This window comes from Nipponia nippon, unplaced genomic scaffold (genome assembly GCF_047370975.1).
Source record: "Nipponia nippon isolate SJK-2023a ecotype South Korea unplaced genomic scaffold, ASM4737097v1 scaffold_4, whole genome shotgun sequence".
Taxonomy (NCBI): Eukaryota; Metazoa; Chordata; class Aves; order Pelecaniformes; family Threskiornithidae; genus Nipponia; species Nipponia nippon.
The window spans coordinates 50,103,651-50,175,739 of NW_028262358.1; positions in this window are offsets into that span (position 1 = coordinate 50,103,651).

Here is a 72,089-nt window from a genome sequence, read left to right on the forward strand (position 1 = left end):
CAAAGCAACATAGTGGTTAAGGAAGACTGTGCCAGCATAGGAAAATACTTCAAGAGCTCACTAATGCTGGGATAACTCGTAAACTCCCCCAGCAGAGGCTGTGGAGAGGATGTGGTCAGACAGAGGGAAGGGCTACACGTGCCTGTGCCTCAGGGAGTCCCAGGAGCCACCAAATGTCCCTCAGCAAGCCCAGGCTGCCAGCAGCACTCTTGGATTGTGTTTCATCAGTGAAGATGAAAGATATTTTTCAAGATACTTTAGTTTCTGCCAGGGGGGACCAGCATATGCAAACAAGGACTGGGGAAATGAAAGGGTTACTTAAAGTTACCTTTGCACACACGTAACATCTGAATCCTGCTGAGCATTTCTTTGCACTAATTTGGGACCTGTTCTACAGTATTCCTAGAAGAGAGTTGTTCTAGGGAGGGTATTTCCAGGAATTAAATTGTAGCCCATTTAGTTCCAAGGTATCCACCATAAGTAGGAGGAAATATATGTTGTTAACAGAAAACCAAAAAATTTATTGTAGGGCTGTGGGAAGAGAAAAGAGAGAGATGTCAGTACTGACATCAGTATTGTTCTTCTTTTTAATGTTTCTGAAGGAAGTTTCCCTTATGGTGAACCTTTTTAGAAGAAAAGCTGGTTTGCTACTGCAGAGGGAATTAAAATCGCTATTTATTTGTGCTCCCTTTTTATATAGATACAAACAACTATGAATGATGAGTCAAATGTCAGCCATGAAGCTTGGAGCTATGGCTCTGCATTAATCTTCAGCTTGGCAATTTTTTTCCCTTCTTCCTTCAAATTTGTTTCATCTGAAGGGTTATCCCCCTCAGCTGCTCAAGTGGGAGATCAGTTACCCAGCTTTAACTTCTCTGCTGTAATCCCTCTATTTAAAGGTGAGATAATCAGCTTTTGTTTGGTTGACTTGGATCTAAGACAATCTCTGGACTAAAGACAAAGAAGAGCCTACATGGAGAGAATGCAGAGTCTCTGCTTGCCTGCAGAGAAAGGAGGTGGCCTTTTATGCTCTTTCCAGCACTGAAAGTTCTCATGCCCTGCAAACCCCAGTGGTATAACTTAGAGCATTACCCAGAGACAAACGTTCCCGTTAGTAAGTGAATATCGTTTGGACAGCAGGCTCAGGAACGTGCCAGAATATTTGGCACAGCTAATCATCCCAAGAAAGAGAAAGAATAAACACTTTCTTCATCAAGTGATGGCACACAAGGTTGCTGCTTGGGGAGCTACCTCTCAACTCCTGTTGACTGTTACTTTCCTTTTAGGATTGTGTGTGTTTTGGAAGAGAGGCAGAACTAACTAACTAACTAACCTTTCTTTCTTGCTTGCTTTCTTCCTTTCTTCCTTTCTTCCTTCCTTCCTTCCTTTCTTCCTTGCTTTCTTCCTTTCTTTCTTCCTTCCTTTCTTCCTTTCTTTCTTCCTTTCTTCCTTTCTTTCTTTCTTCCTTTCTTTCTTTCCTTTCTTTCTTCCTTTCTTTCTTTCCTTTCTTTCTTTCTTTCCTTTCTTCCTTCCTTCCTTCCTTCCTTCCTTCCTTCCTTCCTCCCTCCCTCCCTCCTTCCCTTCCTCCCTTCCTTCCTTCCTTCCTTCCTTTCTTCCTTTCTTCCTTTCTTCCTTTCTTTCTTCCTTTCGTCCTTCCGTCCTTCCTTCCTTCCTTCCTTTCTTTCTTTGTTCCTTCCTTTCTTTCTTCCTGTCTTTCTTTCTTCCTTTCTTTCTTTGTTCCTTCCTTTCTTTCTTCCTGTCTTTCTTTCTTCCTTTCTTTCTTCCTTTCTTTCTTTCTTCCTTTCTTTCTTCCTTCCTTCCTTCCTTCCTTCCTTCCTTCCTTTCTTCCTTTCTTCCTTTCTTTCTTCCTTTCTTCCTTTCTTCCTTTCTTTCTTCCTTTCTTTCTTTCTTCCTTTCTTTCTTCCTTCCTTTCTTTCTTCCTTTCTTCTTTTCTTTCTTTCTTCCTTTCTTTCTTTCTTCCTTTCTTTCTTCCTTTCTTCCTTTCCTTTCTTTCTTTCTTCTTTTCTTCCTTTCTTCCTTCTTTCCTTCCACTCTCCCTCCCTCCCTCCCTCCCTCCCTCCTTCCCTTCCTCCCTTCCTTCCTTCCTTCCTTCCTTCCTTCCTTTCTCTCTCTCTCTTTCATCTCTTTCTCTCTCCATTTCTTTCTCTCCCTTTCTTTCTTCTGAATTTAATGCTATGAATAAATCACTGGACAGGAAACTGATGAGAACAAAGTGTTTTATACACACAGAAGTTGTGGAGGCACCCAGGCTACCTCACCAGCCTGCATCAAAATGTCTCAACAGTGGCTGGGGATTCCCCTGTGGACTGTATTCCTGTATCACTTCTGCTTGGAGCTTCCTTCAGAAGAGGCACACAGGAGTAGACAATGGACACTGAGTTTGGGCTTCTCCCCACTACAGACTGAGATCCCTCAGGAGCTATACTTCAGCCAGAGATTCTGGGCCACAGGAAAGTGAAAAATACAGGGAACCAGATAAAATTCCCACAAGGTGATGAGCCTCTTCATATGCTGATGAAATGAGCAGTTTTGTTATCTCCAAGCAGATGTTTCGCTGTGCAGTTCTGTTTCATGCTTTTGATATTTCAGGTTTTAAGGTCTATTTGGGAGTAAACAAACACTAATACATCAGAATTTCAGCAAGGCAGCAATTCCCATTTTAGGACTAGGTTAGGAAAAGGGCCTAGAGAAGAAGGCTTCTGTGCAGTGTATTCCTCTAGGAAACTGCAGGTGTTAATGCTCAGGGAACAAATAACTTTGTTCGTGCCCCTGGAGTAGGGTTCCTGGTTCTGGTTGGGTCCAGTAGAAATCACCATACAATAACCGTCCTGGCTCTTCACAACATAAAATATGATGCTTTGTAGCTCTGTAGCTGTGAGTGGCTAAGGGAAAATGCACCTGGAATTGCCAAAGAACTGATAAATGTTGGTAAACACTTGTGTTAATGAACTTGTTGAACAAGGCAACGCAGGCCAGATCTGATCCTGCCTGCAAGTCCCTATAGGCTTACCTGGAAGTGTGCAGGATCAGGAGGGACCTCATTGCCTCTCTGAAAAATCACCCTGGGAGAAGAACAGGCCAGTGTTTCCTCACACTGGCATAGGGACCTGCTGGTGGTCAGATGTGTGAGAGCATGGAGCTGGCAGGGAGGCATGTAGGAAGGGATTCCTCCAAATGGATGGGTCAGAGGGACGTGACACACACCCCCCCCCCCCATTGCAATCTTATGATTGCACTATTATAGAGTCAAACTTGGCAAATGCAAAAGTTAAAGTTCCCATGGCAACAGTTATCTCTACCACAATTCATGCCCTGTATACTTATCATACACATTTAGCGTCAACAAGGAATGCATTACATGACACATTTAACAAAGAAAAAAAAGAAAAGAAAATACTCCAGCTGTGGAATGCAGCCAAGTTAAAGATTGCTAGAGAAACCTTGATTTTTGCACTGCTTGACCTTTTCAATTTTAACTGTAAAACTTTATGGTTACATTAACAAAGATTTGTACTTATTATCTGTTCACCTCATCCCACAGATGGTAAGGGCATTGTCCAAGCAGCAGAAATGTTCTGTTCCCTAGATACAGTCTATCTTCTACTAAGTCAATGTTCATTCTCATTTTCCACTGGTGGGCTGAGCTTCATTTGTAGTCTTGCTGGGACAGGAATTAACAAATATATTAAGAGAAGACAACTGGTGAACATTTCAGTGATGTGATGTCAGTTCAGGTAGTTCCCTAATCTCTCAGAAACACAGGCAGAATTGGATGAAGTTACATGGCGTTTGTATCCTAGTTCTGATGCAGAAATGTGGGGGTTTTGCCCTTTCATCATACATATAAGAATGCCTTAATAGCTCAACCCAAAGTTCAGCTCCTCCAGTATTGTGCTAGCAACAGTGACTGACAACAGGTGCCTGCAGAAGACTATAGGAACAAGGCAAAGATATAGAGAGACTTCCCAGGAGTTTCTCTCAGCCTCAAGCAAGCTATGGCTCAGGAACATCACGAAACAGATTTATATTTTTTTTTCTCTCCCTATTCTGAACCTGTCAACCGATTAATTCATTTTATGCAAAGTGCATCAGAAACAATAATGGGCTGAATTTAGCCCTGAAAGAAGTGGGTATCATTCTACCCATTTAAATGGAAGTACTTCGGGGACAAAATTGTGCTACTTGACCTAATTCTCTCCTGGAATCCTTGCAAATGCAAGCAATTTCACTGAATCTGTGCAAAATGAGGGTAAGTAAAAGAAGAATCCTGGTGGATGTTCCAGGCTTTCTGTCTCCATGCACTTGTGTCCTTGTTGACAGCTACTCACTATAAACCACTGTCAGATCAGATTGGCATTGCCTTGCACATTAACTCCACATTTCAGATGGTGTAACCTGTTGTAGCACTGTTCGTGTCAACTGATGTGAACTGATTTGCTCTAACCAGAGCTTGGAGCAATTTGATGGCAGTGCCTGTTATTACACAAAGCATGAGGCAGTGCCGAAGAGCACAATCAGACGATCATTAGTTTCATCAATTTCATTAACTTCACCATAATGGTAAGAGTGGGAAAGCAGATTTTTATAGCTATTATGACAGTTTTTGTGCTGTGGTTTCTTAGGAGTTTCACTCATTTCACCTCTGTAAATCATTATTTGCCCATACAGGAGTTTTCCCAGTTTACCCAACACAGGTATGCAATACCTGCCATATACTCCACACCAAGATGTGCAGAGTGTATGAAGGTATGAGAGTGTATATATATGCAACCTATACCAAATGATACAAAGGTTTATTTACCTGTTCTTTACTCATAGCTCCACTGAAAGTGAGATACAGGCATTTCTTACACAAGAGACTTGCTGCTAGGCTGTTATGTATCCACTTGGAAGTAAAAATTACATAATCATGCTAACTACCATGCCCCAAAACAGCTGTTATGCAAGCAAAAGACTTAGAAATATAACCCTAAGTATCATCAATACACTCTGTGAACAGATTCTTAGTACAGAGTTATGATCATTGTATGCAACAGTTATAGTGCAGTTTATTTGAAAGATATGTTTTGAAACAACATCTCATTTAATGGGACCATAACATCTCTAAAGGAGAAATGTTACAGTTATTTAATATCAAAGAAAGAACACAGATGCATACCCACCGATACAAAGGTTGTCTTTGCCCTAAGGCTCTCATGGGTTGAGGTTTCGGAGTGTCTGAAAATGCTCACTCTTTAATTAAAGCAGAGAAAACCATTTCTACTTGTGACCAGGTATGATTAGCTTTTGACACTCAATTATCTCCATATACCTACAGTAAAAAGTTACCTAGATTTCTTGGATTGCAAAATTTAATATAAAGACAGCTTCAACTCATACAAGAGGATAATAAAACTGCTCCAATGTGACAATTTGGAAAAATCTGAGGTTTCAATGATAAAAAGTTGCTCCTTGTTGTAGTACCATAATTCAGACATCTTGGCCTACAGATTGGCAGATCGTTTCTTTTCTATCATCCTCAGACAACAAATGTCTTTGCTGGTGGTGGGTCAATATTAGCATTTAATTTGCTTGACATACATACGAGGAATATCTGCCAGCTCTGTCAAGTCTGAGGCATACGTGACATATTCCCTGATGCCTGCCATTATTGCAGCTTCTAACCTAAGAAAGAAAGAGTTTCTTCCTTTCTCTGCAAGCCCGCTTGCCAGCCCACAATATCTCAACAACACAACCCTGGCAATGATCTCCTGGTCATAAAGGCCTATGCACCGAGCTCTTCGATCTGTACTCAAATTAAATTGTCCTCCTGATCAAAGAAAACAGTTGAAAGCTACAGAGTTGGAGCATAGCCTGGCTCCATCCTCATTTCTGTATCAAGTCTAATTCAGAACAGCATGGGTTCCAGCAGGGGCTATGTAAGATTCAACTGGGCCCCACTCCTCCACTGTGTAAGGATGGCAGTTTATCCCTAATCTTTGTTTCTTTTCTTCTAGCCATGTATTAAACCATGTGAGGGGACCTCCCTTTTATCCCATGACCGTTTAATTTCTTTAAGACCCTTTGGTGATGTGAATCGCTTTTTGAAAACCCAAGTCCACTGTATATCAGGCAGCATGCCCTCAGCCTGATTCTCATTAACTCCTTCAAAGGATGCTAATGGATTTGTGAGGCATGTTTTCTCTCTACAAAATGATGTGCTTACCAATTCTATTTTCTATGATCTGTACCAATTTGTCTGGTACAGGAATCAATTTTACTGGTCAGTAGTTTTTCAGCTCTGCTTTTAAACTTTTTTTTTTTTTTTTAATAGCATCACATTTGCCACTTTCTATTTCTCTGCTTTCAAGACTGATTTCAGAAATTAGTAGTTTAGCAGTCTCATATTTTAGCTTCTTTAGAATGGTTGGTTGAATGCTACCTGGTCCTTGAGATTTGCTACTGTTCATTTTACTGAATTGCTCTGAAAATCTCTTCTGTTGACAGTTCGATTTGAGACTGCTCTTCAGGCTTGTCCCCGTAAAGAACGGTTCAGGTGTGGAAACCTCCATGACCTCTTCTGAAGAGAACATTGATGCAAATCATTCGTTTAGCTTTCTTGCCATGGCCCTAGCTTCCTGGAGTATCCCATTTGCACCTTAATCATCTCTCAGCCCATTGACTTTCCAATAGTCTTCCTGTTTCTGAGAAAGTTCTCATTAGTCACTTTTATGCCTGTAGGAAGTTGCTCTTCAAAATCTTTTTTTGGCTTGCCTCATTAGAGTTCTACGTTCAACAGGATGAGTTTAACTTGTCTTCTATTTTCCTCATTTGGACAGGATTTCCACATTCAAATGGATGAGTATTTTACTTCTAATAGCCATCTCTATTCTGTTGTTTAAACATGCTGGCTTTTTTCAAAATCTTTTGGGGGTTTTATTTTTTTAAATATGTGTGATATACTGACTCTCAGGTTCTAATAAAGCATATTCCTCCAAAGCATTTAATTGTTTTACCCAGTCCTTTTAACTATTTCTCTTCACTTTCATGTATTTTTCCATTTTTATAACTTAAACACGATCATCATTAACTTTTTTCATGTTTTCAGCCCTGCTCAGATGATGTAAGTATTTACAGTTTGACCTAGCACCCATGCACTGCTTCAGAGAAAATATGATTTTTTTTCTCCCTTTGGGGGTTTCAGATTAGTTGCTCCAAGAACCAGCTATTTATTGACTCCAGGATTTGTACCTCAGACCCCAGAGACCTTACTGCTACTGGAGGTGAACGAAGATTTGAAATTTGCTGTGTACTGTCCTTGGAAATAAAATTGCTTTCCTGTGTCTTTGACAAGCCAGCTGAAAAAAAAAAAAAGAGTTAAAAACATCATATGTCACTGTAAATCAGAAGTCACTTACCAATCTAAAAAAATTAAGCTAAGATACAAGGACAGTGGTGTTACCTAATATCTGGAAAACTGATAGCCCTCATATCCTTAATCATCTACAATTACCTGTGATGGACAACAAATGAAGTATGCTAACTCTTGAAGGTAGGTAATAATAAACCCTTAAAAAGCCAATGCACTTAACAAATTCCTTTGCTTATCTCCTAGGTCCAGAAAGGGCTGTGAGGTTCATAATGAGCTCTGCAGCAGCAAAGTAGCATATCACCTGAACTGGCCAAATTTCAGCTGGCCCAGCCCATCTCCTGTTGCTTGGGGATAATGTCTGCAAACCTGTGGCCTGCCAGGAGGAAGGAGGTGGCCAGCCACTGTTTCTGTCAGGAGGCCCTTGCTGTCAGTGCAAAGCCTGGGACAGGAGCCACAAAGCCTCTCCTCCCCACCACGTGGCTGGCCGTATCACCCCTGCACCATGCTGACTGCCACCTCCTCCTCCTGTCCTTGGTGCCAGGCCTGGGCTGGGAGGCTGAGCTTTGGATGCATCTCCAGATTTTTCAGTGCAACAAATTCAGATGCGAATAAGAGTAAACACAATGTGCCTAAGGGCGTCTGCTCACCTTGAAGCTTCATAGACGGACCAGTTACACAGCCCATAGGACTCTTGCCAACAGCAGCTAGGGAAAGAAATTTTCACAAAATACCCAGGACTGCTTCTCCTTGTGTTGCTTTCACAGGCCACTTTGAACTCTGCAAGTGTCATGTTAGCAATACTCCCATTGACGGAACTACTGTAGTGTTACCACAGTTCCCTCAAGGCCCTTCAAGGGGCCCCGAAAGGACTTGGTCTGACATGCTTTTCTGTAGCTCTGGCTGCCTCAGAAAAAACAGCTGCACTTTTCCAGAGCTGAGAGACATGATTTCATAGATTTTTAAGGCCAGAAGAGACAGCATGTTCATCTGTTACCCTCAAACACCATCCCTCTAGCACCAAGCACAGATATGACCCTGGCATCGGAGTTTATTAAGTTAAGCTTATTAAGCTTATTATTTAAGCTATTTTCATAGTTGCTTCTCTGCATGCGTTTGACTAAGGAGAGAAATTCTCAAGTCAAACCTGCTTTTCTATTTCATACTGCCTTACCAATATGTTTGTCTTTTGGGGTGACAGGAAAGGTAACTCCGATTCTTGTATTCATGAATATTCATAGAGGTGAGAGGTTTTAAGCAGTTAGGGTATTGTTTGAAAGAAAATTTAGATCCCCTTCGCAAACACCATCATGAAAATTCTTCCTTTTCCCTGTAATAATTTACTTTAAAAACATTCTCCCTGTATTATTTCCAGCTATCAGAACTACTCAGCAAGGTGTAGCCTAAATTCTGATACAGGGCAATTGCAGTAAATGGAGAAACAAGCATAAATTATATCACTAGTGAGCCAAGAAAGGATTGAAGTGATAAGGGAAGATGAGCTGAATCATTTATTTCACCTTATCTTCTACTGGTAATAAAATAAAAAGAATGAATAATAAATAATTGTTTTTCTAAAGAATGAGCAATTTGTATGCCTTGCCCTTCCGTCATCATAGAAAGTTCTTAGCAGCCAAGTGTAGCACTTGAGTTCACACAGTTTCATCCATTGGACATTTGACTGTATCTATGTCACGGGACTTTAGATCCCATTCAATTCCTAAAGTTTAGCTGTCTGTACCATGAAAATCCCACCCTGTATGTGAGCAATCTCATTTAAGGCAATTGAACTGTCTTCACAAACAAGGATATGCACAACCATGCTGTCAGTAAATAAGTCACAGAGCGAGCTAGTATGGACAGCCGGGAAGCTGCTGCGCTCCCCAGAACATAGGTGAGGCTGCAGTTCCCGCACTTGCACTTCTGCCTCTATTTTTTGCTTTTTGTTGACAGAGAACTTCCTTCACCAGCGGTCTCCACCACACAAACTTTGCAAATCTTGCATGAGCATTTTAAAAAGGGAAGGTTGGCGCATCCCTCTTTCTGTGGACATGTTCACAAAGGCAAGAGGCGTGATTTCAGCAGGAACAGACATATTTGCACTAGTACTGAGCAAACCAGCTTGGGCAGCAGCAGCAGCACACTGTGGCGCTGGGAGTTCAGGATAAATTGGACAGATCTGCCTAGAAATGATGAGTACATGCTGAGGCAGCTGTTAAGCACTAAGGACCATACTGCAGAGCATCCTTCTAGTGGTATCCAGGCTAACCACACCAGAGGTGTTTCTGCCCTTGCTGCGGTGACACCTCTTGTTACAGTGTAGGTGTTTTTTGCTGCTAGATACATCAGTGTGTTGAGACTGTTTTGTGCTGCTCTGGGGACGTGAAGCAAAAGTAAATAAACATTTACCAGTCAGCTGAAATGGGTGGTAATGGCCACTAATTATGTAAGTCAAATAAAATAACTGGTGTTTGAATGACTGACCTTTAATTTCTATAACTCAGAGAGCATCCATTTGCTACAGCATTCAGACATCAGTTGCTGTCACGTGGCTAAACTTGCTTTATTATATAGAAATTCCTCTTTCTGTCTGCCAAAGCTTGGAGTCAAGATTTTTTCAACAAAGTTTATTATCATCTTCTCTGAATTTTAACCCTATGATGCAGGGTTGATGAGTGGGTGTTTTTGAGGAGTTTCTGTTTTCAGATTTTCCCAGATGTCTGGTGTCTGAGAGAAGATGTTTTACGAAAGACCAAAAGTTACCATCAGAGTAATATAAAATAATGAAATGAAATAAAAGCATCTATAAGCTGCTTCACAGAACTTGTGGAAATAACTTATTTAAGGCACTGTGTTGGCAACTAAAACTGTGCAGCTACTTTGCAGACCTGAATTTCCTGCTGAGTAACAATTTACATCAACAAACTAATTATATTTCAGAGTTGTTAACAAGCTTATCCATTAATTTATGTGTTCATTTAAAAAACTGCCAAATAGAAAGGTGTTCCTGAATAAATACTAATCTCACTTTTGGGGGTAAATTGTCACTCGATCATATTTATTATAAAAATACCATGAAAACTCCCACATTGTTTATGCAGTTTGAACCCAGACACTAGATTGCTTGTAGCTAGGACACTGACAGCAAGAACTAGGAGTCTTTTCACATCTGTGTCACCTGCATCAGTATAAATGCTTTAGACACTATTGATATCTATTTATGATTATATTAACTGCTCTCAGATTAACAGAATTCAGCATGACCTGTTGCATGTCATTAATTTTGAGTCATATTGACCAGAGAGTGAAAGGCATATAGGAATTACCAAAACTAGTCCACATCTGAGTTGCACATAACTTTGTTTTGGTGGAGGGTTTCTTTTCGAGCTGACTGCTGTTGGCTAAATCCCTCCGCCGATCCTGAACAAAGTATCCAGAAGTTTCTACCTAGATACACATTTCTTACAAACTGAGAGGAAAATTGTTTTTAAGATGAAAGCATAGGCTGAGACTTGAAAGATACGGCTTCAGCTCTGAGCTGTCTCCTAGACTCTCTGGAGGCTTTATCAAACCAGGTCATGTGTCCACACTTTACTGTCTTGCACTCTCTCTGCTTTGCTTTTAGCTTGGGTATTCAGACCATGTTTTGCAAGCTCATGGACAACCAGAGGTGGCTACTTGTTAAAGGGTGGCAAATGATGGGTAAGGGAAAGCAAGCTTACTCTTGGCAGGCTGCTATTAGTGAAAGTGAGGATATTTTAAAAGGGACACAAATAATGAAAGCTTAAAAGTCTACACTTTTAACTTTCAGTTCTACCAGGTGAGCTGTCTTTGATTAGGTGGAGGTACAGCTCTTTGCACAGCGGGGCCTTTGAATAGGAGTGCAATGCCATTGGTATTGGTGTAATACTAAGGTCAATCCCACAGGACCTCTAATAGAGCTCCCCCACACTGACCTTCCTTGTAATGCTCTATTTCTGTCCATACATTATAAACAGTTACTCAAGGAGTAGCACATCTTATTTGCCATATTTTCTAGCTTTCCTACATTCAGGTATTCACAATAAACATGGCCAAGCTTCTGTCAAGGTCAGGAGCCCAATGAAGACTGTAAAATACAAAGGATAGAGGGATACCAAAACTCTGCAGTTTTGGCTGCTTTGGTGACTTCTGTGGCTCACACATACTTCCACACCTCAAGAGCATAAGCATCTTAAAGGTGGGAGAACACATCTTCAGGAGAAAAAGGATATAACTCTTGTTTTAGCTCTCTGCGTGAATACAAATTTCATCCTCATGTACATAAACAGTAGAAAAGACTTTATGTTGAGAGCCAGTTTAACAACTGGAAGAATGCTCCTTCAAAGACTGAGCCATTAAAAGGAGATACATGACCTTAAAACTTAGACAATTTAGAGAAAGTATTTTTCCATTTAATGAACAGCTGGTTGAATGCAGAGAAATATAGTCATTTTTCTTGGACATGGATTTATAACTACTAATATTTTCATGCTAGTAGTATCTTCGAGCAAATGTGATATGTTTTATGATGTACCATGGTTTTATATACACATTTCATTCTTGTTATTCCCTGAAAATAAAAAAAAAAAACAGCAAATATGAACAAAAAATGTGGAGTGCTATAATACTGGATTTACCGAAATCCTAGCAATAATGTGTCAGAAGCTTTACCAAAAAAAAAACCAAACCAAAACAAAACAAAAAAACCCACACCCTTGAAATGTAAACCTCTACTCAGCAAAGACGCTGACTGAATGTCATAAACTGTCTGAAAGCAGAACACTGAATTTGCATCCAGTCATTCACTGGCATACTCAAATCTTCTGGACAAATGCAAAGCTCTCAAATACCATAAAAAATGAAAATATAATGGCCTCAGCATGTAAAATAAAACCCCAGTGTAAGATAAAATATATTCCAATGACTGCAATTAATTGCAAAGTAGAATAAATAACTATACAAATAATTTATGTGCTTTAAATATCATAAAAAAAGCCATTAACAAGCCAACAGGAAACTGGCAGCTTGACAATTTTATGACACTAAACAGGACTGCAATGGTGTGATTCTGACTTCATTTAAGACAATGACAAACCTTCTGTTAACTTTAGTTGGGGAGAACTGAAGTGTCAATAATTTTTCATTAAAAAGAAATAAATCTATTTTTTTCTGCAATGCAAAGGAAATCAAAAACTCTCAGAAGTCTGGATATACCAACATTTGTGCTTGTTTAAGTATGCTTTACATACTTACAGAAATTAGCAGAATAATTTGTTATAGTCAGACTTGCATTGTCAAATAACTCTTGCAGAATCCCCTTATGTTCATTTGAAGTTTCATACTTATTTTTTCCTCTGATCAAGAAAGAGTGTTAAAAACCTTCATTGTCTTACTGGATGGTTTGAGCCTCCAAAGTGAACAGAAAAGAGATATGACTTAGGAGAAGCCATTTTGTATTATTTTATCAAGTCTGGTCTTTACAAAGAACGAAAGGTAATCTCAAAATGACAGCAGTTGATATTTCTCATGTTTATGTAATTTTTGCAGTAGTGTAACAGTTTTGAAAATATTGTGCACAACAGAAGTATGATTTATGCTGAGAACAACATCCAAATGAAGGAAGAGAAGAAGAGGGTACCCAGTGTCTGAACTATTGGTGCTTGCCAGGTGGTCAGTGGGGCAACCTTCTGCTCTGCACTTCAGCGGCAGGGTCAGAAAGCCCAGGCCCATCGTGGCCCCATGTGGGGGGAGACCCATCAGCTCCATTCCCACTGGAGGACAGAGCCACAGAGAACTTGGAAAAAGCAGACAGGAGAGTGTTCCTGTTCAGAGCAAGAGGCAGGGAGAGGTTGTAGCTCTGCAAGACAGCAGTTCCACCTCTTGCCCAAGACCCTCTGCCCATTCACCGTGAGCTGGCACCCTGGATGAAGGCAGAGACATCCCACTTTACTATGCTGTCTCCAGAAACAGGCGCTGGCACACCACGGGCTTCCTGGGGTTCATCCTGCCACTCGTCGCAGGGAGCTGCTCACTGGGATGAAGAAGCCACAGCCTGCTTTTCCCTTCCCTGTCCTGCTCATCACCAACTCCAAAATACACCATCGCTGGCTCCCTGCCAGGTCCCGCACTGTCTCCTCTGCTCCGATTCGACCTCTCTGTAGGGAGAAGGGCTAACAAGGGTCTGGCTGGGGGATAGCCAGCAAGCAGGAGGGGAGGAGGAGATGGTATTTTGGGGCTAGGAGGAGGGGAAGGGAAGGGGTGCTTCCCTTCCGCAATATGAATTACTGCCATCTGCTGAACTGAGTTTAATTTAGCCCCTAGGACCATAAGCTGCTTTTGAGTAACTGCTAGGGAGTGCTCTCGGCTTGCACATGTCAAACACATGGCCCCTTCCCAACAAGGGCCCTGGGCAGAAGTTTATGAGACAGTTGGAGCGAGCTAGTGTTGAGGCGCTGTGGTATGCCAACAGATGGGCCGGGATGAACATCTTATGTCTGAGATTGCTCCCCAGAGGCTATTTCTGGCCTCTTTAGGTCTTTTGTGTTGCTGGAGGGCAATGGAGCTACAACATAATACAGAATTAGGCCTGCTAGGCCTGAATGAGGAAGGTGTTTCTAGCATTTGTGAAGCAAGTGCAAGTCAGCTATTTTAGTATTGGAATGATAATTGTCTTGCAATTTGAGTAATTACCATGTACGGCAATATATGTGCGCTGTGACAGTGTTTTCTGATGCATCCATTAGTGTGCAGCTATGCCGTGCAGTAGCAAGGCTTCGCCTGTTTCACAAACTTTTTAAAGCTTGTGAATCAAGTTAAGCGCATCCTTCAGTTCCTTGCTGAGTCGGGGAGAGATTTGTTACAGCCTTAACTCAGCTCCACCAAGGTGCATCTTTATTCCTTGGAGAAAAATAGCAGGGCTGCCTGCTGCTTTTATGCATTGCAATCCCTATATGTAGAAAGACTTCAATGCACAACCTTCCCTCTTCACTAAAATGATAATAAAATAAAGAGTAACTACGTTAAGTGACAATAACAGAAAAAATATATCTCCAGATGCTTGGAGATATTTAGGCACCAAATTCCCATTGAAACTCTAACTAAAATGACTCCTTCACTTGCATAGTTTGTGCTTGGCCTTTGGTTGTGTCAATATATCACAGTTTCAAGAAATCTCTACCCATTCTCAGCAGTTAATTATGACTATCTAAGCCAGTCAGACGTGACTGACTTGACTGAAAAATTTGTAAATGTTTAAGTGCTCGCAGTTCTGGATTCTTAAACCTTTTCCCTGTGTGAGACAACTGCTTGTCAGCAGAGCCAAGCCCTGCCCTTTCTCTGCCTCCCCCCAGCTAGGAAATGGTGCTTCTTATACAAGAAGAATAAACCTTTTAGCTGATGTTTTTACTCCAGGCTTGAGAGCAGAGCCCAGAGCTGAACCAGGAGGGTGGGATAAGGTGGAGCTGGGGGCAGCGGCCCCGCTCCGGCCGGGGAGCCGCAAGAAGGCACGTATGGACGCGGGTCTGGGGGGGCTCTGCTCCGCGCAGTTCATTCATGGGCCTCGCAGGCAGGCTGAGCACCGCGGCGCTCTGCGGCGGTTATGCAGCTACTTACAGGCTGGAAGACAGTTTTTGGCATTTAGTGGTGCCCTGTGACACCTAAATTATCACAAGGTCAGAGAATTCATTGAACCCGAGCAGCACTTAAGCACTGTTAGACTCATTTGTGGCTATTCAGACCAAACAAGTCTTTCAGAGGGAGACTATTGGCTCCAGGTAAAACATTAATGCAAAGAGCACAAAAAGAAAGCTAGGCTGGTTTAATAAACTGTCTTGCTGCTGTAGCAGGGACAGGCAGGAGATTATTCCAAACAAGCGGCTTGCCGTGCCAGCTAAAGGAGTCCCTGGGACGCCAATGGGAGATAATCAACAAGGAGACACCCGTGCTACATTTTTTTCTGCTGGTTTTCCTCTCTTTTCACCTACTGTGGGTGTCTTAGTGATCTCAGAGCACTAGGATTCAACAGCCGCCTTTTTAATGTTCAGTACCTTGAGGGAAACATGACACTGAGTTGTTAATAACCTCACCTGCCCACTCTAACACATCCATTGCTGCTTTCACTATCCCGGCAGCAGTGGGAAGTCAGCAGGGAAAAAAACAACAGCCTAATGTAGACCAAAGGAACATAAATCAGCTACTTCTGGAAGGCGATGCTGAAGGCCAAGCTGTTACATGATCTTCCCTAGGTGGCAGGAGGAGTGACCGGGTCCCTGGGACACGGCCAGGATTCCCTCTCCTGCCTTGCTATGGGGGCAGAGGGGACAAGGAGGAGGAGGAGGAGGAGGAGGAAGGGACTCCAAGGGAACAGGCGGTGGAGGTTGAGATCTCTTTCCTCTGAGTCAAGGGGCAGCAGCTGTCAGTGCGAAGGTGGAGATATGTAAATGACAGGCTGGGTTCACTCTCTTCCCAGAGCAACAGCAGCTGAGTCAAAACAAGCACAGCCAGAAACATGAAGCCCTTAACCCCCCCACACACACTCACTCACATATATACACACATCATAATTCATGCTACATCAAAGCAGTGATTACCACAGCTTCCTGGCTGTCTATTTCTGTTTATTTATGGTGCATTACACATTTTAGTGCTATTCTCATACAGTTGCTCAGCTGCCACTGTTCTGTATTTGGGTGGGAAAAAAAAACTCCGAACAACAAATGGCTGTAACATACAGTATGTTGTCCCCTGGGAACAAAGAACAAATGAACGCTCAGCACCTTTCAGGGAGCCGCAATTCGGAGTTATTAACAGCATGATTCCCCCTTCCCATTTCAATCCAGTTCATGGCTACGCACTTGAGCGGGAGGTGGGAGGGGCGATGTGGGGTAGGAGAAGAAGGGCCAGAGCTGCTCCCAAAGTGACCTTTTAAGCCCAGCTAGCTTCAGAGGAGTTCTTACATCATCCTCTGTCTCTGTGATCATGTCTAGCTCTGGGCTGCTTCAAGGCAGGGGATGGAAAAAGGAGGACAAAGGTTTGACATCGGCCTGAGGAGAACCACCAAACCTGTGTCTTGTTTGAAGCTGGATTTGAACTAATGGTAAGAGATCAGCTACTAAAAATGCTGCCCGCTGTGAGGCTGCAGCCCATTGCCTCTTCCCCTCCTCTTCATAAGGTGAGAACACAGGGACTTGACTTTATTAATTTATTTAAGGAAATGGCAGTCAGCTCAGACCAAGTTGAGCATACGAGATTTGTTTCTCCTTGCCGTCAACCTTACCATCATTCCCCCTTGAAGCCTGACTTCTCATTACCATTACTCTCCTTGCAAAATGCAAGTCATTTTGTTTATGCCACGGGAAAAATACATAATCTCTTTAAGTGCATCGACAGTATCAACATAAAACAAATAATACTGAACAGGCAGCAAAAACAGAAGCCATTGTGCCGGCAGTCCCCGCTGTGAGTGACACACAGCCCGCCGCTGCGCACCCCCTGCTGTACCCTGGTGTGTAGGAGTGACACTTCCAAAAGGCTCTTTTTACATCCCTTAATAATCCAGCCCTCCTTGTGAGCACCCTGCGAGCACCGTGCTATCAGCAGAGCTTCTGCTGTAATAAACTGCTCTTTTATATGCCCAGCGATAGCGCCCATGAAACATCCTGCAAGTTTATCCAGGGTCCCGAAGCCCTCGTTGCATAGGGCAGGGGAAGTGCAGCTACGCCCTCAGTGCCATGCCAGCCTACCTCAGCCCTGAACAAGGAGAAAGAAAGAAATACAGTCTTTCACCTGTTCTATTCACAGCCACTTTTTTCAATGGGAATCTCAGCTCAGACCAGAGGGTCTGGCAGTTTCTGAGAGGTCTCTACCCACTGGCACGGAGGCAGAAACAACACTAATAACAAACTGCTCTTGATGGCTGCAAGCTTCAACCACTGTTGCATGGAGTCACATCTGAACCAGAGGACCAAGGGTGAAGGGCTCCATGCCTCACGACAAGCTTCTTAGGTCTCCCAGTCCCTTCTAATACCTTATTTGCAGAAGCTGTTGCAACACGAAAGGGTGGCACAAAAGGGCTAAGCCTTGCGTCCCTTATTTTTTCAAGCTAATACTATTTGTGTTCTTAATTTCACAGAGTTGCTGAACTTCATTAATTTATATGTATCTACATAGCTATTTTTATACATATATATATATATATATATATATATATATGCACCCATAACGGCAAGGACAGACTCTAAGCCAAATGTTGACCTCATGGCACAGATAAAAAAGGAAGCTCTACTCATGCTGGTAAGATTGCACTGGATTTACAGCATAAGGAGTGACAGCCAAAGTGTCTGGATGGTATAGTCTACATAGAATTAAGTTTCCTACACACTCGTCCCCTGCTCTATCCATGTACTGCTAGCAGAGGCCTCACCAAGACCCTTCCCATCCCCTCAAAGATTTGAAAGGCTTCCCAAAGGAAAGAAGGAGGAAAACTCTCATGTGAAAGGTGGGTTTGGGCGACAGCACTAAGCAGGAGAACTAAAACAGAGAGTTCAAATGGGGCTCTGCTCAAAACAGAGCACGAAGGGGAAGTCGCTGTGGGGACTGGGAAGGGGTGGTCCTCTTGCCAAGTCTGGACTGTCCCTGAAGAGGTGAAGTAGAACAGATGCCAGCCCCTCTGAGGGAGCTAATCCCAGAGGAGGCACCTGAGAAAAGCACAGCTGAGTCGCCCACCTGCCCTCAAGGGGGGCTCCGGTGCGGGGGCAGAACTGGGCTCGCACTGGCCTGTGGCAGGTCTCAGTTTCACAGGCTGTTTAATCCCAGACGGCATGTGCTAGCCGAGGCGGGACGGTAACACAATCCAGATGGAGGGATTTCGTAGGGAGAAAGAAATGCTCCTGCTATGCGGTAGCATTCATATCTGGGGGTAATTTTTAGCCTCCAAGCTCAGTGCACACAGGCAGCAGCCACAGCGCTGAGGGGGATGTGGTAATGGCTCCAAGGAAGCTGTTTGGGGCAGTCGGGTCAGTGCTGCAGGGCTTCAGTGACAAAATTAAATGCCTCAGGGCTGTGTTTAGGTGAGGGACTATAACAGTTTAAAGGAACTAATAGTGCCTCTCAGCTCTGAGTTTTAGTTGCAGGTGGCCTGTTTCACGGCTGACCGTCAGCCTAATTTTTTTCACTATTCATCTGCTTTACAATCTGCGGCTGTGGTTCTCACATCACCAAGAAGTACAGGGCTGGGTATGCTGTAGCTGTATTTTTGCAACTGACCTGCTCCAACTCACCAGAGAAATTAGAAGCATCTTAGGCAGCTCTTTTGTCATTCAAGGTTTTGCTGTCGCTGCAAATCAAATAACAAAAATGTTCACTTTGTCCAACCACGTGTTCAGCTTAAAGCCGAGGCATGTAAGAGATGTTTTTATTATTTTTGTCCTACGTTGACGAATCAGAGAAATATCATTCTGATTACAGCACATGATTTTGGGTTTCTTCGTGGGGTAATTAAAACTAAACTGTTCAATCCAAAATGCACTGTACACTTCATTCTCCAGGTGGTTTAGTTCTCGTGTTGAACTTTGTTTCCTTTTAGTTTAGGTCACTTTTAAAATGAAAACTGCCATTTTGAAACAAAAGGTCAAAAAGTTTCATTTGGAAAGTGTCAAAACAAAACATTTTTATGGGCTTTTTTGAAGCACTGTTCTGTTAGAGACTGCTGAAACAAGAAGTTTCAAACTTTTTAAGGTTTTCCCTTGTCCCTACTTTTTTGACAGAAACTCCATTTCAGGAGAATTACATCTCCTAAGAAAGTTTCTAATCCTAAATAAATTGTAAAACAAATGAAAAGCAGAAGAAAAAAATTAGAACGTCAGCCCACTTTTGCTCAGCTAAGCTGTGGTCTTTCTTGCCACATGAATGAACCCCCTGAGAGCAAGGCACAGGGATTAGGTGTCCTTGACAGACACTGTTCTTTTTTGGAGAAAGGAGATAGTTCTCAAGAAGAAATGGGGAAAACGCAAGAGCCGACTTCGTGAGAATGGTCACATTGCTTTGCAGAACGATCCTGAAATCAGCAGAAAAGTGCTTCATTTAGAAATATGTCTGTCCTTTATCCCCATGACCGATTACACAGGCTTTGCAAACTGCCAATAGCTGCGTAGGCAGTGGCACTCCTGTCACAGGGAAGGTGTTTCCATTTTTGCAGAGATTTGTTTGCTTTGTCGAGACCCTGCAGCATGATACTAGTAACCTCTCAAATCCAGACTTGCAGCACTTTACCGTAAGCAGTGGAGTAATCTTGGAGTCCTTGACTATCCATATTCCCCACTCTGTTCGTAAAATGTTTTGCTGTTTACAGCAGAAAAAAAAAAATAGGTGTCTGAACATTATCCTGTAGCTGAGGCCTATTCATTCAGTGACTCCCAGTAGGGAAAATTTAGGATTAGAACTAATGCTTGGTTTTCTGCTGTTGGGTCCTCCCTCCTCCCCCTGCTTTGTCCCCGCCCGATACACACACCAGCAGTGATTAAATCAATGGGAATTAATCATATCCTGTGAAAGAAAAGTGGGCCTATAGTTTGCCTTTTCCGTGTTATGAAATAACACAATCAACTTCAGAAATCATTTGTGATTGCTCTTGTCACAGGCTTTTGGCCAAATTAACCGCTGTTACATGCGGACAGATCCGGAGCCGTTCCCTTGACTTCATCTTTCAGCTCCGAAGGTGCATGCGATGCATTCCCTGCATGTGGCGTGTCACAAACAAAACCAGGGAAAAGCCACAGCGATTTCATCTTACACTACCACAAATTTTGTGCTGACCTGAAAACCTGAGTAAGGACCTGTGTTTCCCATAACTCAGGAAATTTCACAGCTTCGAGGGAGGGGAACAAAGAAAACCAGAACAGCAAGAAACCGCTCACAAGTTCTTCTGCAATGCAAAAATTGCACCGATCCAAAAAAATCTCCCTCCCACCCTCCACCCCCGGCGTCCCACCAAGAGGTGCTTTCTTTCATTTCAACAAAATCTTTTGGGGAAACAGGAACCCGGACCTGTTTGGGCCAGCCCCCGTCGCCGCCGGGCAGCAGTCCGGGTCGGGGCGGAGGGGGCAGCCCCCCGCCCCGGCCCCGCCGCTCCTCTTCGGGCGGCACCGGCGGGGGGGCGGCCCCTCCTCCTTCGGTCCGGGTGTTCCTGCACCAGAGCAAATAAATGCCGAGAACGGGCCAGGAAGCAAATCCGTTTTGCCGTTAAATTGGGCAAAAGCCATTTTGAAGGCTACGCACACAGTCGCCGGCTAATTGGGGCTGGCCGCGGGCTGGAGGTCGGGGCGCGGCAGCAGCCGTGCCCTGCCCCCTCCCCTCCCCGGCCGCACGCAGGACGGGCAGCCTCACCCCGGTACGAAGCGCTGCCTTGGGGGGGGGGGGGGGGGGGGATGTTCCCTGCACCCTTCCTCTGCCATTCCGTGTGCGGAGCGGTGGGACGCGCGGCCGGGCCCCCAGGGCGCCCCCGGGATGCACAGGGCAGGCTGGCCTCGCTGCAGGGTGGGTGCCCTCTTCATGAGGCTGTGCCGGCACGGCAGCCAGGGCTTGGTTTTGTATTTACTCCCAGAGCCCTAAAGCATTCCTGCAGCAATCACCTCAGCCGTGCCTCTCATCACGGCACGATTAATTAATGAATCAATTGTGGTGTGGTGCTGCTAGCTACCTCTCTGCAGTGAGTGGGGCATGCAATCAGCTCAGGGGGCTCCTGAGGGGCTGAACCCCTCAGTGGCCCGCTATGGACTGCAAGAGAAACAGGTCTGTGTCTACTTGCAACTCAGCCAGCATACAGCTCTCACTTTTACAGCTATCCCAACTGTAGCAATGTCTTTCTCCTGCAGTCTGGCTAACTTCTCTAGGATTCATTGTCAAGAAGAGGAGCAAGAAACAGATTTTTTTTTTTAAAAAAGATCCCAAGATCAAATGCAAAAGCTGATAACAAAGAAGATGAGTTCCACTGGGATCCACGAAGCAGGTGTTAAGTTGGACATTAAGCGCTTTATTTAATAAAATTAATAAGTTTTTTATTAAATATTAATGAACAAGGCTGGAGTCCGTTCTCTCCCTGGTGAGTACTACGCAAAATTAAATATGTCATTCTTCTCCCTTTAAGGTGATTGGTAGGGGTTAATTTTAAGGTTAATTTTTTGCCACTTGACACCTGGATTTCAGTAGGTTTACATAGTGTAATCACAACTGGCATTTCACCATGGCGACAGGTTCCTCACAGAGGCTGCCCACAGAAATGTTCTTTTCCTTTGCTCAAGAGGGACTGGGGAAGAGCGTGTCCTTTGGCTACAAAACATTAGTGCTCAGACTACCAGGGCACAGTCACGCTCTGCTGCCAATCTACTGCGTGATGTTCAACAAGTCATTTCATTTTGAAAAACTTGCATAAAATTGCCGCCAGGGTGTGAACTTCTCCTCAAAATCAGGTGTGTACATAGAGTGATGGGTTACCTTCAAACCTTGTCTTCCTAGCAGAAAAGCAGTCAAGTGCCAATCTAAAAGGTGTATATTGAGAAGGGCAAAGAGGCTCATCTCGTCCTTCCCTGTCATAGAATCGTGGCACAGTTTAGGCTGGACAGGCACTTGGAGGTCTCCAGTCCAACCCCCCTCTCAAAGCATGGCTAATGTTAAACTTAGAGCAGGTTGCTTAGGCCTGTCCAGTTGAGTTTTGGCTGCCTCCAAGGCTGGAGAGTGCAAAACCTTGCTGGGCACCCGCTTCAGTGCTGAAGCACTCTCACAGTGATCTTTTCCCCCTATACTCAGTCAGAATTTCACTTCCTGTGAAATTCCTCTGAAGCTGCAGCAGTCCCACAGAAAGGCAGCACAGCCCCATGCTATGTTACTGTCTTCCCTGAACCACCTCCCTAGATGAGGAGAGTGCTGTGCCGAAGCCTCATGTTTCTGCAGGACTGGGTGGCCATCTGTGAGGGGGAAGCCCGCTCCTTCAGAGAGCGGGTAGGGGAAGGAGAACAGTCCCGTCCTCTCAGATCAGTCCCGAGAGAGCACCCAAAGGCTCCTCTCTGACAAGGAGCCCGGGGCAGACAGACCCTACCCCAGGGTGCCACCGGCTTCCCCAGCCCCTGTGAAAACCCTCTGGGCTCCTTGGCTGGACGTCCCCTGGGGAACACACAGCACTATTTCATTTTCAAGGGGCTTGAATATTCTGCCTGCCTATGGCCTTTATCAGCCTCGGCTCTTTTTGTAGCCCTGCCATCTGAAGTTATTGTTCACATGCTGTAGCTAATTCCTTTTGATGAGTTTCACAGCAAATACAGCCTCTTGAATACTTGTTATGCCAACTCTGCGGATGCTGGCTTTGCACATAAGGAAAAAAAATACATGGATGGATGGTACATCCATCTGTAGGTAAATTAAAAATGAGAGCTACTCAGCGACTGCTCTGGACGTGCGTAGGCATTTCTGTGTTGTATTTGTTTTGGCTGGCAAAGCAGGAAACTGTGAACATCCGTAAGGTTAAGAAAATGCACATGGACAGGCCATGATATTTTGAAGAGTGTCTTGACCCAAACCTGTGATTAAACAAAAAGGAAATAGCATTTGAAAAACAAGTAAACGATCACTAAGATATTCAGGGCCTTGGAGGGAGGAATCTGCTTTCACTTTTCCTGGCATTTTGCCTGTCAAATTATGAGCTTATTTGTGGTGCTAAATGCTTTGCTTGTGTCTCAGAAAAATGCAGGAACTGCTGGCTTTTTTTCCAATGGAAGGGAGAAGTCGTTAATGATCGCAAAGGTTAAGAAATTGGCACCGTCAAAAGCCAGCACTCCTTTATTTATTCATCAGCTGGGCTCAGCGTGGGCTCCCAACGTGCAGGATTCCCCACTTCACTGCCTGCCTTCCCCAGAGACCTCTCTGCATTTGCCTGTGTGTGCACACAGGCTTCAGCCTACGTATAAAGGTGGATTAGGTTTGCAGCCAGGGATATAGTAGAGATATACTTGGACCAAAACCATAATGTGGTACAGTTATCGGCAGGGGTCCCAAACCAAACATCTTTGTTGGGCCTTCTCTTTCTTTGAGCTAAACCAAACTCTGGTTTAGCACTATATACCCAGAGGCTTCAGAGGCATTCAGCTCTGGCAGAGGCTAATATGTTTATATGTCTATATCTCCTAGATGCATATGGAGGTGGTGTGTACAGGGCCACTGAGCCCCATATCCCCCAGTATGTGAGCAACTAATCCCAGGGGGGTTGGCATGGGGTGAGAGATGACTGCCCACGGTCCCACCTAGAGAGGACATTGGGTCTCAAGGTCTTTAATGTTGTATTTTAAAGCACAATGTCATGGAGGCACGTGGCTTCAGAAAGGGCTGTGTGAAACCCGAACACAGGCACATCACTGTTGAGCGTTTTGCTGTCTGTGAAGCCAAGGGAGGCCCCAGGGCACATGGAAAGGCTCATTCCAGCTCATCCAGACCAGTCCTGATGCTCCTAAAAAAGCAAAGAAGAGTCTCCTTCTGCTGTGCCTGTGTCGTCTCTGCTTTGGCATGTACAGGGGGGCAGGTGAGAAAGATCAGAAGAAATGCAGCTACTTTGCCCTTTCTACCCTGCCTTTAACCTGCTGCTTGTGCCCATCCTCAGAGTGGTCTCTCTGAAGCATGGACATGTGGCAGTGACCCTATGGAGGAGCATAACCTCAGCTCTTCCACCCAAAATGGAGGAGACCCTCTGGACCACACCAACCTCTTATCTCCAGTTTTCAGAAACTTTGTCAGAGGACAGGTGAGTGCATCAGCTTAGAAAATCCTATCGATTGAGAGAAGAAAGTGTTGCCTGCTTTGGCAATTGCTTAGGCAATTAAGTGTAGTGAATTTTCCTCTACAGTGGTATTCAGAGAAATCAAGAATCAACCCTGCCTGACTTTCCATTCAAACTTCTCTCCAAGGAAGCACAGGAGGGGAAAAAATTGGAGGAAATTACAGTAAACTTCATCCTAAGCATTGTAAGCCATACGCTTATCCTTCAGCTTGCCCCTTGCTTTTTCTCTGTGTTTAATTTAAAATATTCATCCTTCAAAGGAAAAAAGGAACTTTAAAAGGAGCTATAGAACAAACTGGTTAAAAATACAGGTGAAATTTCACTGCTTGTTTGTGGAACTGAGTACAGAAAATCAAAAAGTGTTCTGGCAGAGGAAGAAATGCATTTATTGAGGTATCACGCTGTAGCAGTACATGGAGGCCTCTAATGAGAGCATGTCACAGTATGCTAAGTAGTCCTTATCTACATGGGAAGTTGCGTTTCCTGACATCTTCTGAAATCTAAAGACACAGCGACAAAGCATAGTGGCTTCTCTTTTACCAGCAGGAAAAGTAACGCGCTGAGAGGTAGGCCTCATACCTCAAAGCTCAGAGCCGAGCAACTTTGCAAAGTGTGTTTAGTCTGGTTTACCCCTGTGCTGCAGAGCTGGGATCCCAGTTCCCACCTCCTCAGGTGCAGGCCAGCACCTAATTAGATGCCAACTCACACATCCTCTTGCATGGATCACCTGTACACCATACACTGGGACACGGAGTTTGCTATCTGAAAAGCCCCTAGCATTCTGTTTGTGCTAGATAAATAATAATGGCATTAATGGACTAAAATATTAACATGAAAGACTAACTGTTGTAATTTCTCCTTTGTATGATTCCAGCTAACAGCATCTTCTTTTCTTGAAGGGAGACTGCTTTGAAAGGATCAAGAACAGCTCTGCAAAAGCGGGAGGAAGGGACATTTATATAACAATAAGACTTTTCCCCCTTAATTTTCTCAGTTGGCTGCACAGTCTTCTCCTGTCTTTTGATGAGATCTCTTAATAAAAGCATTAAAAGGATGAGCATAGGCAGCTCCATTTCCAGTAATAGGATGGGTATGAGGCCAATGAGAAAACTTCATTTCATAAAACCTCCCTGCTGAAATCTACCCTACCTCAGCATTTATCAGCTTCTCTGCTTTATTGTCTAGTTAAAATGGAAATAGCTCAGCTTCAGCTCTTACTCATCAAGCCATGTGGATGACGATGTCAACTGACACCAGTTTTCATAAGCCAAAAAAGCTGCCCTGGGGTAAGCAGCAGTGAGACCAATCAGATTTAGTGATTAATATTTCCGGCTTCAGAAAAGATAAAGACACACATGCAGTTGAAATTAGACTTCACTGGCAAAGATGACTTGAGAGAATAGCTGGACAAACATCAGGTTTCTGAATGAAGGGCCAATGGCTCGATTTATTAAGTGGCATTTCCTAGTGCAGAAATGAAGTTTTCTGGTTGTGTTACACAGACAGGCAAGCATTAAAAAATAGAAAAAGGAGTTGCCTCCTGTTACCCTACGGCCAAATCTATTCTCTGAGCCATTAAAAAAAAAAAGAGGCAGGTGTGCCCTCGGTGCTTGCACAGTAATCATTTGCACCAACTCCGGCCAAAGAATGTTCCTCTCTCCTTTCAGCTTGGATGTGTTCTTTAGGATTCCTGCAGCGTTCTCAGTGTGGGTCTGAGAAATATCACACTCTCTTACCCTGTTTTTTTATTCCTTTTATCCACCAGCAGCTTTCATTTCGCTTTGCTTGCCTGGCCACCTGAAGGAAATGCTTACAATCTTTCAAACTGGGCTCACAGAGTTTGACTGTGAAGGTGTTACATCAGTGCTAAACCAGTGCACCGTCAAAATGGAGCAATCCAGCTAATGAACAGGCAAACTCCAAATGTTGGGTTCAGGCTGGTGGCTTTGGTATGATGATGCTGGGTATGACAGAGACTTGCATTGGGTTTGCTGTCTCTTCTGCAGTTTTATTTTAGAATATTTACTCTCTAAAGATGTAAGAAGAGGAAAGGCCTTTTCTCCTGCCTCAACTTTATCTTGTAATAGAGATCCTAGCTGAGAACTGGCATAGAGGTGAAACATCCCTTTATACACATACACAACTCTCTTACAGCTTTCACAACACTTGCCTTTCCTCAGCCCTTGCATGAGGAAGAGAGTGAGGAGGAATGCTGTGGCCCTCAGTGTCAGATATGATTGCTAAGGGTCCCCTGCTATTTCTGATTCAGCAGAGATCTCCCTTAAACCAGATGCAAAAAAGCCTGTGTAGCCATTGCTGTCCAGTGGAAGAACTGGTCCAGCGAAGTTACAGTCTGTTCTTATAGCTCACCTTCTGTGGTTTCATGCTGTCCCCATGACACAAATGGGTGGAAAGCTGTCAGATCTTCTCACACAGGAGTCAAACCTGCACTATGAATATGGAGCATCTCTTACCTCGCTGCTTCCAGGACAGATGCTGTCAGGAGAAGAGCAGAGCACTGTCTGAGCGAGCTGTGTGCTGTTAGCTATTATTTGTTCTTCACAGATTTTTGGATCCCAAGGTAGCTCTGAGCAGCTCTAGGGCTGTAGGACACACTTACCAGGAGCTAATGTGGTCCTTGACAGGATTCTGAGGCTTTCTGAGCCAGAACTTTCTAATAAAAAGGAAACCTAAGTCCAACAGAAGAGGCTTGGAAGCAAAGAAGCCTTTGAAGGGGAAGTGAACAGGAACAAGCGAGGCACAGCCCAGGTGGCAGAAGAGCGGAAAGAATCCCACTAAATAATGAAAACTTGGGGACTGAGAGACAGGAAAGAGAGACCAGGCTTAGAAACAGAAAAAAAAGGAAGTCACTAAAAGCAGAGGACAAAGCATTAGGTGCCAAAAGGGGCCGAGCAGGGCACTAAGATCAAAGAGACTGTTTTATGGAAGTTGAAAGCACAAGTAAAACGTAAAAGCTGTGGAGAGGCTCCATCCCAGGTAACTCCACAGCTGAGGTTGTGAGGTTTCAGAACACAGGGTGTAAAATGTTTGACCCAGTTATCTAAAAAGGAAAAAAATCTCAATCACTGTCTATTTCCAGAAGAAATCCTGCCTATGAGTTTGAAATACAGGAGTGCTGCTGTATTTTTTTAATTCTTTCTGCTTTGTTTGGTTTTGTTTTTTTTTCTGGCACCCTATCGTGCCCAAATTTGATGGTGATTTCTCAGTACTGCACATTTGAGTGGGCAGATAGCCCAATGGAGTGATAGAATGAAATCATATTCCATCTAGTCGAGGCATATTGTTGCTTGGAGTATTTACAGTGCTCTGAGAGGGAGGATAAGGTTAGAGAGCGGTTACTTCATACAGACACATGCGGCAAAAGAATATATTAAGGGACAAATTTTAAGTCCACATCACAGGTCATGGCTTTCAAAACAGCTTGGTCTGCATTTGGACATGTAAAAAAGCAGTCAGGTTTTTTACATGCATGAAAACTTATCTCCAGAATGAGACGAAATATTCATTTTGAGGTGGTAAGGGTTTACGGTGAATCCTGAAGGTCACTGTAAATTAGAAAGCTGGATTCCTTTTCTCTCCATTGTATGCTTTTAGTCTCTCTAATTTATACTCCCTCCCCCCAAAGGATTAGCAAATAAATTCATTTTATTTAAATGGGTTGTCAAAATACAACACAGTCAGCTTCAGCTCACGTGTTTCAGCTCAAGAGCAGAAGCAGTCCATGCTGAGAGAGCTCTGAAAGTCGCACTACCAGCAGATCAGAGCTTTCAGTCAGGGCCACCGGGGTAGCTTCAATGACTTTACAGTTAGTTCATGATTAATAAATGTCTTTCGTAAAACGGCTCTCCCGCATCCCCGCTCTCCCCTCTGTCTGCGGGCTCTGCCATCTGATGCACAACTCTTCTCTCACAGTTCATCTGGATTAGGGGAAAAGAGAGTATTTGGGGAGGGGGGATGTATGCGCGCCCATGTGAGTGCGCACACAATGCATAGCTTGTGAGCCTCCACCCTCTGAAAGCAGCTTTTCATTCTTGTCAAGACAAATCCACAGCGAAGTTCAGAAGTCACTGCTGTTAGACAGGAAAAGGGCCAGTTCAAATCTGTCACTCCATCAGAGCATGGTATTCCCCCCTGGTAAAGGTCACTTGGAGAGAAGATATGAAAGTGATTCAATACTTGAACTTACCCAAAAAGCCAAGCAACTTATTTACTATGCAGCGACCCTGTAGTGACCTCATCCACAACATATGCGGCTCCCACTGGCATCAGTTGGTGTCATGAGTACAGATCAAGAAAACAGCATTGCTGTGCTAGGGGAATATATCGAGTACATCTCTGTGGTTTAGTTTTACAAAACCTCTATGCATCTTTCAATCACTTTTTATAAACATTAATAAAGTATTGAGTGGGACTTTGAAAGATGTGCTTTTATTGTCATCCAGGCGTTTCTAATGCTATTTCTCAAGGCACAGCGAGCAAGACACGTACACCAAAGACACGGAAGAGTTGTTCAAGCTGTGCCGTCTTTTACCTTGAACAGGAATGTTCAGAGCAATGCTCTGAAATAAATTCCACTCCCAGTGATCATTTGCTTAAAAGTGAGCAATAAACAATATCTTTTTTTCTTTTCCAAAACATTGGAGGCCAAAGAGATAATTTAGAACTTTTTCTGCACTGAACTTGATTTCATTAGTTCTCAGGAAAGCAACTAGTTCAGCAGGCAAAGAAGAAAATTGATGATCCACATCTTTCAAAGGCATGCCATGGTTATCGGTGTTGCAGGACCGCTGTGTGAATCACTGTTTTGTGTCACCGCTTATACACAGCTGTGCTGTCACTGTGCAGAATTTTTCTGAGCATCAACATCCAAATCCGGATTAAAAGGGAAACCCAAACAAATTCACCTACTTCCCTCATGATTCACCCGCTTCCGTGTCACCATTGTGCCTGCAGTGCAGGGACAGAGAAGGAGGAGAGCAAAAAATAAAAACAACCACCCCAAAAATATGAAAAGCTGAGGCTGTTTCACAGATAGAAAGCAATCATAAGGTCTTGCTTGACTCTAGGGTTTCTAATGTGATTTTTTTTTGAAATTACATTCCCCGGTTTCCCCCAAACCAAGTTTATATTTCTAGTATAAAATGGCCAAACTGCCTGCCTGATATAAAAAGCTATTTTCCTTCTTTTCCCCCCTTTCCCCACCCTGCCTTGTCAATCGACAGCACTTGCCTCCGGTGCCTCAACAGTAGCTATGACTGTGTCTTAATGAAAAAAGATGTATAAAATATTACCATAACCTCAGAGGCATGAGTAAAGCCCTTATTAGAATTTGGGACCTACAGCTGGAAGGGGGGCTCGGGCCGGCAGATAAAGTTAACTATTGTTAGCTCACAAGTGGCTCAGACTTCCTGGCAACTGCAGTGAATTACTCAGCCCTTTATGCAGGGTTTCAGAAACAGTTCACTGTTTCACAACAAAAAAGGCATTCAGGCCGGGAAAGATGGTCTCCCAGGGCTCTAGAAAGCTAGCTTTAAGACAGTGAATGGACACTGGAGCCTCCTAAGTGAATGACCACTGTGGGAAAGGGTGGTGATGTCAGCCTGTATGCATTTCCAATGGTTTTGTCCCACTTTTCATCGCTTTTGCGCTCTCCCTCGCTCTCTTTCTCTGCCTCGAGCTGTCCCCTTCCTGTTCTTTTCAGGCCATTATTTTAAAAGTTTAGAGCTCGCATCCACAAGGAGGGGAGGGCCCACTGTGGCATTGCTGCCATGGCAATGCTTCTCTGCACTTTTGTTTGCATATAAAAAATATTGGAGGGTATGGGCGAGCGGGGGGGGAGCTGAAAAAAAGATGAAAAAGTGAGAGGTGGAGGGACAGGAGAAAAGGGAGTGTCGGGGTCCTGCAGCTCGGAGCTGGGGCTATGAGGCTGGCGGAGGGAAAGGAAAACTGGGGACACAAGGAGGGGAACTGGTGAAAGCAGCAGGGATTTGGGGTCCTTTGAAAAACAAATTTGTAATCCTTCACACTGCACATGTTTGAAAGAATCGGCACTTTTGAAGGCCTAGAGAAGAATCGGAATAATGTTCTTTTAGCTAAGCCCTCAGAAAGAACAGAGCCGTGCTTTGGAAAACATACCCAATTACATAAGTTTATCAAAAGCTTTCAAAGGCTCCTCTGTTCTCGACCATTAGGGAAAAAAAATAGCAGAGGGGTGAAAGAGGGAGAAGGCTCCTAAGTGCATTTACCCGCGGTAGCAGGTGAACAGCAGCTAAGCTGACATACTCCAAACTGGTGTGGCCCACCATCCCAGGCCTCCCCATGTGAGCAACATGCAGGCTTCAAGCAAGAAGCCCTGGTAAGCATCTTTGCAAAAACCAGCTGGACGTGTGAGTAACAAGGGAATATGGAGCGAGGCACTCAATACGCACTCACTCCTTGTAAATACAACCATGACTCCCCTGGCCGGCAAGCCCACCTGGTTTGCTTCCTGCTTTCTGTGAAATACTTGCTATTCATACGGATAAATGTATGCAGGCTTGGCTAAGCCTGTCCTGAGGCAAAATTATAGGATAACAGCATTGCGCAGTGAGCGAGCATTACAGCTTAGCACACACTAAGTTCCCAGGGTGCTGGGGTTTTTGACGCTAATGTGTCTAAGAATGCAGATGTACGTGCTGCACGCACAAGCGTGTCTTAGCAGCAATCCCCTCACAGAGGCTTTCCTGCCCTCTGCCTGAGCTGCAACCCTGTTTCACCGAGACTGTTTTACAGGAAAAAAAAGTAGCTTTTGCTGATGGATAATTAACACAAATTCACAATCCTGCTGCAAAAATACTGCAGAGACCGAGACAGCCTTATTGTGCCATAAAATAAGCAAGGAGAGACCACTGGGTTCACCTAAACTGTCTTTATATTGGTGCTTTCTGTTACCCCCAGACCGGCAATATGCTTGTGAAGCCAGAGGTAAAAGCACAGCAGAGGCAATGTACTTTAGTTTTGCCATAAGGTAAATTCACTACGATCAGCCCTGTACCCCATGTGAAGCTGACTTCAGTGAGTTCCTCTGGTAAAACTTAAGAACCTTGTCTTCACTATGTTTTTATTGTGGAATAACTCTTGTATATGATAAGAGACACAGCTTTTTATGCTTAAAAAGGAAAGGCCTGTGGCTACCTCGTACTAAACACAGGCTCCCTGTCTCCAGACAGGATTTAGTAGTGAGGTACCTTCGCTACGTTAGTTGTCATCTGGATAAAACCAAACCAAACCAAACCAAACCTTTATTCCAGAGCAAACACAAACCCTGCCTTCTTCAAAACTATTGACACTCACTGAACCACCTGCAGCCAGCCTCACAGTATGAAACTCACTTTTTGACCTGGTGAGGAGACCTGTGCTACTGAGCTTCTGAGGTGCTTCTGAAAGTTCCTGTCATAAAGATGATCCACTAAGGATATTTTTAACCAGTCTGATGAGATAGAGCAAGGGGACATTTATTTCCCCGAGGCAGTTTCCCCCTGCCCCGTTCTTTTCCTTAAAAAAACTGGCAATACCATATCTTTTTCTGCTTGACTTTAGTAGGAGACCTCAGGTCTCAGATCCTGTCCATACAGTAAAATCCAACGACCAAGGAAAGCATGCAAGGCCCTGGTTTCATGACTGGTTTAGGCCAGTCTGACATTAAGCTGCCACCAAAGGGACACTCAGCCGTGGACATGTGTTGTGCCCTTGCTTGCAGAGGGCAAGCCTATGTTTTCTGATGGCAGGACAATCTCCAATGAATTTACGCTGACTGCAAAACCCTTTCTTAGCCATCTTTTTCTTCCTGGGCTAGTGCAGGCTGGTGTGAATAACGTTAATATGAACGTTCCAGTTCATTATAAATCAATTCACTGGCTTCAGTAAACTTACACAGTGCCAACAGGAAAGTTCCTTTACAGACTTCAGCCAAAATAAAAACAGCAGGACTTATAATTGATATAGTTTTTTCAGTATCATCAATCATGTAGACATGCCCACTGAGAATGTATGTGGTCCCTGTGTCTCAACAACTGCAGGGACTGAGGTGGTAACTCCTTGACGCTGCTGCCATTTACCTAACTTGTTAATCCACTGAAGATAAATAGGTGTTAAGGAAAACACCAGAATTTTAAACTGCCTGCCTGAAGTATTTTCTCTCCTCAGCTTCCCTCCACTTGGGTCTTCTGACTTCACTGTTTTGTTAGTTCTTTTCTTGCCGGCAATAGGCTTGCATGACCAATAGAAAAAGGATTTGTCAATGTAAAGAGTTGAAAAATGAAAATACTTTTTCGGCTTTCTTTATATACAGCAAAAAAATGCCGAAGGGGCACAACTCTATTTTCCTGGTCACCTCTAATCCTCATTCTGGCTTTAAGCAAGACTAATCAGTCGAGTGCTCACAAGCACTGCAGAGCCCCAAGGGCCCCAGCGCAAAGCCCTCCTACACCATCCAGCACTGGGTGAAGTGAGCAGAGCCCCCATGGGAAGGGGTACTCTGTCTTGGGTAGAGATGGCTATGAGTTGAAGCTGCCGAGGAAAGATCTCCTACAAAAAATGTTGTTTCCACAAAACCCTACAGAATAATATTTTGCTGTGTTTAGAAGGCCCATGTCTGCTCAAATACCCTCAGGCTGCTACATAACTACTATGATGTACCAACAATTCCCCACCACAACACGTAGAAAAACCTCTCCTCTGAAGTTGTGTGGTCTCGTCCACAGCAGACTCACTGCTGGGCCTCATGGGCTTCAGTGGACTGGGTGTGCTAGGGGACAGAGGCCTGCAGGAGGGCCTCGCCTGCAGTGGCATCTGAAGTGCAACCCTCATGAGACTCTGTGGGCATTCAAGCAGTTGTGAGGATAAATGTGTGACTAAGTAGAGGTAAACATTTTGAAAATTTGAATTAAAACAAAATTTTTTTAAGAACTTTACTGCTATATGAAGCTTCAATTTTTTTTTTTTTTTGGTCCTGATTCTAGATGAAAATACATGCGGAACTGTTGCAAAAACCTGCAGGACAGAAAGTCCTGTCTTCTGTCAGCTCTGCTTGAAGGTTGTCTAAAGGTTGGACTGTCTTGTCTGGCACCAGGCTCTTAGTAAGCAACCAGCATCACCGTTTTCTTTCACTTATCACAGAAAAGCTCATACCATTAGGAAGTTCCAGCCATTTAAGATATTACTTTATGAAAGAAGGGATGTATCAGCTAAATTTGAACCAGCTCAGTGAAATAGCCCCCGAAGTTTGAGTTGGATAAAAATCATAGGAAATAAACAGCTATGAAGGCAGAAGGCCAAAACGAGATTTAAAAGGCTTTTGAACTCTATCCAGACAAGATCAGGGGAAATTAAAATGATTTTCTAAGAGCTGGCTCCTGGCAGGTATATTTTAAAGTAGTCTCTCCTGAAATCTCTTCTGTGCTTCGATCTCTCACAGCTTTGCTGTGAATATGGTTAATTAGATTCTGGAAAGAAAATCTTTAGGAATATAATCTACCTTCTTTCCTTATATAACATTCCTATCACCTTCTATCAAAGTTCTTCACAGACACTGATAAATTTATCCTGTCTCACTCCCTTCCTTTGCCCTCTGTGAGCTGAGGAAGTAGGCTTTCCCAGTTTTCCAGCAGAGGCCATGAAAATCTCACTCTCACAAAGGTTAGGTATCTGTTGTCTGCAGCCGCCTTCATGTACAGAGGGCTTTCCTCCTCTCCCCTTCCCTTCCTGGCTTTGGCTGTGGAGGAAAAGTTGGGCTTCTCCTCTAAGCCCTTTCTCCTTCCCTTTCCCGTTCTTTATCCTCTGCACAGCACTGTAGATGATATTTCTTTTCACCTCTGTCCATGTTGCTCTCTCTTATCCCTTCAACTCCTCTCTATCAGCCTTCCCCTCTAATTTTAGCTCTGGATTCTTGTGCTTCTTTTCATCACAATTTTTCACCTGAGACTTCGGCTTCAATATAAATAACTTTCTTGATTTGCATCTTCATTTGTTGTTTCCTCATGTTTTGATTACACTCATGGTTCTTTCATAACTTCTCCCGCCCATGAAAAGGACCACTTGCTTTACTTCCTCTTAGCCAAACACAGCACTCAGCCAAACACTCTGATGCTTCCCCTTCTTTTACAGCCCATCTATCTTAATCATTCATCTACTTCTCCTGTTCTTCCCCTTGCCTTCATTTTCTTTCCTTCCACTGACATGGTCCTTTGCATAACAAGAGCAGGAGCAATGCAAGTGTGTTACAAAATGGAGACCAACGTGTCCAAGATCCGCTGGCAGCTGTCATTTCCACTTTGCCTAGCATGGTCTTCCTCAAATACTTAATGCTGCTGCAGCAACTGCCACAGTTGGGAGAGATTTTATGACTAGTAGGAGAAGAGTATTCAGCATGCTAAGCAGCATACTGGGATCAAGGGAAAGGAGGGAAGGAAGAGACTCTGGCCATTTTGCTACCTTTACTTTCCCAGATTTCATTTCTACCTTCGTACCTGATCTTGCCAATTCCTCTCTAAAGAAAATTATCAATGTATAGTTTGATTTTTTTCTTCCTCTTTATTGGCCTTCTCTTCCATCTTCCTCACCTGTAACTCTTTTCTCTCATTTCATCTGCAAATGTTTCTTGTCTGCTCTCCTTCTCTGACCACACCACCTGCCCTAGATGCTTCGTTTCACAACACGAACTCTTATATGATCTCGCTATAGCTTACTCTTCGGCATCTTAGTCTCCTCTGGCTGTTCTCTTACAGTAAGTCTTGTCTTAGGAAAAAAAAGAAAAAAAAAATCTTGACTATGCTTCTCCAACACCCCATCCTCCCATTCTCCTCCTTTTCACCTTCAGTTTGATTGAATATGCTGCTTACAGTCAACACCTGAAGTCCTTTACTCCATTTCTTCCCTAGACTCTTTCCGATACTTCTCCTAGCAGTCCACAGAAAAAAAAATTACAGACCTTAGTGATCTCATCATTGTCAAAGATTTCACCCTTCTCATTCTCTCAGGTGACTTCAACATAGCTAAAATCTTATTTTCCCTTGGCTTTTAGGTCTCTCATCTCCTCAGCCTTCCCCTTTTTCTCTAGCAACTTCTCATTTTTGAGAGACTTCAGATCGCTGAGATTCTGCCTCAGAATACTTTCTTTTGTCCCTCTTCAAAGTATACTTGGGTAATCCCAGCCACATCCATTTTTATGGTATTTTATGGTGTTTCTCAAAACAGCCTGAGATGCAGATTTTTACTGTTATTATCACCATTGATGCTGCTGTGTTGGTGCTTAAATGGGAGTAGAACTCTTTTGCTAATCCACATTCAGATTGCTTCTCTGTGGTCATGCAAGAAGGATATAACAGAACTAAAACAGAACTAGTTTTTTCTGATTTCTCTTGTTCTCTTTTCATTCCTCTTCAAACCATTGTCCACACAGACAATACTCTGGATGCACAGAATTCCTTCATTAACTCAAAAATCTAGTTTATGGCTCTTTGCTTTCAGTATGCCTGTTTTTCTTCCTTGTATATGTCTTGCTCTCTGGAAATACCTCATTCCTTGTACAAATATCTCACTACCAGGTTAAGGTCTTGCCCCTCTTTGATCTTTCCATGGCACTAGGAGTACTCCTGAAATGCTTGGCAGTTAATAGCTGATCATTGATTTAAGTGGGAAGTGAGAAACCTGAATATTTTATCGGATCTGGGCCATGGTCCCCCCCTTAGGGAGCTTTTATCCACATAAACTCAGAGCGTCTGCCTAGCATGCAAAAGGTATCTGGCTCTGCTTGAGAGATCTACAGTACAAGTACTGACAGACGATATCTAGTTTCATATTATATGAATAGACGGAGAAGCCAGGTCAATTCTGCTCTCTCAAGAGTTTTTCTTCATCTTTGGAACAGAGCAAACACCAGACTTCCTCCCTTGCCCCAGTGTGTCACAGAGTGATGCAGTCCCTCTGACTCTGGAAATACCCTAACCAGTCAGCACCATCACTCCGTGGAGCAGTCTCCCATGGCGCCTACTTTGGAGGTCCCACTCATGCCCAGGGCAGGGTGTGCAGACAGGAGCAGCCAGAGGCCTACTTCTCAGGTGCACTGGAGCTGGGTGGTAAGATATTTATACTGTGTCTGTTAGAAACCCTGACAACACTAAATTTATCTGGAAATACAGCATCTCCAGCAGTAAAAACTACCATATGCACCCTGGGTGAGAGACTGGAAGATGAGGTTTCACTCTGCAGTTTGCTGGAGAGTGCCCTGACCACCAGGCTTTAGCCTAGCTTCAACCATGTGGGTAGGAGAGGAGCGCTGCCCATCCTTGCCCAATCTCAAGTTGTGTCACTGTGCAGAAAGTAACTTAAGTTACTTAAAACTTAAAGCCTTGCTCACAAGTAAAGATCCATGAAAAGAACAGACAAGAAGGATCTTGACTTGGTAGCCTGCTGAAAGTGTGAGGATTAAGGGAAAGGAAATTCTTGTTTACCATGTAATGGCCTAAGGAAAAAAGCCCAAGCTGAACCATAGCAGGTCTTTCGGTCCTTCATGAGAGATGAAGGTGTCAAAACATGGGTCTAACAGCTACTTTTCATTGGAAGAGTCAGGTTTCAAGGGCTTTTCTGCCTGGGGAAGCTTGTGCATAAAATGCAATTTACAGCACCCAGGGCACCCAATGCTCACTTCCTTTGTGAACACTCACCCTAAGCTAAAAGAAAATTTGAGAAGGGCAGCTTACTCTAATTTGCTGTTGAAGCAAGCTACCAAGCATTTGGTGCAGTCTCTATGCAGGTCTGTGCTACACAATGGAGTGCAGTGCAGGGATGCCCAAGACAGTAACAGGACTGGACTGGCCAATCTGAAGTCGTTGCAAAAAAAAAAGTTCCATAGACATACTCTAAAGGTGGAAACTGCATGGACAAAACCTCATGAAGAACCAGTTAATGCAAGGCAAGCAACAGTATTTCAGCTGCTTGCTGCTTTTGTTGTTTCTCTGTTTTTGTTTTTACTTTACAGCTGGAGACATCTTTCATAAAATCCCTTCTCACAACGTACACCAGATTTCTGGCCTCCTATAAATATGGTTAATTCTGGCAGGACGTCAACAGGATTCTAAGGGTAATAATTTCACATAAAAACAGGAGTGATCCAGTGTGTTAATATAATATTTGTGATACTATTTATTTTGAGATTACCATAACATTTCACCAAATCCAGTTTTGTATTTGTCATGTTTTCTCTTTTTTTTATCTTTTATATCTGATTGCTATTTTGTCAGTTTTATCACTGCTTTATTGTACAATAGAAGCGTTTTATATTTCAATTTGTACCAACAGTCAACATTATTTATTTGTTATATTCCTTTGTGGGTTTTTTTTATGAAAGTAATAAAAAGTTTAAGCATTAAAGAATATCAGGCAAACCCTTTCTCCTTGTTTCAATGCTGAGAGTGATTTGTTGCACTGGTCAATGCATTAGCAACATCTAGAGACAGCATTCAGTCTCATTTTCTAGTACTGGAGTTGCTGTAATTCTAGGTCATGTGGAGAAGCTTTACTAAGGACTTGGAATCACCAGGAGTGGAGGTTTCAAACGTGTGCTTTCAGTTACACACTTCAGGACTTACTTAGGTGCCTGTCTCAGTTAGTGTGGTGCCTGGAGCATCAGAACTGCAAATGAAGCCAGTAAGAACTTTTGATGGTCAGCACCTCTGAAATTCATGCATCGTTTAGGCTTCAAGTGCCAGCTTGGACTCTAATAGAAAACGAAGCTTAGAAACAAAACCTACTTTCTCCTGTGACAGAACCATATTTATCCCCAAGGAATCTTCCCAGAGAAAGATTCAGAGGTCATAAAAAGTATTTCCACTGGGGATAGATGAGGTCTCAAACTCTCTTGACATATGCAGAGGAGAAACCACTTTATTCCATCATTCCATTTAAAAAATAGAGATTCCTTCTTTGTCTCAGAAAGTACAGTCACCCTTCTGTTTCTCTCCATGTCCTTTGTACTCCTGCACAAATCAGTGAGAAGGAGCAGGAGAAGTAGAGACTGGAAAGAATCAATCCCGAGAGGGGACAGAAGGGTGGGAGGGACGATCAGGCAGGTATGACTTGGTTGGTCTCTGGCATACTAAGCAGCTGCAAATTCAAGAAAACACACAGAAACAAAAATCTCTGGGGAAAGATTACCAATAGATTACCTCAGAAAGTAGATTTGTAACTGTTTTCAATAACCAGAAGCAGGAAATATCAGATGTCTGGGACCTTCTTGGGTGCTGCAAAGGAGGTTAAGCATCTACATTCTACACAGCAATTCACACTACCAACCACCTTTGACTGCCAAACCCTGTCAGTAGAGTGAAAAAATCATGGCACTTAAATGTTCATAGTAACCTTTTCAAACAGTGCAATATAAATAATTGTGGCAAAGAATAGAAGGATGGATAGATAGACAGATGGATGTCTCTTAGAATTAATTCTCTGTATAATTAATTATGAATTTGAATAAAGAAGCATTGCTTGTACAGGTGACTTCATACTCTCCAAGCCAGCCTGCCTGATGGAGAAAACATATTCTCCTTTCTGCTTACTAAAAACAAAACCCAAACCAATCAACCAAACAAACAATAAAAACCCACTTTTATTTGTTCCTTCAGGAACACAGAAAACCAACTTCTGCTTAGAGGCAAGCCAAACGCACTGAAGCAATGTGTATAATATGAAGAAAAAAAATGCATCTATCTTTATGTTAATATAATTAACGTTGCCTATTAACTATGACAGTAATGTAATCAGGCAGAATATGAGGCAGAATCTCTTATAAAACAAACAATAACTTGTGGAAAAGGGCCACAGGTGAGAGAGGAGGAACCAAAGTCCAAACAGTGAATACAAAGTTGTATGCCCAAATTTACATCTTAAAGCATCAGAAAGACTGACACAGTCATTAACGTGAAAAGCCCGAGAATGGCAATGACAGCAAGACAGCACGCAACCCTCAAGAGTCCCATACTGAGGTTTGCATTTGAATGCCTCAGAACACACGCTTGCCTGAGACCCAAGGAATCTATGCACTGGGAAGGGAGGTTTATATGGTGAAAGACAGGTAGACCAGTGATGGTCTATTAAGAAGTGCTAGGAGCAGAAAGGTGTTTAGTGGAGATCTGGAAAAAGCCTCCACTTTAAATCCTCCAGACTCAATGGAGTAGAGGAACAGTCCCTTGGGTGGTGGCAGCAAAGCACTGGCGATGCTGAGAAAGTCAAGTAGTCATTCATCACTGTGGCATGGGAGAAGTTGCATAAAGCACCCTGAACCCAGGCAGTAATTATGTCAAGTGTTTGACCCACTGAAACCACTATTAACCTCTAACAGAGGCACAGTTGTACAGCCAAAGATTCACAATGTTAGTCATGTTTAAACAGCTTCCAGTAAAGATGACACAGGCCTATTAGAGGAATTTGCACATTCTCTCTGGAATTGATGGGATTCTTTCAAGTATTTATCCTCAGCTGTGGCTGCCAACTTCATCTTTACAGTTCTTATCCCTTATTTTCCACAGGAACCTAATAAATGAAATATTGTCCCCACAGATTTATTCTTTCCTATTTGAGGAAATTTGGTTTGGTGAGGGTGGGCTGGCCTATGCTACGAATTTCCTAAATGGTTACTTTAAATATGTATATTTAAAAACTTGGCCATGAGCCTTAGTTTGGGGTAGAAAGGAAACACTTGGTTCTCCTATTTTTCCTTTCAGGCATATCAAGGAAAAGATAGTAAATGTCATACAAAATGCATCACCAATCCCAAAGAGTTTTCCAATACCCTGAAATTCACATATCTCCATGTCTGTGCATTCCCTTATTTAATGCTGACACATCACCTTCTCTTTTCTCCAGCATTTCTTTGTGTGACTCCATGTATACGCTCAAGGGATGCCGGGAGAATAAAGTTGTCGTTCTCCACACAAGAACCAGTCCCAGCAGGTCAGGCTCCTCTCTGGCTCTGAAGCTGCCTAATGCCACTAGAATCAATAGAGTTATCCTCATTTGCAGCAATGGGAGTCAGTGTCAGGTCCTTCCCTTCCTTGGCAGTCTGCAGCTCTGGCGCAAAGCCATGAATGAAATGGCTTATCCTATGTGCAGTGAACTAACACTGCTGCTGGACTAGTGAGTGGTGGCACCAGCTGGAACCCAGACGGGCTGGAAAGAGATAATGCAACAGGTGGGATCCCCTCTCTCTCACACACACACACGCACAGACACAAAAGGGTGACAAAGGCATTGTTGTCCATCTGTTGATTTGACCGTCTTAAGAGCCGTAGCCACTGAAATGCACCATTTATAAATCAAAAAGGGGCTATAAGAACTATTACAAGATATTTTTTTGAAATGACTGCTCTATCATTCCAAAGAAACTTCACTGCATTTAGCTAAAATCAGTGAAATTACCCTAGCATAAAATGGAAGTAATCTGGTGGTGAATCAAGTCTTTCAGGAAGAAAACACAAAAACAGGGGTATAGGAGACACTGCATACAGCTTAACAGGAGTGGACCAGGGACAGAAATAAATACAGTCCTATTAATTTTCTAGGTGAAGGCACAGTGATAACCATTAGGTGGATAGCTGTTTGTCCTGCTCCACTTCATATTCTGGTATTCTATAGCAAAATGAAGCTAACTAAATTGGTCACTAACTATGTTCCTAGAATTTTTTGAAGTAAGTTCTGTTTATAACCTTTACCTGACATCAGAAATCTTTTAAGGTGTTTCCAACAAGGTTTGAAGTAGGTGTACTGGTTTCACTCCTTCCCCTTCTCAGGCCTCAGCACTCTGGTTTTTTGGCAGCATCTTTTTATTTTCTTGTAGAATTCAAGCAATGCTACTCACAAAAGAATATCAGAAATTAGCACCCCTATGTATACTTCAAAGAAACCAAGCTTACTGTATAGCATCTGCCTGATCCTAGATCTCTTGTCTAGTCTTTCTTGGTCACCTGAATTGTGCCCTGTGTACCTACAAGTAGTGAGAGGCACATTTCTCCTGTGATTCTGCATTGCATTCAGAATAATCTTGTCTCCATTTCCCCAAAGACTTTATGATGTTTTAATTCAATCCTGACACTGTAGCCATGAGGTCTTGATGAGGAGTTGTGTAATGCAATAGAAAGAAGAGTTATAACTGTGGCACTGTAGGATCAGCAGCACCAGCACATCAGCTGTGCTTCGGCAGCCAAATGTAGGCTGCAGGGAAAAAAATGTGGAAAGGCTAAGAACACATAAGTTCACATAAGAACTTCACTTCTAAAATGACCAACCCTGTAGTGCAGCCATTGTGGGTGGGCTTCTCCTAAGTCTTCTCCCAAGAGTGCGGTTTTGACCTAACCGTTGCCAACCAAACCCCTGCCTCTGGCAGGGTCAGTTTTTTCACTCTTTGCTAAGAGGTTTCCTTCAGCTTCCTTCATATAAGCTGAGCAGTACCACTGAATATCTCAAGAATCAGGGGAAAATCGAAGCTCTTGGCCTACACCAATTCCTTAGCTCAATGCTTAATCAAAGCCTGAAGACTCTTTTCCCCTTCAGCGATTGCTACGACCCCTGTTCTCACTTTCTTTGCAACCATTGGGTATGTTAATGCAACAGACGAGCAGCACTGAAGGCAGAGATCATGCAGGCAGAGCTAAACTGGCTTTAAACCAGACAGCTCATGTACCCCTAATGGGTGAAGCTGATGTAGCACAGATCTGAGTATGAGCTACTTCAGCACCTCCAGCCTAAGGTGCAATCCATGCCTTGCTGTGTCTTGCTGCAGCTGCACTGAGCAGGACCTGAGCCTGGTAGTGTAAAGCTTGTTTATCTATGCTACCTACAGTAGTAAGGTAAATGACTACTAATGAATACTGTATGTCCTCTTAGGGACATGGTTCAGTGGTGGACTTGGCAGTGTTAGGTTTACAGTTGGACTCAATGATCTTTAGGGTCTTTTCCAACCTAAATGATTGCATTCTATGATTCTATATTGCACAGAAGTCACTGAAGCGTAAACCAGTCTTCACATTTCTCTAGATGCCCGTTATCGCCACCTTCAACAAACCTATTGCTCACTGTGTCTTGTGATACTGAAATATCCTCAGCATCCTAGCTGCCCTGGAAGTTGTGGCATTTGGATGCAATGGCAGACAGACCCCAGCTAGAGACTGACAAAAGATCTGGGTTCAGCAACAAGATCTTCAGAATGAGGAAAGCAGGTCCTGAGATCATGGACTGGGATTTTGGAGGAGGCCCTAAGCAACTTATGAAGGCTAAATTTCATTGTGTCCTGTGAGAAAAGTACCAGGAGGGAAAGAACTTGGCAAAATGTCAAGCATGAGTAGAGACCTGAGAAGACTCCTTCTATAAAATTAATATGAAATAACTTTGGATTTCATTTCAGTGCTGAGAGAAGGTTAGGGTCAGTTTTTTCTCTCCTTCTGAAGTGATGCCCTGATTCCTTTTTACATTTCTATAATGAGATTCTATGAATTCCAATAAAATGATCACCTGCAGGATTCAGTTTTATTGCCCTAGACAAATGCATCATCTTTACTCCAATTTCGAAAAAGCATTACAGCCATGTGTAATAGTCCAGATCCTCTAAAAAAATGGAACAGTCATTTAATTTAACAGCAAGGCTTTTCTCCATCAAAAGGCTAGAGACATCACCGTTATCCACGTTTTTCTTAATTACAGCATATGGCAGGAAAAATTCTATAAATAATCATGCTTGTGCTGTAGTTTGAAAGTTGCCATCTCCCACTGTCTATATGTACCTCAACAAAAGAATCTAATACAAATTCTGGAAAAGGAATTGAAACGTTGTCCCACCGTCAGGCATACTACCTTCCCATCACCTTAGGACCCTTACCCAGGAAACGGGATCCAGGTTGAGATCCTCTTCACCTAAAAGAGTTCAACCTCATAGCTCCCACTTCTGAGGAAAGACACTTAGCCATGTTATCTAATATTAAGCTTATGAGCAGGCCTATGTTATGGAGGCCACCAGATTATCACTCAGGCATAAAGTGCCTTTTGAGCTGAAGCTGTACTCATAGACTCCACCATTAACACTGACATAGCCATCATATGTATCCTCCTCATGAACTGAGTAGAGAAAACACCACGGAGAACAATGAATGAGGTTTAATTTTTATCCCTCCTGAACAGTTTTTCCCTTGATTTTGAATCACACACATCAAGATAGTTTTCTAGGAAAAAACACAAGGTAATGTTTTGCATTGCCATGTAAGATAAAAGCCCATAAGAGATAGTTTGAGGAGTTTGAGTCAGAGTGAAGTTCCCTTGCTTCTGGGTCTCTGGCTCAAATAAAGTCCACAATGGTCAGTATTTGTCCTCTTGTGAGGTGTTCTATGTGAAGGTCCTGACTACCTCTAGGTCTAAGTGATAGTTAGACCAGTGGCTGCAGTGCCACCTTTTGCATGTCAGACAAGCATACTGTCACATCAATGCATTGATCAAGTGGCTTCTCCACTCTGGCATACAGAAATAATTCCCTGAGAGTGTTGAGAAAGACCCCACATGTGTTCAGCAGCAGCTGATCGGACAGACTAAATGCCTGACTCCCTTCAGCTCTGTTCTCTTTGAAGGTGGGTGGGACAGCCTCTTTGTTTTGTTTAAGCCCCAAAATACAGTGAAGTGTGTTTAGACCATAGTCATTCACTCAATGCACACATCTCATACAATAACATCCTAATGCATTGGGAATGGAAGAAGTCTGATCCAACAACGTCCTTTTCAGTTTGTGGAAGAATAATCTTAATACCTGTGTATACTGAAATCTGAAATACTCCCTGTTTGTCCCTTGCCTGAGGACAAACATTCCTCTGAACATGGGCTGCCGCACTTCATACAGTTCCCTGACTTTACTAAATCTGCCAGTAATGCCGCCAGCACCACCATAGAAATTCCTTGTGCAGACAGAAAGCCCATGTTATATTGGCCACAAATAGCTATCCTGCACTGGTAACTTTCAAGATCTGTCCATGTTTCCAGGACTGGATAGATGGGCATAACCAGTGTATATATCATTCAGTTCAAACCTTCATGAGGCTGTTCTTTTTATACTGCTCCCATTCAGAATGAATTTGGTGCTTTCAAAGTTGGGCATTAATTGTTCCTTAATAAGATATCATCATAAAACATGCAATTTAGTGCTTCGTTTCTTCCAATTTCCATATAGGAATCTGACTGCGCTAAATTCAAGCTTTAATCCCCTTGGCCCTTCTTGTAACTGGTGCTGTAGACTATGAAGGGTTACCGACCCATAACAAATAAATTAATAAGCTTGTGTAATTATATTTAGATCATTTTATTTCAAACCATGAAATCAAAAGCTCTGTTCACATTAGTGCAGGAATTGCTGTAACTGGCCATTGGGGCTCCCTTGATACACCATCTGCGAATGCAGCAAACTGGCACATATTGAACAGAAAGAATCCATGCTCATAGCTAGCGTGCATGATTTTTTCCATTACTTTTGCTGGACATAGGCTTCAAATCATATTTCTATCCATTCCCTGTCTCAAAAGAGTAATTCTGCCTTACACCATGATCTTTGTCTTCTGCAGTCAGCAGTTGCTGAAGAGTCCTCCCATCGCTACCGCTTAATAGATCAGATTATCTGGTGTTCAGCTGTCTTGGGGTGAAGTGCAGAACGTATGGGCACAGCAACAAAGGGGACTCCTAGAATGCCTAGAAAGTGGGGCTGTGCTTCCCATGGGAAAATGTATCTCAGCACTGTTGCTTATCCTATTCTTCTTGGCCTCCCATACATCTTCTGGTGGAAGGACATGTTCTTTCTCAGAGCTTGAGTCACTGGAGGCTCTTACTTGGCTGTTCTCCCTATGTAGCACAACTTCCCTTCTTACCTCCCTGCATCCTCCACCCTGACTGTTGCTTTGTCTTTGGACTTTTTGCTCTTGATTCTATTTTACCTCACGATCACATTAAATTGGAGGCCTGGGGAAGTTCTGCAACTTGCATTGCTGCTGTCCCCAGGAATCCAACTGAGCTTGAAAAACAGTTCAAACTTCCAGACTTTGTAATGCAGTCACACAAGATAAGGCTGGTAGGGTTGACTTCTAAGTTACTATGGTCATTGCTATAGCCACCTCGACGTCTGTAATCCTGCAGCACAGAGCTATAAAGAGGGTTCTTCCTGCTCCTGCTGCATGCTTGAAAGGCCAAAACAGGACAGTCAATCCATGTATTTTCCCCTCTTCATAGACTCATGGAATACTATTTCTGCCCATAGCTAGAAACTTTCTGGACAGCCTGTCAATTGACTGACCACCTGGCATCTCTTGAAAAGACAGCTGCACACAGCTGCCTTGTGAGGTAGGTCAGCTGGCATTTTCTGGGTGTGAATTGCCCACACACCATGCCACGGAAGGGGCTCCATTATAGAAGATTAGTTCACTGCATTGCTTATGATGTATTAGTCAAAAAATGGTAAAGACAAGCATCTACAGCTGCATGGACTTCGCAAACTTCGCAGGGCTATACGTGAATATGCATTAGTAACATAGCAACTTTTAGAAAATTAATTAGTCCATCAGTGGCTATAAATGTGACAGTCCTTATGCAACCTCTGCATAATAAGTCTCAAAAATGGCTCCTGAGTGGTAAAAGGATGCACCAAAGGAAAGATCATGCTGTATGTGTCCTGCGCTGATATACTTTTCCTAAGCATCTGCTGGTAGCCCTGTCAGCCTGAGTATATTGAGCTAGATGGCCCTCTAGTCTAGGAGAAGAGTTCTTATGTGCTTCTAAAGAAGGATCTATGGGGAGATAAGTTACTGTGGCAGAAAAATGACATATCTTTCCCAGCAGCTTTACAGCAGAAATGCCTCAATTCTGCCCTTAGTAAGCTAGCTGGAGTTCCCACCCGCTGCAGTGCAACTTGTACTTAAGTAGCTGAGGGCAGACCTTCTGGCATTCACATTTCTATATGCTTAACCTGAACTGAGAATAGTTTACCTATCTGGAATTTTGGATGCAGTTGCTTCATACAAGGGAGATTTTTAGTAGAAGTAGCCATTTTATGCTTATAACATTAGTAATGATTTTGGCACAGAAGGTTTTGTGTGCAAGAAAGACACTGAAAGAAAATATGAACCAGAAATGAAAGTAAATCTAACCAGAAACGAAAGTAGCTGCCAGCCTCCAGCACAGCATCCCAGAAGTTTAACTGTGTGGTCAGCACTCTTTTAAAATTAAACTATACAGAGTTTGGCAAGAGAAAAAAAAACAACACTGTGTGTCACGCTAAGGGAGAGAGAAAAAGATTATTTTTGTCATTTAGTGGTGACTTTCCTTGAACATCTTTTTCCTTTGTGTCCAGCCCTTGCAAGGACTGTAAGACATGGGGGATGCCAGGTCCATTGCAGACTTGGTGGATCAGCCAACAGGGGGCAGCCAGAGGACAGGAATTAGCATCAGAGCCTGACACCCCTTCATTTCAGAGCCCAGAAAAGCAACAGTCCATCAGCCTACCAGGAGCCTGTTAGTTGGTCTCTAGACTGATTCATTAGACAGACACCTCCCTCCCTGGCTCATCATTTCATTATGACACTAGAAGATGTCAGCCTTTCATGGGACAAAAGGACATTCTTAGGAATGCAAAGGACTGAAATATCATCTCATACCCTGGCACACTTCCAGGACACCAAGGATGTGCAGTCTCCTTAATCACAAGTCCTTTTTTGGTCCTGCTGCATTTTAAGAGACTGGTCTGACTCAAAGACGATATCAAGTTCGCCTAAAGTAGCCTGGAGGATTTGCACTTGAAAGCCATCCAGCCCAAGCTTAACCAAACTGGCCTTCCTTAAATTAAAAACAAAAAGAAGGGTCTTGCTCGACAGTACTCTCTTTTGCTTCTCAGGTTTGCCCTTGGGAGACCACACTGCTGTCTGCCTCCAGGATAATATTTTTGGAAGGTATGTTCCTTTTATTTGGGCCAGGACATTAAGCAGACCGCCAAAAGGACACACACAAGCTATTTTGAAAGGCTGTGTTTTTGCTCTGCGGATGTAGTCACACAAGTGCGCCTCTGCTTCATAGCACTGTTCCTGCACTGAAGGACAGTGTTCAGGGAAGCCCACATTAAACTGGGTAGCTTGGCATTGCAACCAGGCTGGTCGCTGGGTCCCAGGGAAGATTAAATTGCCATGGCATAATGTTGTCAGAGTATAATATTAGAGGCCTGACATGTAGAGGATTTCTTATAGGACCATATAGCTGTGGGGGACCCTGGAGCCAAACACGACCAGCTCTGATTTTCACCTCACACGTGGGATAGTTACATTTAAATATAAATAAATGATAGATTACCCTCCTCCCTGTGAAACAAGAGGAGTGAGGAAAGGAATGTTACCCAATGAAATCACTAGAGTCTAATCTTTTCAAAACACTGCTACTGAACTCACCCTATTGTCGTTTCTTCTTGGCTGCCATGACTTTCTAGACCCCTTTATCAATGATTTCCTATCCTTGAATTTTAAACTCAAGTCTTCTACTTCTGTTTTTGAGGTGCAGCATTTTTTTTTTCCCCCATCCACAGGACCTCCTTTCCTCAACTGTTGCATCTACCCCTGTTGCTCCTTTCGAGGCACCTTATCTATTCACCTATTCTCATCTACTTCTTTATCACCCACAATTTTCATATTCTTTTATATTCTTAAGTAAAAAGACCTTTCCACTTCTCTCCTATCTTTACTTTTCTCAGACTCAATGTCAAAACCTCATTCCTATCCCATTACACTCTCCACTTCTAAACTCCATATTTCTTGGCATCTTCTAGCTCTGTTGTTTGCCAACAGACATGACAAAGAGTGGGAGCCACAGACACATTCAGAAACACAGTAAGTGGGAAAGAAAATTTTAAGATAGTGGCATTTCAGCATGGATGTCACTTCAGCGCTGTCCCCATCATTAATTCTAAAGGAGTGATTCATCTCTGCATTGTGTTTTCCAACTCTATAAAAGAAGTTTCTCAAAATGCTTAAGTGATTCAGAGCACATAGCCTAGTCAAAAAGCAATCATGTCTCTTAAAAAAATGCTGATGGTCAAAGCGTATTTGGAGGGTGGTTTCCTCTATTCACTACTCAAACTGCTGCCTGCTAGCTGAGCCATGAAGAGATGTCAGCTTCTTGGAAACCCACTTTATAAGCAAGTCCCATTGCCTGACTGAAAACTGTTCAGTCAGCCAAAGCATTCGTTCCACTTCCTTTCTGTTCTCTAGGGGACACAGCTGGACCTCTCCTATGCTCCCTTAAACTCCTCAGATTTGTGTATAGCTAGGAAAATACATCGTCACTAGATTCTAGAGGCATTTGTTAACAATGTTAAAAAAATAAGTGCGAGATACTTAAGGTCCATCAACATATGTGAAAGACTGAGATGCCTCTAGCCCCAGAAAAGTGAAATACAGGTTTCTGTACACCTTGTTGCTTCAAGCAAGCCCCAGTTTATTGTCCATCAAAGTCAATGGCTGTCCATCCACCTCAGTGGGCACTGCACTGGTCCCCAAATCAATAACATATTTCAGAAATTCTCCTGAGAAAGAGCAGGAGCATTAACAAAGCAGCACATGAGTTAAAGCAGGTTTGATCCGCTTTAATGTGCGCTCTGAGCCTGGGGCCCACTAAGAACCTTCTGATCACATAATCTGCTTATCTGGAGGATCTGTATATATACAATGAGATAATCCTGGTAATCAAGAGTGTAGATAATAGCATTATTATTTTATTCCCATAAATATTTGAAAAGATAGGTTTTCTTCTCCAGTGCAATCTGATAGGTAAAATTCCCACACTCATTGAAAAAGAAAAAAGACCTGCCAGAAAACTGCAGAAATGTACTAGGAATAAAAGCAAGGATAAAATGTCTCAGAAAGCAAAACACACAAAGTAAAAACATTTTGATTGCATACATGTTTTCAAATCTTCAGGTGTAATCAAAAATCACTGAGAAACAACATACAGCTGATACTGTTTTATGAGAAGTGTCAGAAAAGCATAATCATATTCACACACTGTAGTTGTGTACCGGGAACCTTGGACCATGGTAGGTAGGGGCAGAAGGCAAAAGGATACTAAGGCATAGCCGAGACAGAAGCAGACAACTCCTTTTGTCCAAGGGAAGGGGAGCTGGGAATACTGGGGCAGCGGGGGACAGGAAAGAAAGTGTGTAGCCAGAGAAGGGCAGTCCAGGTCTGGCATGCTGGTGAGTGATCACAGCAGTTGCAGTCCTATTCTGGTGCCCCTGTAGAAATGCAGTATCTGCTTGAGCCCTACTTAGACCATTATGTCACTACTAAAGCCAAAGAAAAATGTTGACAACTCAAATACAGGACTGAAGGATGGAGTGTTACTGATATAGTTCAACTGGTAAGAGTGGAAAGCCTAGTCCTCTCACAGGGCAGTAACAACACCAGAGCAGGAGTGACTTCTGTTAATTGTGTGAACTGTTTCTTCTAGCTGTTGCTCCTCTGAAGCAATTGACCCTTCATCTTTCCTAGTAGGAAGTAGGGAATTTCTGATCCTAAGGGAACTGCAGCAAGGACAAGAGGTCACTGCTATGACAAAGCCACTGAGGTTTGGGAATAACAGTTACTGAAAAACATCTATCCAGTGAACGCCAGAATAATCCCCTAAGCCATCAAGGGAAACTCAGGTCACTTTCCATTCCACACATCTCTAGCAGTGGTTTATTAATGGTCTGAATATGTTTGCTATTTCTACATAAGGGTAGTCTGTTCTAGTGAATTTGTTTTGGTATGTTTTTTTATAGTAAGATGAAATGATACTTATTTTGTCTCTCACAAAAAATCTCTGCAGTGTAACCAGTTTCACAAACTTCTGAAACCTTGGCCCACATGGTGTAGGTGGGACTTGGAAGGGAAGAACTTCCTCTACAGTCAGGCACTACTTTTTCTTGTTGGTTTTAAATTGTAAATTAATAGTGAGGGATATATCTATGAAGCAAATGGATTTATTTGAAAATTAACACTGGAAACTGGCTTCTCAGAGTTCCTGCCATCAGACTACAGCAAAACCACAGCACTACAGCTTGAAATTGGACTTAAAGAACCATCTACATCATATACCATCTGCAGAGCAGGAATTACTCACCAGGAGGTCTTGAGCTACAACAACAAAATAAATGCATACGTTTCTGTCAGGATTGTGCCAAAAAGAGCAGACTAACCAAGGAGTATTTTTTGCTACATGGTATTTACACAACTCTTATTATTGCTGTAGTCCCCCAAGTGACTCAGTTTTGCATATCTTCTGGAAAAGTATTCAGGACACACAATATGAATCCTTATCTTTATTTCATTCACAGTAAAGTTATTGGTTTTTAGGTTATGGTTTTGGTTTGATCCACAATAAAGACAAGGGACTGTTTGCAAAATCTGGATCAATTTTGCTTTTCAAACTCTCATGACATTCAGTGAAAGCTTAATCCAGCACTATTGAAGTCAGTGGAAGTTTTGCCAATGACTTCAATGCGGAGTAAGAATTTAATTATGCACTACTGAGTACTGTCAGCATTTGATTCTGGTACTTGTAAACACAGGATATGGACCTAAACAGATTACAGTTGGTCCCCGAATGGCAGTACTGTGGATTAAGCGCAGCTCAAGGGTCTTTTTTTCCAAATAAGAATTTGTTTCTAGAATCCAAACACCAGGAGACTTGCCTTCTGTTTCCAAAGTATTCCCTTGATCTGCAGGAGATGAATACCCATGCTCCTTCTTCTGTAGGAACATTTTTCGGGAATAAATTCTTTCCTTTGAGTCCAGGTCACTGACATCACAGGATGAAATAAAAGGTTATTATTGTCCTTCTATCTGATGCCTCCAGTTTGGCTTCCCAAGCCTGCAGTCCTCTCCCTCCCAGCACCATCGGGAGGATCACTTCTGTGAGTCCTCCTCCCCTCTGGGGAGTCCCCACAGGCACTGTTCAGATATGTTAGGTTTTCTTTAGTATTTAATTTCATTAGAAGATTGAGTCTTTCATAAATGCCAAGAGATTGTCTGGGTTTTTTTGTTTTTTCAAGACAGGATGTTTACATTCCCAGCTTTCACCTAGTTTTCCAGGTTATCAAGATTTCTGTCAGGTAGGATATTACTTTTTTCTGCTCCCTGTTCTCCACACAATTATCTAAAGTGCTTTGTGTTTTCCCACATGGGCCCACTCCTGATCTCCTTCACACAGGTTTTAATCTGCCTGCTCTAATGGAGTTACTTCTGATTTAGTTCACTTTGGCGAAGAATCATGCCTTGAGCCTCCGCAGAGCTGTAGTTGGCTTCAACTCCCTAATTGTGCTGCATAATGCTTTTATCTTCCTAAAGGGCCCTCCTGGCCCCAAATTCCCCCTCTCAGTGAAAGTCCCACCATCAGTCAGTTCTCACGTCACGGCCCGAAGGAGGACAAAGAGAAGGAGCACCAGGATCATGGGAAAAGGATGCAGCATGGGCTGTTATCTTCCACTCCATTTTCTTGTTGGCTATGGCTTTCCCCTGCTGTAGAAATAATACGACACAGGAATTTTGCCCCAAACCCATTTCTGCTGGTGCTTACACTGAGTTGAGAGATTTTAATCTGTCCTGTCCACATTCACTCTGCTGATACCATCTGGATCTTTCACTGAAAAAATAATCTCACCTGCTCAGTAGGTATATGTTGGTTTGTTAGGGAAAAATCAAATCTGGTGAAGAGATTAAAGAGGTAGTGCCAGAGACAGATGCGATACATGGAACAGTTTCTTCTGGATGCATCAATCTTGCATCTAATTACAGTCAATCAGCACCACAATAAGCTCGATCCATGTCATGAACATGTGGACTAAGAGTTCGTTTATAGAGCCAAGAGCAGTTTATTCCCAAAAGTTAATACCCTGCAAAAGAAGATAAAGCAGATGAAAGATACTAAGCAGGAAGTCAAATCTGTGTATTCTGTATTAAAGAAGTTTTCAATATTTGCATTTTGTAGGCCTTAAGTTAGAATAGATGTTGTGGTTAAATAAATTAAAAATTAAACAGGAACACACTATTATTAAAATCTGTACGCTTAATATCTGAGACAACCACTGAGGCTTCTTCTCTCTGTTGATTTACAAGATATATGGTTAGTTTTACAATCCAGGAACAGTCTCTAAAGCAATGCACACATTTTACTAGTAGCATAAAATGTTCCTGATATTAGTATAATAAAATATTTTACTTGCAAATAAGCTTATAAATGTTTTCCTAAAGCAAGCAGTAAAATGCAGCTGCAATTGTAGTGCAACTTCAACTAGAATTTCTCCACATAACCACTCCTGGTTCAATCCACCACCCAAACAATGATTGGATCTTATAGACATATTTGGCAAAATAACAGTGAATGTTTTCAAAGGAGGAATAACAGGATAATCTGTCTGAATAACCATTCAGATAACATGTCAAAAGAAATATTCCAGAGTTATCTTTAAAAACATCTTCGATAAAAAGTGTTGCTGAAACTTCTTAATGAGAAATTACTAATGAAGGAGTCTACAAGGCAGCTGAGATAGAGTCCATGAACAGAAATGTTCAGAACCATCCTGAGGAGGCAGGATAAGTGGCTTTGAAGCCAACTTCTGCTTTCTAGAAGACAGAGGTGGAGCGGTGTGCCTGTTCTGGTTCATAGGCCTTCAATAACTGACCCCACATTCATCTGTATAACCGACCTGAACATCTTCGTTCACAATAGCCAGATGAAAATTCAGGTTAACTTTCCTACTCTACCAAAAAAAGTATGAATCTTTTAGTGCAGTGAAGGCTTGGAATCAGTATCATCCATTATTGACTTTGTAGCTAACTAATGGCTTTGCACATTATTAGCATTACTAGTATGAATATAGATAATGGATATTAATATGATATGAAAAAGTGCTCATTAAAACACTGTAAAATGCATTTGGTTAGTAATTAGCACTTTTGAAAGCCCAGCTTCTTAACTGATGCATTTATTTCATATATTTATAATTGAGAAATTATATGTACTCATTTTTATAGATTAGAGTTTCAAACGAAATGTGCTCAGCATAATTCCAATATACTTTTTCATCCTTCTTTTCTTTCTCTTTTGCACGTTTACAGAAAGTGCAAAGGAAGACAATTTCAGCAGTAACTCCGTGATGGAAAGCTAGCAGATGGAGCTCCTGCAGAAAGCATTCCCCTGACAGGAAGGGCAGGATGAAACAGGGCAGAATGCCACGTGGGAATGCAATGCTCCTGACTGGACTCCAAGGTGCCCTGTCCTCTCTGTCCCAAGTGCTCTCAGTTGGAGCAGCCAGTTGGCTCACTGGTACACTCAGGGTCTGCTGGATGAGCATCATGCATCAATAATGAGGTTCATTGTAAGTATAGCTTCAACACAAAGGCTTTTACTTCAAAGAAAAAATTATCCCAGTTCCCAAACACCATCATGATGAAGATCCAGTTTCCTGATATAGAGAATCTGCTAGAAAGTGGTTGAATTTATCATATCCTGGAGGGGAAAAAACCCAAACAAACAAACAACACTCCCCCCAAAAGAAACAACCAAAAAAACCCAACAAAAATCTAGCTGAGATAACTAGGAAAAACAGAGCTGAAGGAGTGTTGGAGGAGAGCTAGGAGATGACATCTCTTTAGCAAGGCCTCAACTGGGGAAAAAAGAAGAAAATTACAACAAAATGTTCCTACGCCTTCCTATTGAGTTTTGATTTTGACCAAAATAGAAATATAGTTACATTTTTTTGGTTTGTGAGTGGGACATGTGAGACCGCTTGAGACCACTCTGTTGCCTGCAGTGACAATCCTGAGGACCACAAGCAGCAAAGGTCTTGCAACACCCTATAAGGTCTCTGTCCAAGTTATGTGAGCCCTTGGTAAGGGATGGTCTGCCTGGGGAAGAGTAAGGCCTGCAGGTGTGGCCCTTTAACTTGACCTCTCCATGAGCAGAGGATTCAAAAGGAACACTTGGCTCTTCTAATCCTCCACCTCCTGTGATCTCTGAAACCACCTCTGCCTCCAGCAGAGAGGGGCTGCTGCCATACTGGCTGGGGTAGAGCATGCTCCCAAGCTGCTTTGTGGCAGGCCAAGGCTGCTTATATTTGTATATCATTAGCACAGAGGCCCTTAAGCATGAGGCTTTCCCTTGTTTTTTTCACAACATCCTTTAAGCAACTTTTCAGGTTCCTATGGAAAAAAATCTTCTCAATCCCTTATTGAGTTCATTTGAAATTCTAAAACTAATGAGGCTTTTGTCTCCCTCTTAACCTAATCACTATTGTTACCTCTAAAAATAAAAGAGGTAATCTGCTAAAGAGCTAAAAATACTGAACTCTGACAGCCTTTTCAGACCTTTACAGGGAAGATGATTGACACACTTGCACCTTTAATCTTCACAAAGAAAATGCTGAGGCAGGAGCTCCTATGCTCACCTCACGGCAGCTCTTTCACCAGCTGCCTGCTGGTTGTTCTCCCACCACTAGGAGGGGACCGGCAGTGTCTGGGTAGATGGTCAATGCTCAGAAGGTGATAGTCGTGAAGAAGCTGTAACAATCACCCAAGGGTGCTTGTGCAACACTGTTTTCAAGAACAAGCTCTGTATTTTTTTTAGTAGGAAAAGCAGGGAGTGCTTTCGCATAGGAGTGCCAAGAAGTTCAGCTGTGTGCCCTCTGCCCAAATCCCCATGGTTCCAGGACAAACAAAAGCTCTCCTGGAACAGAGCTGGATGCAGGGTACAGACTGGGTGAGTCGCTGCATGCTTTGAATTGAACAGGACAGTAAAAGAAAAAATAGACCTAGTTAATAGTACCAAAAATCTCTCTGATTTATCATAAAGAAGGCTTGAATAGTCACAGTGCAATGAACAAAAATATCCATTTTTCCAAAGCTTGCTGGTCAAAACACAGTTAAACATTTGCCTCACTTTACTAATAGCAAAGTTGTATTGGATGTCCACAGCAAGTTGTTGGCAGTGGCAGGGCTACAGGGGTGGGTTCTGGGAGAAGAGACCAGGAGCTGCCCTGTACCAAACACAGCCAACTCCAGCTGGCTCCAACAGACCCACTGCAGGACACAGACGAGCCCATCAGGTGGTGCCTTTGTAGTAAGGTATCACAGAGAGAGCCAGAGAGAGAACCAGAGAGAGAGGAGGAGGGAACAAAAAGGAATGAGAAATAGCAGAGGGAACACCAAAGTCAGAGGAGGAGCTCCAGGGTGGAGCAGATATTCCTGAAGAAACTGCAGCCCATGCAAAGCCCATAAAGGAGCAGATATTTCCCGAAGGACTGCAACCTGTGAGGAGAGTCTACAGCTAAAGCACGGGAAAAGTGTGAGAGGGAGGAGCAGGAGAGAGAAATCACTAAACCGTTATGTTCTGACCATAACTCCCCTGCTTTGCCCCCTGCACTGCTTGGGGAGCAGGTACAGGAGTCTGGAGTGAAGGAGTGAAGTTGAGCCCGGGAGAGAGGAGAGGAAAGGTGGTGTATATCTTTGTGTCTTACTGCTAGATTCTATTTTAATTGGCAATAAATTAAATTCACTTTCTCCAAGTCGAGTCTGTTTTGCCTGCAATGGTAACTGATAGAGATCTTCCTGTCTATCTTGACCCATGAGCCTTCTCATCCTATTTTCTCCCCCTGCCCTGCTGAGAGGGGTTGTGAGTGAGCAGCTGGGTGAGAGTTCGGCTGTTTGCCAAGGCTAACCCACCACAAAAGTGAACCAGTCACAATGTGTCAAGCACATGGAAGCACATGGACTTTCTCAACCTGGAGCCTCTACAAAAGGATATATTTGGTTTTAACCAAAGGAAATACTGGGAAAGGTAAAGGCTATTTCACAGAGTTCTTCTACAGACAAAAAAATAATGATTCCCTAGAGGAAATACCAGTTCCAGCCTTTGCTGATTGCTTGGAGGAAGAGGACGCGGTTGCATGCTCCCTGAATCCCTTGCCTTTCTGCTGTCCATCTTTTAGAAATGACTGGAGAGTGGAGGACAATTGAAGATTCTCCGGCAGTGACACCTTATAGAGGCTCTTTTTGATTCTAACAATATCCTGTTTACTACAAGTTTTGTTCTTTCCACATAAGATGTAAACCTGCTTCCAAGTCCTGATTTCATTTCAGCTAGTCTTCTGAGAGTATAGCAAGCTTTCCTAGCTCTAACTACAATGGGACATTTTGGTCACTTCTCCCAGCAGAAGAGAAATCCTAAAGCATCTTTCTGTGGCCAGATGCATTTAGTTATTTTTAGTCTAAAATCTTCTAAATGTCAACCCATCTCTTTCCTGGGTTCTGGGTTCTTTTTATGACACATGATATGTTCTCCAAAGCTTGCAATACACAGAGGGATGTCCTTCACCTTCTCCAACCTCTTTGACAATAACGGGGCTGAAATGGGGAGGACAGTGAATCAAGAAAGAAGCCCTCCCCTAAATACACATTCTGGGGAGTAAGGAGAGGCTGAGAGAAAACATTTCTCCTGTCCAGCAGATTGCTCATGCTGCGGAGCCATTTCTAACACATAGAATTCCTCAAGCCTGTAGAAGGTGCCATGAATTAATCTCTAACTCATTTGTACTCTAGAATGTTTCCATCCATTTAGGCTATCAAGGGATTTGCTGTGCTTCTAATGTGTCATTATAAAGTCCTTTAAAATATTTCAATCCTGCTTTAAACTTAAACTCCTCAAAGAACTTTAACTGTGCGGTGTAAATTTATGAAGACCATATGAAAGATGTCAAGCTCATGATAAAAGTCTGAGATAATCCAGAAAAAAAAAAAAAAAAAAAAAAAAAAGGAGTGCAAATTACTCTTCAATGTTCCTGTCTGTTCCCAGCCAAAGAAATATCTCCAGCACGCCTCCAGGGCAAATCTCCTCACAGAAGTCAGCCAACCTACCTCGTACATCTTTGTACACTCTGAAGTCAGTGGTCACTTCCACAAAACCCTGCATTAAAGCCTGTCTGCTCTTCAACATGATCTTGTCAAGTTTTACAAGATGCACAGAGTTGGAGTTAGTGTTACACCAGACTGTCTTTGGAAAAGCCAGGTTGTTTCTGCAGGTTGTGTTCCGGCTGGTGGAGCTCTGCCTTTTCAACCAACACTGAGTCAATGGCAAATCTTGTCTGAGACTGGACACCAGCTCTGTGACTTTTTGCAATAGAAATTAAAATCAAATTTTGGTTGTTCATAGTTGACAGAGATTGTGTGGCACTAATGCATGAGTTGTACCATACCAGCTATGACCTCCTGTTTAAATCATACTTTAGATGGCTCTACTCTGGCCCTTCATGCTCCTTACCATCTCAAATCAACAAAATAATCTCTAACCTGTAGACATTGCTGTGGGTGGTGAAAAGAATTGTTCTGGCCACTCCCAGCATGGCTAGCCGACATACCTGAAGTAGAACATTTATAAATGCTTTGAAAGTGCAGGATATTGGTCAATATATAATTATTTCTACATTCTATCTAATTTCAACATTATTTCTATTTCTATTGTGCTAGCAGAATTGTAATAAAGATTAAATCACTTGTTAAAGTTTCACTTTACTAACATTGTATCCTGGGCTTTGTAATTGAAGGGAAAAAATTAATTCTGACTTGCTTCTTGTATCCTTTTTGATAATCTGATGACGATTTTGGAAAAAACTTCCATTCTACAGAATGGGAATGCATTTCCCCAAACCTGTTATTTCTCTCCCAAATCAAACATTTGTTCTCATTCTCATACACGAATCATGGAAATCCCTTGTTTTCCTGAGTCATTCCTGTCGACTTCTCTCCATTAATGGAAGATTAAACAAGGTGGGCAGGATATCTAGAGTACCTCTACAGCATGGTTATCTAAGAATGTTTAATCTTGAGGCCCCATTAAACAGCACGCAGTCTTGCAGGGCAGGAGTCTGTTCTCCAGTTTTGTGGTTACTAACCCTTCCATGAGCCTGTCCTCTAATCTCAGGACTCTTGTACATGAATTGACATGTGTCCTGTAGGGTCACCCTTTACAGCTCTCCTGAGTCTTCTAGGACTTTCTCTGCTGGCCTTCAGGTCCTCTTTAGACCAGTTTGCAGGCTGACATCAGAGGAATTCTGTGCTTTCTCTCCCTCTCTCCAGCTAATGATTTTTAACGCCATCCATTTCACTTTGCATTTGACATGAAGGCAAGGAAGTACATTTTAAAAATCACCTATTGGGTAAGTAATAAAAGCCTTGAGCCATTAAATTCATACACGTTTTTCCTTAGCCTTTGCCAAGTTATGTGCAATAAAACAATTTGACTGTCCTTGACCACACTTGATTGTTGACTATCAGAGTAGCATAAGATATCCCTCAGACAGTCTGATTACATTATACAGTGAGATTATGTTAAATGTGTCCTACATTTTTGGCTGGGACAGCGGCTAACCGTGAAGATAGTGGAACCTTTGATTGTGAGATATTTCCTTTCTCCATCCTCTTTAGGAGTAAGATCTTGTGCAAATTCTTCATAAGATCTCCTGACAGTTCACATTTATTGTTTTCTTTAGCCTACATTTGTCTGTTGCATATGTAGGCAGGCCTGCCCCACAGTGACCCATGCTCCCAAACAAACCCTGTTTAAACATCACACTGCTGGCTGTGTGAAACAGAGTGATTTTAATAGGCTTGCTCAGTGACAAAAATCCATTTCGCATCTTCTCTGGCCCAATCCTTTCTCATTTAATCACTCAATAGAGTGCAAAGGGCTTATATGATGCATCCCTAGGAAAGGAATGCATACTTATACCCTGCTTGATTTGTTATTTTTTGGACGCTTTTATAAAACTAAGCCAACCCAGCTATTACAAAAAGATCTTTCATTGGACATTCATCATTCACATTCATTTGTCATTAACTCACTGATATTGAGAACAATCACTGGCTTACAAAATAGAGTAAAATTCACCTTAATAACATCTGCAGGAAAATTGTATCCCTACTGTAATACCTACATTTCTGTTTAACAACGTGACCCAAGCCATAGAAGACACACACATACTTCTGATTTTTAAAGACAGAAAAACAAAATCACCCTCTCCTGCTGATGAAAAACTCAGTAATTCCCTTTTTTTTGAGCTACGACCTTCAAGGAATCTTCATTCATAACCAGCAAAAGACAAATAGTGGTAATGCTGAAGATGCACACAGAAATTTGCAAAGGCTGAGCCAGGTTCACCCTGGAGTTTTCTGAAGGTGTCCTCTGATAAAGGCCATCATAGTGGGAATTATGATGAAGAGGAGTTTATGAGGGCAAAAAGTAGTTCTCCCCTGCCACACACACCTGCCTCAAGTCATAATTACAGATATATAAAAGGGCCGGCACATTCTGGAAAGTTGGCAATGTCTGCTGAAAAGAGAGTGCCAAGGCAGGAACAGTGTACAGGGCATAACAGTTCAGCGCTTTCCTCCTACAGCCTCTTCCCATGAAAGCTGCAAAGCCATTGCTGCTTAGAAGATGTGACAGGACAACCATCTCTTTGCCTTCACAGAGAATCTCCCAAGTAATCTACCGGCCTTGTTTGGACAAAGAAACTTATTTTACACCTTCCCCCCTTGACAATGTGACCCAACCTACTGGAATGACTGAAAGTCTTTCTGTTGATCTCAGTGTGCACGAAAGTGCCTCCTATCTTCATTGAAACATCCCTGTAAATAAATCCTGCAAGTCCAGTGTTATTTTCATTTTACCAAGGGAAAAGTGAAACTGAAATTGAAGGACCTTTGGTCAAGGTCATGGAGAGTTTCCCTGCCAGATCTGGATTTCAGAAGCTAGTGACTCTTCATCTTATCCTCAAGTAGCAAGATGAAGCTGTTTTCTCATCAACTTTTCTAAAATCAGTGCAACATTAAAAGCAAAAGGTAACAGGAGGCATCTGTAAGGTGACAGCACCCATTTCAGCAATGCGTAACTATAGCTAAACTTATTATAAAAAAAAAAAAAAAATTAATCCTTCTAGGTCCATCCATCTCTGAGGTGCATTCCTTGCTTTCTTGCCCAAAGTTCAACCATCATTATGAACTTAAGTGCAAATTTAAATAAATAAATAAATAGATAGATAAATAGATAAATAAGTTTAATGAATTCAGCACAAACGGTTGCTTGGCTATTCACATTATTTGGCTGGATGTGACCAGTCATTCACGCCATAAAGTCTAATTCTGAGAATCAGTTGCAAAGTTAGGGAGGATTTTCTGCCCACTAACATCTGACCTTGAAGCTTTGAATTGGTGAGTAGGAGCTGAAACCTGACTGTTCATACATTCCCAGTGCTCGCATTATGTAGAGAAGAATGGAGTTTGCAATAAGAGTGGGGTTGAGACAGGCAAATGTTAAGTGTCAAGCACTACACTGAAAGGGCATGCATCTCATAAAATAACAGTCTGTTGACGAAGTACCAGACAACATTTTGTGTATCTGCTCTATTTTTAACATGCACATTTTAAATGAGACTGTACCAGTTTGAGCACTTTTTTTCTCTCAAAGACTCATTATTACCATAATTTGTTCCACAGTAAAATCAAATATTCACTAATGTTTTTCATGTCAGAATGACAGGGGGGAATACTATTTTAGCACCACAGCAAATTCCATTAAATACAAGAAGAGTTTAAAGTCTTGTTGTGCATCTCAAGCTCCCGTTTTTAATTAGATCTCTTGTATCCTTATTTTCCACCGGGTATGGGAATCCTTCAGAGCCAAACCCGTCTGGCAAAAGCACAAAACTTACTCACAGCCCATGGCTTTATTCGATTAATACGGAATTGTTACATATCATTGTGGGCATAATGCAGCATCTGGACTGTTTTTCCGTATCTTTCACTGTTCTTTCTCCCGTTAGCATTAAGAAACAGTATTTGCCTTTTTAACTCTTCATCTAAAGTGTTGTGTACATCCGTACACCAGCTTCTCCCCTCTCCAGCCCCCCCAAACGAGGCTGCTTTTGAACTGCGGTCCCAGCACACAGAAGTCTGCAGAGATGATTTTTAATTTTATTTCTGTTTCACTGATGATGGGGGCTGCATTTATCAAAGCAGAAATACACAAGAAACACCTTTCAGGATATCATTTCTGATGACAAAATAAAAAGAGGGTATTATTTTGCCTTGCAGAAGAAAAGCGATAAGGCCAGATATAGTAACTACTGAGAGATTGCAGTGCTGCAGAAGCAGTGAAAGTCCTTGCTGTTATGTAATGTCTTGAATCAGCAATGCCTCTTGTGGCAAAGGCCAAGGTACTTAGCATGCCTTTACATTTAGCCATGCCACTGTCCAGTACGTTATCTTTTGAAATTGTGTTTTGAAGAGATATTTGAGTTTAATCAATTCTGCTTCATAATTAAAAAAAAAAAAAAGAAAAAACTCAAAAAAAAACAAAACCAAAGAAATAACACTTTCATCAGTCCTTTAATTCCAGTCATCATGTGGAATCTGATAAATCAGCTTGGCCTTTTGGAGAAGACAGTGCTAATGATTGAGTGACTACGTCTTGCACAGTGCTGATACTTCACTGACCTCAGGACCCAAGCGAAGACAATGCAGCATCATGCTGTATCAGAGAGGGATTGCAGTGCCTCAGGAATCACTGCATCATCTTCACTGCATGCAGCAAGTATACTCCTGGACATGGAGAACGACGGAGACTGTAGAGATGAGGCACAAGCCAAGAAAGCAGCTGTCTAGGTTAGCAGGTAGTCAGAAAGAGCAAAGTAGCCGTGAGCTCTGCTTTGCCCACAGCAGAGCCCTGGAAATTCATGCTCTCATGCTCTTAGTGTGAATAGAAGGGAAGGCCAGGATAGCTATGATGGCAACTACTACTGTGTTGGCTGGGCAAGAAGGATCAACCCTTTTCTTCTGCTTCCCTCAGTAGCTGTAACTAAGCATCACCAAACTGGTTTCAGGAGGGCTCTCTGTCCTTCCCCAGTCTTGCCCTCAACCTGTCTACTTACATCCTTACAACAGAAGAAGCTGACCCAAGCCACACTCCCTGTTAGAAAGAGCTGATAGTTGAGGTTTTCCCAGACAGGAAACCTTCAGCAGCACACCAGAACTAACTAGTTCAGTCCATCACCTTTCAAGCAGTAACCCCTCTATTGAGGTCAACAGTCTTGCTTGACTAAAGTATCACATATTTATTTCCCCTTCAGAGAGATATATCCAGGGCTGATCTGGATGACAAAGCCACCATCTTTCTTCATATTTGTCCCAGTGATTGTTTCTCATTCTCACTGTTAAATAATAAAATTGCATCCAGCTTCTTATTTGATTTTTTTTTTTTTGCCTTGAAGCTTGTTGTCTTTGTTCTTGAAAACAGGCCCATTTTTAAAAGTTACCTAATGGTAGCTTTCACAGTCTAAGAGGCAATGATTTCATCAGTCAGGTTTTGGCCACATGCTCATCTTTTCACTGCAGCATAGCAGAGAAGCTTCTTTTCCTCTGATCCACCTCGTGTTTCCTGCACACAGGCTGTGCTCGCAACCCTAACGAATTCTGTGTCTGAAACCATATCAGATGCTTTAAAGGCTAGATGGATTCAGAAGTGTGCTGTGTGGTGGACAGTGCAGTACTGCTGTATCTGAACACATTGGTCTTGACTCAATGTGCTTGCTACAGGTTGGGCGCACAGTAAAAAAATAGCTTAGTCGCCAAACACAACAGCTCCCAGTCCAGCATCCTGGATGGAGCTCAGGATGCACAGAATTAAGACATGGGACTGCTTTAGCCAATCACAGCTCACCACCCTTCACAGAAAGGACACGATCCTGTTGCTACCAGTGGAGTTATTACAGTGTCCAGTGGGGAGGCCCACTTGGTATAGGAGACACAGAATTCTGCTCCTGGAAAGCACTTTTCAGGTCATCTGAGAAGTTACCTCAGATGATGGCAATTTTGCATGTGTGTGAATTGGAACATGATAGATCATGTCCTTTGTAGGCATTACCTTGACTGAAACAGAGCGAGGAAAAAGGTTGAGGAAGACCCAAAATATTTGCACAATAATTTTTCATAATTTAAAAAACCATGAAACTTCCAAATAACTAGGTTCAAGTGTGAGGGAGCAAAAGTAGCAGAATCACAACTGGAAGATTCCTGCATGTGAGAAGCCGCTCTCCAGACCTCTTCTCTTATCACTGGACACATCCGTTAAGGAGACTGTTGCAGTACTACAGCCGCTTAAGCCTCTCTGTGCTCTATATAGTTACAAGCCTATTTGATTTTTTCTTATTTTATTATGTAGACTGGCTAAGTGCTGTTTTGTATAATGCAGGGTACCAGAGTCTAGCTAAGCATGTGCAGCCATTTGCACTTACGCTAAAGACCTAATGCCCTTAGTCTGCCATATTTGAACTTAAATGACTAAAAAAAAAATCAGCCTTCAGCTCAACTGCTCCAAATTACAATTTATTTTGCATTATCAAGGAACATGCTGAGGATCACCTGGAAAGAATAATAATTACCTCACTGTAAGCAGTACTCTCAGAGCTCTCTACCATGTGCTTATTTTGTCTTATTCAGTATGTATCATTTTGATTTAAAATCATTTCTAAAAATACAGTCATTGCCTTTGGCTTTCATTCTACTTAAGCTATCACATAATGCTGCACATGGACTGTTTTCTTTCATTATCCCAGGCCACCCTGAGTTAGACAGCATGCATTAACACTGCACCTCCTATAGAGTAAAACATCTAAGCCATGGACTAGAACGGAGGACGCAGTGTGCCAGCAAGGGAGCCACATTTGCATTTATATGCTCGGCCACAGTGATGCTGAGGGACGGGGTAAGCAGAAGCTGTCATTTTACTCAATCTCTCTAAATAAATGAAGGGAAAGAAGGCTTGATAAATGCGTGATAATCAACACAACTGTACAGTGAAAGAATTATGGCAGGGAGGGTAAAGAGGAAACAGACATGTCTATTTGTAAAATGCCATCCTAACAAGGAGAGAGCAAGAGTTATAAGATCACTCACCTAAATACCTCCCAGGATGTCTTCTCTGATTAAGGATTTGTGAGAGTTATTGAGTTTTGAATTAGCTGCACTTTAATAAAACAGTAGAATGTTCTTATCTGATTGCACCTGTATTGATTGTGTTAAAGAGGTCTATCCTCGGATCAAGGTCAATGATTTTACATAAACTGACTAGCTAGATGGAATCGCTAGCAGTATTTAGGACTCCTAGTTTGTCCACCCATTCAGTGTATGATACTTAACTGTGAAACTTAGAGAGAACTCAATGTTCATTCCATATTCTCTCTGTCTTCTAACAGTACAGTACTTACTCTTGTTAAAGTATAAAATTAATTTGGAAAAGACCACTCATGCTAGTAAACTCTCTAGCAGTGTTTCTTACCAGCTAGAATAGGAAATTTTGCATCACATATATTTAAACAGCAACATTTCACAGACTTAAAAGAAACCCTGACCATTTTGAAATGCTGTACTTAATGTAAATATCCTTCTTTACCCAAGTAAAATGGGACACTAATCCGATTCCTTGTTCCATTGGCTTCAGTAGAGCTGATCCAGCTTTCTGCTGCGGTGTTATAATTTAGATAGATAGTTTCTGAGTGATATACTCACTCCTCAGTTCTCCTCAGTAACTATACATATATATATATTTAAAGTATTGTATATATAATTATAAGTATGTATATATAATTATAAGTATGTATATATAATTATAAGTATGTATAAAACTTAAAATTGCACATACCCACTTACCCACTTTTAGTCTGTTAGCTTGCTCAGCTTGGGACCTTGGGTCCAGATCTCAGGAGCTCGGGACATAAAGGCTGCCAGACAACCCCCAGCTTTACTTAGCAGTGGATAACAAGCCCTTCAGAGCTTAGCTAGACCAGGGAGCGACCACAATGATTGAAGGTCCTAGCAGGTTGCTGAGGCTAGCAGTAGTGCATGAGTGTGTACATGTACCTGGGATGGCCCCAGCTCCACCATCAGCCATGTGAAGAGATCAACCTTGCACAACCTTGCTGGCAGGCAAACCTCCTCCTAGTCACCCTTACTTGCTCTTGACCCCACAGAGGATGGAGCAGAGGAAGAGGGCTATTCAACGGTCTGCTTACTGCTGATGGAGACACGCAGCAAAGCAGAGGTGATACTGAAGCTGAGAGTAAGAGCCTTTTGCATGGGCACAGTGCGCCTGCGCTGTAGCTGAGAAGGGAAGGAGGCAGCCCTAAGCTACCCCTTCAAAACTCAGGCTGAAAAAGCACTTGGCTTGTGAGATTTGCAGATGAGCAATGGCTTGTTACCAAGAAGCAGGCTGGGGAGATATCCAGGTAAATCTGTACCTCCTCAAATGCTTCAGGAGAGGTCTTCACTTCACGGCAAGGGATGGAAACTGAACATTGACTGCAATTGGAGAAAGCTCCCATCACATTTATAGGCTGGAAAAAAGGGCTGGCCAGGATCCACAACCTGGTTGCTGTCAGAGAAGCTGCTGACAGGCCAAGGAAGAGAGTCTGAAGGGGACAGCTGCAGGGGAAGAGATGGGCTCGCTGTTGAGAGAGGCAAAGGAGCGTCAGCGGTGCAGGTGTTGAGTCTGCTGGAGGCCCAGATGGCAAGAGATTTCCTGAGTAATATTTCCAAATGTCACAATTGAAACATATGAAGGAGAGAGGCATCCCAATACCCGTTAAAAGCAAGTTTTGTTCATGACAACATGAAGCCTGTCAGCAAGGCAAGGAAAACCTTCCACCGCAACTCCAGATGGAAATGCATCCTGTCCATGTAAAATACAGCTCAAGAGCCTGTTAGATAACTGCTAGTCTTTCTGGGCAATATTCAGCCACAGACACAGCAGGAAAGGAGGATTTAGGGGAAACAAAAGTTTGCCAAGGGCATCTGGAGCTTTCTCTGGAAAGTCTCATACTTCTGCACATCCCAAGCTTCAGAGACCACCTGGCCAAGATGACAAGCACCCGAAGGAGGAAAGAGGCAAAGCATTCACTAGCTACCTTTGAGCCAAAAAAGCCACATTTGCTATCTATGGCAAAGGACACCAATAAGAATCCTGTCTCCTCTTCAGCTGGCACATTTTCATGAAGGGTGGGATTTCATTTGTATGACACATTGGCTCCCATCTGTTTGCCTTATTTTCCTGGTGCTGCTAAGTGCTGGGGAGGAGTGAGTGTGTTCATTTGTGAGTTTCCTACTCCCTGTAGCCTCCCGTTGGAGTCAGTGCAAAGGGAACTGGGAGGTGGTGCTTCTCAGCCAGAAATAAGTGGTTCAGACAGGACTGTGTCCAAGCACTAACTGGTCACACAAGTTTCTCTGGATTAGTTGTTATCACATTTGCCTCAGCAGCTGAACGTTCTCCGTCCATCAGCAGGTAAAACACACAATGAATTTTGCTCAAAATTGAAGCAAGGATAAAACACTTCTTACCAGTGACAAGTAGGACCCCTTTTACTTGCAATTCCACTGAGCTACTAAGATACGAGATACCTAATCCTTTCCTTTCACGCATTAGCTGCTTGTTTCATTTCTCACTAATTAACTTAATGCAAGAAAGAATCCATAGGCTTTTGAGCAGGCTCAGCTACTTGTTTCCCTGCTGTAGCAGTTACAGGGCCTAATAAGCAAGGAGCTCCTGATGCAATTCCAGGCAGCAACATTGCTCTTTTACTGCTGCTGAGCAAGGATTTTGATTTTTCTCTCATTTGGCAGGAATGAGCAGAGGTCTCCTTCCAACAGATGAGGTAGTTTGCTTAGAAAGGCCTATGTTCTGGGGCTTGGAGGGTGGAAGGAAAACTAAATGAGCAAGTGAATCAGTGGCTTGACAGAAACGTAAGCCATCAGATCAATTCACTAAATGAAACATAGTAAGCATGTTGCTTCAAAGAGATTTGTACCCTGGCAACCGGAGATTTTTCAGGCTTGAAGCATGATGTTTGCCATTTCTCCTAGCTTCGTTTTCACTTCTAGGAGCTGCAGGAATGAGGTACAAAAGCTAAAGACTGTCTGTCTTCTCCTCCTATGAAGCAAAGACCTGCATTTGCAGGAATCCTCAATGATTTTGAGAACTTGGCCACACTGGCTCTACTTGGACAACAGGACATGGTCAGGGCCTTTCTGTGCTAGGAACAACGTTTGGGCTGCTGGAGAAACTCTCAGGGACTCTGGTGCTCTAGAGATGCACGTGTAAACCAACCCACCCCATTATTTCCCCTCTGGCAAAGGCCCAAGGAAACTATCCCAAACGTGCTAAAACCAGGGCTCAGGTAGAATTTGCCTGGCTGGACACAAATAAGGGGGTGGGAGTGGGGGGTGTTGGGCACAGTTTTGGAATTGGCAAAGCTTTGAATTCAGATGGGTTATCCTCACGGTTTCACTTCAGCACTTTGTCGCTAGTTTAATCCAAGCAATGGCAAGTACTTATTTTTTGCAGCCTTCCCAGCACAGCTGTAAGCACCAGTGCCATGGGATGCCAAGGGCACCTCAAAGAAGGACAGAGAAGACAGGGTGAATAAATGATGACTTTTTAGAGCTCACAGTGACATACTTTCAGTCTCACCAAACAGTCTGCATTCCATATTTGTGTCTGTCTTCACAAGTAGAAGGGCTGAAGACATGCCTTTTTTTCCTTTTTAAATGAAAGGGAAGACAGAGTTATCCCTCAGGATGTCTGTCTGCAATCAACAGAGATACAGCAGTAGGCACTGTGGTTGCAATAAGCCAGAACTAGAAATAACAAGCCAACTCAAATCAAATATCTGTCAAGTCCCCCTCTTCTCCTAAACTAGGAATGCAAATGTCTCCAGTTTCTATAAGCACACATTGGAAGCAATCACCATATGTGTTAAAAAAAAAAAGTCTGAAGCCAGGCAAAGAAAGTTCAATGTATGCGCATAAAAGGAAACATGTCAGATCTCTCCTTGAAAAGCTTTCAGGTGTGAAAACATACGGCATGCTTTCACATCGAAAGCACTAAGTCCCCATTCCAAAAATCAGCATCGTCCATGATGTGCTCTCAGCAGCCCAGCTGAAAGGGCAAATGAATGTGGAGGCCAAGGAGACACGGTGCTGCCCACCCAAGCAATGTCTCGGCTGGCCTCCGACACTGCCACCCATGCTGCGCCTGCCGTCTGCATCCACTGAGCACTTATCTCCAGGCAGCTGTTAAATAGGCTGGCACCTTTTGTCGGCAGCGACTTCAATATGAAAAAATCAAAACACACTCAAAAAGAAAAATAGAGCAAACTGGAAAGCACATTAAACCCCAACTGGAACAACAAAACATAAACACAGGGTGGGGAAGGAAGAAATAGAAGATGAGGAAATTTATAGCAGCTGTTGCTGGAGCTGCTCACTGCAAACAGCAAATGCTTTCCAGGGTCGCCCGTTTTACCTTGTGAGATGTCCGCCTCTGCTGTGGCAGGCTTGCTCAGGCTCAGTTAGCAAACCCAGACACTCTGCTTAGGTTTATAAACAAGAGTTATATGCAGAGGTGCATAGTTCACTATGTCTCTTCTTTGCATGTTTAAACTTTCCCTCTCCTGTTTTAGGAAGTTGTGTGTTCTTCCAAACAAACAAAAAGGCAGAACTGGAGTCATGAGAGGCAGATAAGGCAGAAACCTCTGGACCCAGGGAGCTGGGTAGACTGGCACCCACAGCCCTTGGACATGACTTTATGCAATGAGCCACCTCTCCTTCCCTCCCACCTCATTCTTGGGGAATTAGGAGAGAGGAGGAAGAGGAGAGTGCTTCCAAAGGTTGACTTAAGTCTGGCAAGGATAACCTATCCAGGGCTTTCTATAGTTACAAGGGAGAGACAGACATCATCTAAAGTAGGATTTGGAACAGGAGCCCAACTTGGCTGATTAAAATCACTTCTCCATGGTTCAAGCCTGATTCCTCTTCCTGCCATGTGGCCTGTGGGGGAAAACTGCAACAAGAATGAGACCCCAGCCAGGAGGGAAAGCTACAGAGCCATCAGCACTGGGAGCCTCCAGCTGCTCCTGGAGCTTTTTATACAGTTTTGACTGGGTTGTCAATTTGTGCTGGTGGGCTGCTTCCTACAGCCTCCTGCATGGTTTTCTTCTGATCATCCGTCTTTCCCAGCTTCTCTTTCTCACTTCACTTTCCCTCCTTTTCCATTTCAGCTTTGCTTCTCCTCAGGAAACCTCCCACATCGAGCCCTCCCCAAGCCTCAGTGCCAGCACACTGGCTGCTGCAACAGCACCATTGCCTCCTGCTGTGCATTTCACGTTTCCCTGCTGCCATGCGTGGCCAGGCCGGTTACATGGCACGGGCTGTGGTGCAGAGGGCAGGACCTGTCTGCTGGCTTGGTTGTGCAGCGCCTGTGACAGTGGAGCCCATTCTTGGCAGCTTGTAAGGCACAACTGTAGCAAATGGGATCCCCCAAGAGCAGCGCATGCAGAAACACACACAATCGGCCACTCGAAAACATGATTGTTCCAGGCATCAGAGTCTTAAGAAGGCGCCTGGGGAGTCTGGGGAAGAAGACATGAGCATTGAACTGAACACCTTTTCAACTCCACTTTGTATGTGTTCACTTTATGAAGGTCCCACACACATACACACACACACCCCCACACACACACCCCCCAACTGTTTGTTTTTTCATGAGACTTGGATAAACATGAAGCAATGCTGCTTTATGTCAGCAAGAGCGAGTAAGAGTGATAACAAAGGTGACAGGATAAGGAAGCACACATCAATAAGATGAAAGCATCATTTTTCTACTTTCTGGAGCTTTCCCACTTTAAATGCCTTGCTTTCCTTTTTCATGTGTGTTAATAATTATAAGCCAAAAAACTCAAGCCTAATACACCCAGTCTTTGTGCCAAGTTAGCTCCTTAAGGGTGCATTTTTAAAAAAACATTGAAGTTATGGTATTGATACAGATAAGGAGGCACTACGAGCTCCTCTGCATTTGTAGGATCAGGCAGGATTGGCATAAACATCCTGATAATAACACAACTGCATTGAACTAGGGTCTACATACTGCTTTCAATATACTAGTTTCAAGCCTATATTTAAAGCAGTACAAAAACTGCATGTAGGCAAACCCTTGGGAATATGTTTTTACTCTTCAAATAATTGTAATCAAAGGAACAATACTGACCCCACTGCAGTCAGTGGGAGTTTTACTGTGCATTGTTTTCAGAAGTTCTTTCAGCTCCTGGAGAAATTTCTGTTAAGTCTACAGGCTCTCAGGCTGCAAACAGCTTTTCGAGGTTAAAAAAAACAGGGAAGGGAAAAAAAGGAAATAACACCGACTGATCAAAGGCAAATCTATGACTGCATGGCTTACATACACATTAACACCTCATTAACACTACTTGTACCTACAGAAGAAATCAAGCTTGGGAACAGCTCTGGCACAAGGTAAACAAGTCCTAGGTAGAAATCCTGCTTTTTTCTTCTGATAGTACCAGAAGTAGCGGGTCCTTGATTGCAGTAGCTTTGTTCTTACCATTTATGAGAACAGAAATGAAAGACTTCAACATTCTGTGATAAACAGTTCCCATATGAGAACTCATAACGATCATGATAAAAAACAACAGCAGCAAATTGAAGATAACAGGAGGGGTTTTTTAAAGAATGTACCAATTTTACAGTATGTTTAAAATATCAGAATAATCTTTTCAGGGAAAAAGCATCAAAAGAATAATATAACCTTGCAAATGTTTCATAGTCCTGAATGTGAGACACCATTAGAAATTGGTCACATCTTGAAATTCTCCATTGATAATACTCAGTTCTCCTGGCATTTCCATTTTCACAGTATAGTGCCTCACCTCTGCCAAGAAGTGGAGCTCCTGCTTCCTCCTCCTACCTTCACCTACTCCCAGGCAAACTCCCCAGCCACTTTCCTTGTCATACCTCCAGCTCAGCCATCTTTGCGCACCCCTTTAAAACACTAACCTGGCAGAAAACAAGTGCATTAAAAACACATGGAGCAAGACAAAGATGTTTGGCTGCCTCGGTGGCCTGGGGAGCCACAGCCTGGGCAGGGCAGAGTTAGCAAGCTCTTAACTTGCACCTCGCTTGCTGCTCCCAAACCTCCTCCGCTGACCAGTGCAGTCAGGGCGAGGGTGTGTTTGTGGGTATGTATGTGCACAAGTTGCTTGGGAGAGAGTTCTTCATTCAGGTAACCCCTCTTATCTTCCCTTTCTGTACATTTTATTTCACCAGGACTTAAGATTGGGTTAGGATCTGCTGTGGCTGCGCAGGATCTAGGGTTTCAGCAGGACATCTTCTACCTGATCACTAGCAGGCAAAAAGAGAAAGCCTTCCTTGGGCCCATGCTGAATCTGCACCTATTTCACTTCTCTAAAACCAATTTCATTAAACCAGATGAGATGTTCTTATACTGACTTAGCTAAAATCAATTCCTAATTGATTAAAGCTAACTTGAAATAAAATTGCCTAGGTTATAATAAAGGGTGTCTGCAGCAATTTAACTGACTGGATTTAAAATAACTCCATCAATTAAGCAGCTACAACTGTCGAGATTTTCATGACTGGGTTTGCTTTCTCCTCTGTGTGCAGGAAGCATTAAGTGCAATGGGGACCTAAGCCCCATTAGTGCAGCAGAGTGCTGCTGTGGGAAAACAGTAAGCAATCCAGAGCGAAGCTCATCGTGCAAGGTGCTGGGTCAGAGGTCTGGGTTCTGCTCTCAGCTTTCCAGTTAGCCCCTTGCATTGCCTTGGGCACAATATCCTTCCTCTGCACAGGTTATGAATGGCAAAGGCAAATTCCTGCAGGCAAGAGCTGT